The sequence below is a fragment of the Erpetoichthys calabaricus genome, chromosome 3 (assembly GCF_900747795.2).
Source record: "Erpetoichthys calabaricus chromosome 3, fErpCal1.3, whole genome shotgun sequence".
Taxonomy (NCBI): domain Eukaryota; kingdom Metazoa; phylum Chordata; class Cladistia; order Polypteriformes; family Polypteridae; genus Erpetoichthys; species Erpetoichthys calabaricus.
In genome coordinates, this window is record NC_041396.2 from 56,728,438 (window position 1) to 56,800,526 (window position 72,089).

At 38.5% G+C, this 72,089-nt stretch overlaps 1 long non-coding RNA gene across 1 annotated transcript; it reads left to right on the forward strand.

Annotated features, from left to right (window-relative positions):
• Nucleotides 1–17,907: 17,907 nt before the first annotated feature.
• On the forward strand, nucleotides 17,908–45,309 carry LOC114648047 (uncharacterized). The gene is made up of 2 exons (XR_007934310.1): nucleotides 17,908–18,144; nucleotides 43,915–45,309. It is a non-coding gene; the product is annotated as an uncharacterized LOC114648047 (long non-coding RNA).
• Nucleotides 45,310–72,089: the final 26,780 nt, after the last annotated feature.

The following is a 72,089-nucleotide window of genomic DNA, read 5'->3' on the forward strand; positions in this document are numbered from 1 at the left end:
AAATTGGCTTTTAAAGGGTGCCCTGAACGCCCATGTGGTGAAGGCATAAGTTCCAATACGGGTAAGCAAATAAGAGATGAGACCTGAGAAAGTTTAGGCCATTGTCCTCCATGACATTTTGTAGGCAGTTCATCCACAAGATAAAAGGGATGCCTGACACTTTATCAAGACAAATAGTGAGGCCAGGAAGGACAGGAAAGAGGTTATAAAAATCACCTGGTCACCAAGTGACAGCAAGGGGCAGCTTCTTAAAAACTGAGGATCTAAATTGCCTTCAGGGGAGGAGTATCAAATGCCATGTATGTCTGAAAGGTGACCAAATGATCCTGGCTGACAAAAGGTGCACAGTTTACAAGATGAAATAATATGAGACCATGCTGTTGATTTAGCAGAACAAGCATCATGGAGACTGATGGTAGGTCCAATACCCAGGAGGCCTTACACAGAACTGGACGTGCTAGCCTAAAGTGCCACTGCCTTGGTTCATTCATGAATTCATTATCAACCCTATCTATACATTTTGTGACAGTTGAAGAATGATCAAATTCAATTAAATTCTGTTTATTTTGTATAGTTCTCTTCACTGAGGACAAATTCAGAGCATACACACAAATTACAGCTATAACACAGTAAGCAAAAGTCGCTAAACCTTACACCATTAATATACATCAGTGCAAAACTATGTTATATATAGTGAAGCAGAGCAAAACCAGTTTGATTAACAGAAACAAATTATGACAATATAAAGCCCATTATAAATAAGTAATGCTGACAAAGGAGAAGAGGTTAAAAAATAATAATACCAGTCAAAAACATTTTTGGACAAAATAAATCTTGTGAGTTCCTTGGTCAAGTGCAGCAGACAATGTCACAGTTCAAATGAGACAAAGTCACAGTTCTGATGACCTAATCCAACTGACTGCCCACATCCTACTGGGCATTCTATGATGTAAGAAGTACCTGCTGGACTAATGTAGAAAGAGAATTAAATCTAGTGTCAGTCATCTCAAGGGTCTCAACATATCTGGTGTCACATGAAGTGAAGTACTAATTTGACATTGGAGTACTGGCACTGTTAATCTGTTTGAGGATTATTGTGAGAAAAAGGAAATAGACAAAGACATGCTGGCTTAATCATAGTCAGGACAGTCTAGGGGTGAGGGTCTAGGACACAAGAATAACTAGGCAATTGGGAATTAAGAGGGCAAAATGAGAATCAAAAGTCAGAGGTAAAAGGAATGCCAAAAATGAAATGAAAACTTCACTCTAGGGCCTGCTTTGCTCTTTAATTAACTATGCTAGAGATTCTTCAGGACTTTGTTTATCTGCTGAGGGATTTTTATCCATTGCAATATTTCTGCAATTACTTCCATGACATCAGAGAGGCGACGATCATGTGGCACATCCAAAATGCATTGTGGAAACAACAAAAACAAGACGAGAACAAATAAAATAAAATAATAATAAAATACATGATAAATACAGGCACCAAGTGCAACAGCAGAATACTGAGAACAGAAACAGAAGCTTTTATTTGTATATTGTCACACATGTGCGATTAGGAGACAACTAAAGGGCCTGAATAATAGTAATTCCATGCCTGATTAGGGGGCGGCAGGGTACACTAATTGCCTCTCAAGTTCCCTTACAGACCATTCTTGGGAAATACCGCCCAGTTCCAGCACCACTGATGACGTCACTTCCAGTTCCGGTGCTGCCAATGATGTCACTTCCAGTTCTGGTCCTGATTACATCACTTCCTCTGCTTGTATTTAAAAGTTGCCATTTTAAGGCAGCAATTCAGTTCTGTTTTGCACTCATACCTGTGAACATGTCTGTTCAATTTAACCAATTTTGCAGCCAGGAAACATTATATGGGTGGCTGCCCCAAACCTTTGCAATGACTCTTTGTCATTCTTGTGACAATGTAAATGACTAACAGAGTTTCAATGTGGATTGCTAATTGGCATCCCTAATCAGGATATACTAGACGGTACCTATGTCCACACTACTATGTTTTCGTTTAAAATGATCTCCATCCACACTAACATTTTCATGTTGAACACCAAAGTATCTCCATTCATATTAAAATAAACAAAGATGCATATGACATAGACATTTTTCTACACATTACACATGCGCATCGGTGGAAAAAATCCTTGAAGGGGTTATAATGTTGCTGACCAAAGGATTTATCTCAAAACTGAAGCAACTGGTTAATTATTTGCCTTTTGCACTTGCATTGAAACTGTACAAAACGCAACTTAGATGCATACAGGTTTGCAACAAAACAAGCAACATGAAAAGCAACTCTTCTATGCCCGCTATATTAGAATATGGTTTTCTTCTGTAAAGGGTGACCAATCAGGTAATGAGACACTGTAATGAGCAGGACCTAGTTTGGAAAGGAGGACAAAATAAATACAAACCAATCAGAGTGCAATTACTCTGTGTTTTCAAATATGTTTTTTAGCCTGTCCTCATTACAATGCTGAGGTTGTGTTTTCAGAAGGACACAGTTCTGGCATTTTGTAAAGTAGCTGCTGACATGGGTTGAAAACGCCAGGGTAGCGTGGAAGAAAAGCAAGAAGGAAGATTAATGTCTGAATTTTAATACAAGAACGCAGTAGTGTGGACAGGACTTTAGGTAATAAGTCATTAGCCTGGATTTTAAAACTGAGAAAGATGGAGTATCCTCAACACAAGCAGACAGATCACACCACAGATTTAGGCCCAGTCAAAATAGGCACAGCCTCCCACAGTAGCTTTATTTATCACTGGAACCTTTACAAGACTGCCATCATGAAATTGTGATGTATGCTTTGATAAATATGCTTTGGTAAATTCTAGTGCAAGTAAAACTTAGGTCATTAGGGTTAGGATTAGGGTTAGGGTAAATCTACGTTTTTGTACCGAATACTTGTATACAAAATTTGATTGTCCTAAGTGAAAGTGTGCTCAGGTTATCCTGTTTACATACACACACACACGCACACACACACACACACACACACACACACACACACACACACACACAGAAAGACAGACATAATTCCAAAAATTGTATTTTTGGACTCAGGGATATCTAAAATGTTGAGAAATCTCGAAATGGAATTTTTGGAGGATTCCAATACTTTCCTTATACTTCGTATATGAGAAAGTCAGGGAGGGCTAAAACATCGAGGTTCATCAAAATCTCGACATCGAATTACATTACTTTCCCTATACTTTGTAAAAAACAGATTTTAGATAGTGTGTAATATTTAGTAAAATTCAGACTAACTTGCAAGCAAATTCTGTTATGTTTAAGCCAGTAGTCTCTGCTGTAGCTTATGTTTATGGGTCCATTTTATGTCTTTTTTGTTTTAATTCTTTAATTATTCTTCTTTATATTAATGCTATTTATGTATATTCTTTATAAAATTAAGTATTTTTTGTCAAGTTAGTCTACTATGTTCCTCGTATTTTGTGGGTGGTTCCCCAAGAGGCGGGGCCACCTGTCCATCTAATTCTAGGGACTTCCCCCAGCCCTTTAAAGACCAAAGAGACAGGCAGTTAAATGCATACATTCTATGTGCTGGGGGTTGGTGAGTTCTATTCTGTTTTGCTTATTGCTATTATTGGATTACTGGATTTTTGACCTTCTAGCTCTGTTTTTTGACCACCCTTTTTGAGACTCTGTTTGTTACTAGAATGCCTTTTTTTGACGAAATTTCTTTTGTGCCATTCTGCTCTTTGAGCTTTCTTCGCTATAAAGAACATTTTTTTTTAATTTAAAGATGAAAAAAAAAATATTAAGATTTACTCTTTTCTTTTCTTAGCCAAGGGCTCAATCCTTTACTAGTTGGGCATTTTTGATAAAATTGGGACATTTTCAGAATTTTTTTAAAATTTTGAAATAGAAGCGCATTTTGACCCCTGTGTACTCTGAAGCTAGACACTCATAATGGATCTCAGGCTGCCTTTGTGTGCACTCTCTCTGTGCAGACCAGTGGAGATTACCTGCTTCCCTGGCCATTTTGGAGGCCTCACACCACTTTGGCCACTTTGACTGAGTGAATCACTACAGATTCAGTAAAACTATCGTTTAGGCCTAATGCTTTAAAAAGTGATAGGACCTTGTTGCTGTCTGAATTGTTTCCACCAATTAATAAGCAATTAGTATGGTTGTTCTTCTTCTTTATGGTATGTTTTATCCTAGGTGTTTTGTTTTGTAATGGATGACCAAAACCTGGTTTTCACTTACTTCTCAATGATCATCTAGCCCATATTTGTTAAACATAGCAATATGTCCTACCAGTGTCTTCTTGAAAAGAGACTAAAGTGTACATTTTATAATGGAAGCTGAAGCCAACAACTGTTCTGCTTCATAGTATTCTGACACTATGAAAGGTGAGTCACATGCATTATAATCTGATATGAACTTCCTCTCTTGATGCTGCTCTCTCTTTCTCTCTCAGTGTTGAACATCATGAGGTTTAGAAATGTAGTAGATCTTTGGTGAAGGCACATTGATTGTAGGCACTACAAGTAATGCCACCACTATGCTCTTTGATCAGTTATATTTTTGTACTTAATTACTGGTGTCAACAATGCAGACTGATGAAGGTGTGTACGGTTGCTTATGAGCCATATATTAAATCCATTTATATGAACAGAGTGATGGTTGAATGCATCAGTAAAATCATTTCTGATTAGGTGCTTCCCTTATTTGCGTTGTGAATCTTCATTCTGATACCCAGGGAGCTTACTTATTAAATTTCTTAAAGCTTTGGAAAAATTTCATATTGTTCATATTTGAACAGTATCATCTCCAGACAGAGAAGCAGCTTCAGCGACAGACTGCTGTCACTGTCCTGCTCCACTGACAGACTGAGGAGATTGTTCCTCCCCCACACTATGCAAATCTTCAATTCCACCCGGTGGGGTAAACGTTAACATTATACAAAGTTATTGTCTGTTTTACCTGAATTTTTTATCACTCTTTAATTTAATATTGTTTCCTTATCAGTATGCTGCTGTTGGAGTATGTAAATTTCCCCTTGGGGATTAATAAAGTATCTATCTATCTATCTATCTATCTATCTATCTATCTATCTATCTATCTATCTATCTATCTATCTATCTATCTATCTATCTATTTTGCATTATTATTACAAATAGGTTTTGCTATAACCACTGCCATTTTGTGTGGTCTCACAGATGACTGAAGCCATATTGTCACTGCTATGCCCATTGTTGGTAATAGTATGCGAAGAAACATGTGACATATCAAGTCATCTTTCCTCACCTTTTTAAGATGGTGGCACACGGCAGATTTGTATCCAAGCATTGGGCAAATTCTAATGGAAAGAAAGAATATTAGTGGTAGTTAGCGGAAAGAATTCTAGTTTGAAATGTGATTGCTCCTACTTTGTTTTTGTTGTTTGGCTCAGATGATTCACTTTGGGTAGACTTTATCTTTAAGAAAATCTTGCCGTTTCCTGATTATAATTTTTGCCATTGCCTTACAATTTCTCTCCTTTTCCCCATCATTACTTTTTCCTTTCAGAACTTTAAAAATTGTTCATTGGCTGCCTCCCAGTATTCATGAGCCATTGCTGCAGTACATGAAAAGGCTTTTTGTGAGATCTGGCTTTACCTTTGCCCTGTCCTGTCATTTTATGTGAGATCTGCCTCTGACAACATCCATTTATGTTGCCTATCAATGCCTGTCATACAATGGTCATATGATAGAAAGGGTAGGAATGTAAAAGAAGAGCATGCTTGTCAAGGTTTACTCTAGTATTGTGCCTACAAACTGTCTTTAAACTCTTTGGTCCTGTTCTTTTGATACTTGTAATTCTGGATCTTTTTTGGGGAGGGGGCATTTTTTCCTTTGCCTGTGTACACTGTCTGTCAGCTGTTAGCATTCAACATGAACTGAGCATAAAGAGGACATTGCTTAGACTTGAGCATAGTTTCAAGATGTACAGACAATGCAGTAAAGAAATCATATATTAAGTGCACAAAGAAATGTGAGCTACACATTTGAGAAAATAATCCACATAGAAGCAACAGTGAAACAGGCAGGTACACAGACTAAAATTAAAATAAAATAGACTTAGTACTTTATTATCCATGAAGCAAAAAACAGAATCAGTAATAGGCAGAATGTCAAAACGCAGCCAGACAAGAAAAACAAATTCTAAAAATATGAGCCAGAGAAAAGAAGTCAACAATTTCACTATTCAAAAACAATTAAAATGCAAAATATACTGTAAATGATGCCCAAAAATGTATGTGGATGCTATATTTTCTCTACTCTACATAACAGTCATTTTGCCATGCATTACATACAAGAGGAAACATAACTCAGAAGCAGACATTGGAGGAGAAGAGTTGGTATTAATTAGCCTGATAAAACATGAGGGGACTGACATGAATTTATGGAGAAAGTCCGCACACTAACAACTCTGCTGAAGCGAATTAGTGCTCATTCTGTCATAGAACTGGGGGCTGGGAAACCCCACCACTTCCACCATTAAGCTGCCAGGTTCGTGTTCCTCACAATTAGGCAAAATATGTACATTAAATTGATATGTGAGTGTTGGGTTGCCCCATGCATATTTTATCTTATGACTCTGTATACCTTCTGTTGGAAGTTTGAGGTAGTAGTATGACAGTCTCAAACACATTCTGTAATCCAGTTCATGGCCATGGGGGGCACAAAGCTTACGAACTTTACCCTGGCAGGATTAGGCAAATGGGAGATCCTGCATGGGATGCCAGTTCATCACAATAACCAGCTTAAAGAAGTGCCAGATCAAATTTTTAAATCTTCTGAACATGACATCAAAACTGCAGTAGATTTATTGCACTCATTCGTGCATCATTGTGTGAAAGGCTAATCAAAATTTTAGGCAAAATTTTCAAGCTAGGACTGAGATTGCCGTGAAGTGAGCTATTAGAACAATCTTTGTTCACACTAGCATTTTCCCATTGTTTACAAAAGTATTTTCTTCCATACTTAATTGACTAAAAACACATAAGACGTAATCATATCATTATATTGGGCATGCATACAGCACAGAATTTTTTAAAGCACGCATGCACTGTGCAATTTTGGCACAATTTTAAGGCTGATTTTCTGACTCGGTCCGAATTTCAGCTTCATTGACTATTGTTTCATGTACAACATGAAATTGGTTGTGTTGCCTGGGTGCCTCTCAAGATCATGCTGTAAACATGTATATCGTATATACTTGTGTTTAAGTTCTCCTGTTCTCGGTACTTGATTTTACCGTATAATTTTTGGTATTTTATAATGTCAGTCATACAATAAAAAATGTCTCCCTCGCCAAGACATCACTCACCGTGGTCGGAGCATACACTGTGACAACAGACAAGGCACCCAGGGAGTGCCAGGCCTTTAATGACCTCTTGGGCACAGCCAGCAGCAGTGTGTCTGTCTGCAGAGAAAGTGTCGACCTTGTCCAGAGGTTTACTTACCTTGGCAGTGACATTCATGTCTCTGGTGATTCTTCCTATGAAGTCAGTAGACAGATTGGGAGAGCATGGGGTCGCTGGAAAGGGTTGTGTGGCGCTCCTGATATCAACGCAAAAGGACGAATGCCCAAGTCTTTAGAGTTCTGGTGCTTCCTGTCCTGAAATATGGACACTATCCATTGACCTGAGACGAAGACTGGGCTCCTTTGGTACTGTGTCTGTCCTGAAAATCCTTGGGCACCGTTGGTTTGACTTTGTGTCAAATGAGCGATTGCTCATGGAGTCCCGAATAAGGCACATTACCTGCAGTGTGAGGGAGCGTCAGTTACGGCACTATGGCCATGTGGCGTGTTTCCCCGAGGGTGATGCAGCTCGTAAGATCCTCATTGTTGGGGACCTGAGTAGCTGGACCAGGCCAAGGGGTCACCCACGTAACACCTGGCTGCGGCAGATAGAGGGTTATTTCCGGAGGGTGGGACTGGCCAACGTGTCTGCCTGGGGGGGGGTTGCTAACTGGGATCCCGAGTTGTTTCGTCGTGTAGTGGGTGTGGCAATGCACTGTACCAGTGCATGCACCCCAGCTTGACTTGACTTGACTTGGTCATATAAGTCGAATGCTGAAAACTCACTGTATTGGTCAAGAGATTATGATATGCTAACACCCACCTGAGAGAGTAACCACGGAGCACACTGCCTTTTTTTTCTATGTATTGTGCCTACGTGACCACACGGTAATAGCCGTACTATTCTGAAGTGACGTTTGCACTGTTTTGTTTTTTTTGTATCTCACACCATCATCATATACCTTTATCGTGAGAGTTTCCCTTATCTGCGATGGAGCATTTGATCAGAAGAAATTATGAAGCTGGTTTTAAATTAAACATTACTGAAGTAGCGAAAGAAATTGGTAACTGGTTGCTGCAACAAAATTCGATGCATCTGAGAAACTGATGCGATATTGGAGGAGGCAAGAAAATGTAAAAAAAAAAAAAAAATTAAGTGTCGCATTTTTGAACAGGCATATAAGTCGGGGTCTGATTTTATGATCGATTTTTCAGGTTTCAAGACACGACTTATATATAAGTATATGCAGTAGTTGAAAGAATTTCTGTCATGTCAGAAATTCGGTTCAGCTATCATTCAGATCAAATGTGCTTCTGCAGGATTAGAACATATATGACTGGAAAATCTATTCTGCTGATTTCAAAAAATCACACAAAATGCAATTTAGATGCATACAGGTAAGCAACACAACAAGTGCCAAGGAAAACACCTCCTCTGTGCCCACTGCGCTGGAATATAAGTGACCAATCAGACAATTAGACATTGTAATGAGCAGGATCCAATCATGAAGAACCACGTAATAAGCATGTACCAACCAGAGCGCGATGGAGTCCGTGCATTTTCAGAAACTTTTGTTTTTGCCTGTCAACACTGAAACACTGAGCCAACATCTTTAAAAGTCTCCAACATTGGAAAGAATTTTCAAATCTTTTAATTTTCATCCGTTGAAAACGCTGGGGTAGTGTAGACCAATGGTGACAAATGTCTTCCCTTTTAAATGAAAATGTAATAGTGTGAACGGACGTGAATAAAGAAAGGTATTAAATCTGGTTTAATGAGGTTCAGAGAGGCAGCGGGATTTTTTTTTCTAATTCCATTAATAATCCATGTTCTTCCTATACTCATTAATTCCAATGTGTGAAAATACAAAACATATTAGATGTATCTTTTTATTAATCTATCTACCTATCTGTGTGTAATATTATATAGAAAGTATATATATATACGAGGGGGGACCCAAAAATAACCAGAAATAAATAAATAACCTAACAACAACAAAATTCCGGTTATTTTTGGGTCCCCCCCTCGTATATATATATATATATATATATAATATATTTACACACAGTATATATATACACATGTATAATAAATCCTCAGTGGGTTGGCACCCTGCCCGAGATTGGTTCCTGCCTTGTGCCCTGTGTTGGCTGGGATTGGCTCCAGCAGACCCCCGTGACCCTGTGTTCGGATTCAGCGGGTTGGAAAATGGATGAATGGATGGATGGATGGATGGATGTATAATAAATATACTGTATAATGTATACATACAAGCTGCAGTCACACCAATACTTTCTGTGAGCTTAATATAATGTTTATATTGATAAAATCAAAATATAAAGGATTTACAGATTGAGTCCCCACCTAGATTATAGATTAGTGGTTGCTAGTGTCTTCTTCTTATGGTTTATCAATTTTATTTCATTGACCAAATGTATTCCATGTAATTATCAAGAAAGAGTACAGTGTTGTGTGTCTATAATCTTTCTCTTTTTCAGACTGCACATTTTTTTTAACTATGCACTTTGTCACACTTACATGTAATACTTTTTAAAGTAATACTGACAAGTGAATTTTTTTTACTTCATTTGTATCTGACAGCCCTTGGCTTTACAGCATGCCTAATGATTAAAACTGAAGCGCTAGCTGGAGAAGAATGAAAAAAAAAGTTTAAAATGTCCACGTGGTTCCTTCCATGTAAATGTTTAATAAGTTAAAATATGTTTTTCTTTGCCCTATGCAGAGAGTAAACATGGCCTGGAAGAGTGTTGTGTCAAGTACCTCCCATCATGCATTGTCACTGCTCAGTGAACCAAATGACCGGAGTAGTGATTCCTCATTTTCATTTCAACTAAGATTCCCCTTTTCTTTAGCGCGAAGCTGCACTAATCCCCCATTCAGCAGTGCCCTCCTCCCTCTGGTTCCACTCAAAGTTCTCCCTTTCTCTCCATCATTGTGTTCTTTATCTGTGCCTTCTTCTCCCAATAGCCCTCCTTGAATACTCTTTCACAGACAAGAAAGGACCTGCTCCATAATGGCCGACCCTTTCCTTTTTCTCTCTTAGCTTCCGACTGAGCTTTGCTATTTAATCTTCTTGAGGCGTTCAAGATGTCACTCGCTTCTGATGACTGCGGACAAAGGGGAAATCCGCTGAGCATGAATACCGTGCATTTTCAAATACATCGGACGGCTTTGAAGAAGGCTCCTTGAAGTCCAAGCACCTTGCTAACTGCCATGGTGGCCCCCTTTTAGGGCTTTGTGGAATCATGTGTACTTCACATAGATCACTCCGTCCAGAAAGCACAACCTGTAGCAGAATGTTTTTTCAGCGTGTTTTGTTTGTGATATCAATGGTGCCACTTCATTACAATTCAACTGAGGAAATTGCTGTTTTTATCAAAATAGGAACCTAAGAATTAATTTATTGCTTTCCTCACTGCATTGACTTCAATTAAAAGTATCTTTATGTAACATGGCTGTAGCTGTCTTGCAGATAAGATGTTAACCCTTTCTTCAAATTGCTGACTGACAGTTGGGGATGCAGCGAAACACAGACCTTCTCATTTCCTGTTTTTCCTTTCATCATAAAATGAGTAGCCAATCAGCAACCAGATATATACAGGGAAGGTTGGACAGATTCACGTCATTCACCAGAATAATTTAGAGCCGCCAACAAACCTCAGACAAAAAAAGTAGTGGTAGAAGTAGTAGTAATAATAATCGTGCTGTCACGCATGAAGGGTACTGTGACATTTTTACTCATAAATAAAATGCATTGGCTAATTTACTGAATAACCTCTGTCCATTACAGGGACACTGTTTGCTGGCACCTGTTCTTAGGTGCCTCATTTAGAAGGGGGAAGTCAACTCCTGTCCAACGCATAGCACACTTGCGAACACAAACTCCATCAATTCAACAACGCTAACAACTGTGCCACACTCACCTAAGTAACATGTTGTCCGAACTCCAACAGAACAGCATAAAAGGTGTAATGAAGACATTCCAAACTCAGCCTCGAACCCGAGTCCTCAGGTCCCACAGTCATGCCATTCCACCACTAGGGTGGTTAAGCCGATCCTAGAAGCACTTGGCTCAAGGCAGAAACCAATGGCAGGCCATACACACATACACATCCATATTTGCTCCTCAGGAGCCCTCAATTAACCTAAACTGTGTCTTGGGATATTGGAGAAAACCGTGCAAAATCTTGAGAAAAGTCCATGCAGACATGTGTAGAACATGCAAAAGCCACATGGACTGTTGCTGAGCAGGGACGCAAAGGCAGCAAGTGAGATAACAATGTAAACCACTGAGCCTTTCATCACATTAGCTCAGTCAGATGAAAATTTGTGGAAACAACTATACAAGAGGAAGATTGCTTTGACAGAGGGCAGATTGTATTACATGCATTTTTTATATTTGATTCAAATCTGGTGTTATTTTTTTAACGCTGACATGTTGTGAGCACACTAGAAAAAGAACAGAAGCAACTGCAAAATTCCCTTTGAAATGGCTTTGTGGGTGGCAGTGGAGAGCATAGTTGGGTCACAGGTTAAAATGTGGGCTGGCCTCTGTGGAGCTGCTTGGTGATTGTTTCTGACTAGATTCCATTTCCCCAGACTCTGCACTGAATATAAGCAAATAATGAACTAATACCTAGAGGTGCACTTCTGAAGTATGATCATATGGCTCAATGTGAGGGGCAGTGTCTGCTGGCAAGCTGTAGTTATTAAATAGTGTAGTAATAGCAGTACTGTGGGGACCTTCAAATCTTGCCTTGCCTTGATATTATGCAAAAATTAGGTGAATAAAAATTGACGAGCTATGATGGGTTCAGTGGCCCATTGTTGCAAACAGTTTTATATTCTTTAATAATCACCTTATAGCTACAGTATACTGTATGTAATATCAGTCAAACAGTCATTTTCTAACCCACTTAATCACGGACATGGTCTGCTGGAGCCAATACCAGGTGGCACGGGGCTCAAGGACAGGGCGCCAATCCATCACAGGGTGAACACACATACACACACACACTAGTGCTAACTTAGGATCGTCAATTCACCTAACCTCCATGTCTTTGGACCGTGGGAGGAAACCAGAATACCTGGAGGAAACCCTCACAGACACAGGGAGAACATGAAAACTCCATGCAGGGAGGACCTGGGGTGCAAACCCTGGTCTCCTTAGTGTGAGGCTGCAGCACTACCACTGTGCCACCATGCCAACCCTATGAGTAATGTGAAGAGTCAAAACAGGAAATCAAATCTGGCAAAATGGATTTTCTGTTTCACTTAGGCTTTGTGTGTGTATGTAAAGGCCCAGAGCGTCTGCAATTTTCCTCTCAAAATGAACATTCAGTTATAATCTAATGCACCATGATCTGGCAAGCACCAATAAACTACAAGAATATTTTACACCCTGAGTTGAGCAGACTTCCACCTTGGTGTCCCCATATGCAACTAAGAGGCCACAGGACTGACAACTATGAGAATGACAACTAAATAGCCCATCAGAACATCGACGTAATGTTAGTTGGCTTCAGTTTCTTCTGGTATTGTGTATTTTCTTATTTAAGTTATGATTCTTCTTCATTTTTATTGTATTGTTTTATTTACTATTTTCCTCCTTATTAACCACTTTGCATTTTACTTTTTGTCCTTTGCAAATTTTAATTCTGCTTGTTATGTTAATTGTATTGTATATGTTGAGCTCTATGTTTGCCTATATATTGTGTTGAGATGCCTTAGTGAATTGCTGACACATTAACTGTTTCCCATGTTGTTCAGCTGTCTTTTTTCAATCTTGGATTTTTCAGGGGCGGCACAGTGGCGCAGTGGTAGCGCTTCTGCCTCGCAGTTAGGAGACCTGGGTTCACTTCCCGGGTTCTCCCTGCGTGGAGTTTGCACGTTCCCTCCGGGTGCTCCGGTTTCCTCCCACAGTCCAAAGACATGCAGGTTAGGTGCATTGGCAATCCTAAATTGTCCTCTGTGTGTGTGTGCCCTGTGGTGGGCTGGTGCCCTACCCAGAGTTTGTTTCCTGCCTTGTGCCCTGTGTTGGCTGGGATTGGCTCCTGTGACTCTGTAGTTAGGATATAGCGGGTTGGATAATGGATGGATTTTTGAGGTTAATACATTTTCAATTTGATTGAAAACGAGGGAATTTTATTTAGGGACAGCAAGGATTTCAAAAATAAGGAGCCTTTCAAATGAACAAACAAAACACGAAGTCTTTTTAGTAAATCCAAACATGGACAGCCAGGAAGTCCATGGTACTGACCTTTATACTCCTTGATCTGTAACATCACAACATCCATGACAGCTGATTCAAAAGTGCAACGTGAAAGGGTTTTTTGGGATGTGGACTGCTTTTATTTTACCAGAGGGATTTTTTTAACAATATTTTAGCATAAAATTGCATGCATTTTGCTTGTTTTGAGTATACAATTGGATAAATTAAGGTGGATTATGAGACACGAGTAATGTGAGATCTCTACATGAAGGTTTTGATATTGTTTGCTATAGTCCAGCGTTGGACACGCCTGCTTATATTATACTATAAACTTTGTTAGGTCTGTACTGCATGAAAACTTGATATTGAAAATGTTTTGTCGCTCATCACTATAAAGCACATGGGGTAAGTAACATTTTAAAAAATACCATTTTTGGGTGGAGTATTCATTTAAGGATTAGTTTTTCAACTAGAGAGTTTGATGGTGCTTTGTGAGACCTGGTGTGAATGTGATTTAAATGAGGAATCCATGGCAAAACCCACAGTTCACCCACAGACCAGCTGCATGCAACTTGAATCATGTCTGGAACAATATCTTCCACTTGCAGGATGATTTTAAAAAGCCAAATGAGCCAGAACCATTGCTGTTTGTCACTGGGATTCCCTCAGGTCATTGGAAGTGATAATCTGTATTAGTACATCTACCCATTCAGCATCTGTTATTTATTTATTCAGCATCTATTTTTATCCTTAATTAATAAGTTGTGGTGGGGTCTATTACAGCAGGGATGTCCTACTCCAAACCTGGAGGGCCACAATCACTGCAGGTTTTCATTCTAACCCTTTTCCTAATCAGTGACCAGTTTTCGCTGCTATTTGACTTCCTTTCCCTTCATTTTAATTGCCCTATTTTTAAAGATTCAGTCTTTTGAATTGATTGTTTTCTTCATTAAATGGCACCAAAATAGAAATGAGATGACCAGCTAAATCGGGGATTCAAACTCCAACCAATTTCACTCCAAACCATTACTTAATGAGAAGCCAATTCTTGCTGTTAATTAAACCCGTTATTTAATGCCATGGCTTGTTGGTGCTCTTATTCTGCCGCAGCTGCCAAAACTGTTGATTTTCTGTTTTATTCTAAGAAAACCGTCAAAATATTTTGGTGAACTGAGCAGATCAACCTTACTGAGACTGACACCTTTCTTTATTTACAGATATTGTGTGATGGACGCAGCTTAGTGTTGTGTTTGGGCTTGCTTTGTGTCTCATTATTGTTAGGCTGCTAATTAAGGAAAAAATAAACAAATCAGGGATCTGAGTCACGTCAATTAAAATTAAGTCAAGAGTACTTAATTGACAGTAAAAAGTGGTCACTAATTAAGAAGATGGTTAGAATGAAAACCAGCAGCCACTGTGGCCCTCCAGGACTGGAGTTGGAGACCCCTGTTCATTAACTGATATTCTTTTTCATTCTCTAAACACACCATGTTCTCTAGAGACAGTATAACTATTGATGTTTCACTGTGATTGACAGTTACAGAAAACCTTTAATCACTGTTATGATCCCGAGAGTATTCCGATTAATACTACTAAGAAAGAAATTTTTCACTTTATTATTTTAATAAGTAAATGCTTGTTTATAGGAATGGTTTCCAAACCCAGCCCTGGGCTGCAGGTTTTTCTTCAAACCAGTTTCGCAATCAATGAGTCATTTTACCTCCACCTGCTCTCAAGTTAATCTTTATTTTTCTTCTCTTATTCTGCACTTAAAAAAGTTAAATAGTGTGAGATTTATATTCAGAAAAAAATTAGCAACGGTTTCAATTTTTAACCCTCTTTTGTCGTTTTCCCTCTAAGGTTTTGACTTTCTTAACTGTATCCTAATAATGAGGAGTAAGAATTAACAAAGCAGACACCAGAGTAAACAATCCAGAATGATGAAAGGCGTGACAACAGAAATTTCACAAAAATATTATTATTATCATAACCAGGGAGTAGCACTGCTGCCTTGCAGTAGGAAGACCAGTGTTCACATCCCAGGTTCTCCCTGCTTGGAGCTTACATGTTCTGCCAATATCTGTGTGGGTTTCCTCCGGGTGTTTTGGTTTCTTCCCACAATCCAGAGGAATGTGGCTTAGGTCGATTGACCCTACTATTGTGTGTGTGAGTATCTGTGTGTTGACCTGCGATGGACTGGCACCCTGTCCTCTGATTGTCTGTATTTTTCATTTTTGGGGACTGGAAATTTCACTGTATATATTGCTCACTATTTTTGATTGGACATTATTTTTGTTGTTTTGTTGCACCTGTAAATAAACCCACTCCTGTTTGGAAACACCACCTTTTTGTGTCTGTGTCTCCATGTCTGACTTCTTACAAATCTGATCCCGGTTGGTACTGCACTACAAGACGCCTACTGTGTGGTCTGGTGCTAACCGTGTCACAGCCTTGTGCCCTATGCTTGCAGGGTCCCCAGCTCACCTGTGATCCTTCTTAGATTAGATTCGATTCGATTCGATTAGATGGATGGATTATTTCAGGGAAATCAAAATGAGAGACACACAAATGCAGAAGTAATGAACTGTAAATAAATGACCAAACAAATAAAACCTTTTTGTGACAATTGGCCTGGCTATGTCTGAACATATCTAACAAGTGAGATGGCCTTCTCAGACACTGATACCAAAGAACAGCAACCAACTCTTCTGCATCTCCAGTTACACTATGCTCCGACCACACTGTTCCACTCAAGCCATTTTGTCTTACCTACTAACTTCCCTACTTTTGCCAGGCTCAGGCAATAGCAGGTAATGACTATTTTTATCCAGTCCATTTGTTAAGTTCTATGGCATCCCCAAAGTCTATTGGTGATTCAGAATATGTATGCATATTAGAACCTTAGAACAATTTTGACAAGAAGAGTCCATCTGGCCTAACAAGCTTATCAATCCCATTCACCTAATTTCTTCAATATAACATCAAGTCAATTACTAAAGGTCACTAAAGGCCTACTATCTACTTCACTACTTAGCAACTTATTCCCTGTGTTTATGGTTCTCTGTCTGAAGGAAAAACTTTCTAACTTTGTGAAGAATCTACCCTTAATACATTTCCATCCATATTGTCTCAAATAATGTATATTACAATAATAGCTGGGATCCTCTTCCTAGTTTTAAACAACTCAGTCATGTTATCTCATCTCTGTTTGCTTGAACTTCTCAGTCATTTACATACTTTAGTCACTCTTCTCTGCTCCTTGTCTAGCACTAAGCTGTAATGGAAACCACCCCTTTTGTGGTAATGGAGACCAAAACTACAGTATATTCTGTGCATGCAGGCAAAGTAATATGCACAACTGAAAACTCTGAACTTGTAAAGTTGTAAAACTTGTTGTATTCTTCCAGGTTCCGCACTCTGTACTAATCTCTACCACTCTCTGCTGTCTTTTCCGGCTCTTCTCTGGTGGCGATCTTTTCCACCACCCCCACCTGATCAAGGTATCATGCAGCCCCCTGTGTTGATGGATTGAAGGGGGCTGTCCCAGCTGCCCACAAGAATAACATTTATGTTAGGTACAATGCCCAGTGGAGGCTGGGCGGTCTTTTTGGCCTTGGAACCCATGCAGATTTTTTTTTTCACTCCCGGCAACCTGACCTTACCCCTTTCCCTTGTTATTTATTCTTTAATAGTATTGCCTAATCTTTCATTTTGTCATCTTCTAAAGCACTTTGAGTTACATTGCTTGTATGAAAATGTGCTACATAAATTAATGTTGTTGTTGTTGTTGTCAAAGTCATGGGCCGCTTTAGTGGAATGTCTGCTGGTAGTATTCCACTGCACCTTTGTGCTCTAAGCAGCCTGGCATGAGTTACTGTTCCTGTTCTGCCTGTATCCATGTACACTCTTAATTACAACTAACAACAAAATATTCTACAGAAAGAATTCAACTGGCCACCATATGTTTTTAAGTTAGACCACAAGTAGAGTGAGTGACTTCTTTCAGGTCTCATGGTGAGTCGGAGGAGTGAGTCCGTTTTGAGTTCAGAGCAGTAGCAAAGAGATTACATATGTATATGGATCCTTATTGCCCCTGTTATGTCACCTAGAAAAGTATTCAAAGTTAGGAAATCTTTATGTGAATGTACGAACGAACGAATGAATGAATTTGATAAAGAAAATAAGACACTGAACTTAGTTTAGCATCTAAATATCTTAGACCAATTCACTATTATTATTTACTTCTGTATTCAATTATTTGCACACGTCACTTTCAACAGAAAATTCCTCTTGAAAGAGTTAATCAAAGGAGAAGCCAGACTATTAGAAATTTGTAGGTGGAAGGAAGCAGTTGGCTGGCGACTGTCATCAATCCTGACTTGCTGAAACTTGCTGTCTTTTGCAATAGCTGCTTAAGATAAATTGTTTTGTTTAAAAAATGATCTGTCGACCTTCCCCACATTTGCAATGATGAAACACTACTTTAATCCCACGACTCTCGTGAATCCCTTGTGCAAGAGTAATTCATTAAGAATATTTGTCTCTTTTACTTTTCAAGGCATGGATGGACCACTTACTCTGTAAGTATTTTACAAATGAGGATCTAAAGTCATATTAGTTGGGTTTTGGGTTCTAATCTGTAAAATTACCACACAGCAGCAATGCTGTTTAATTTTAAAGTATATTTTTGTTCCAGTAATAACTGTAAGAAAGAAGCAAGTGTTAAAGATTCCAGACTGCACCTTTATGAATAAAGTGTTAAATTAGTTCTTCCTCCTTGGTGATTGCCTCACAATTTTATAGACGTAACATGTGTGCAGTCCTGTTTCAGTAATGTCTGGTGTTTAGGGAATGGCAAATGACACTTAAGTTGTACAGTTCATCAGACAAAACACAATTTGTGTTCTAGTCATATCTGTCTAAGGTGTTTTTCTTTTTTAATTAAAGGGTGTGGGTGCAAATTCATTAAACAACAAAGTGTGCGGTACATTGGCTTCCATTTCCATGCAGTCAATTAAATAATATAAGAATTTTGCATAAGTATGCAAAATGTTACCTGTCTCTAAAAAACTTGTCCAACAACTTACCGCTTTTGCAGAAAACAGCTTGAAAGATACATAAAACTTGGAAGAGTTATGTGACCCATTTGCTTTTGTAGTCACAACTTAAAAAACTCAATAATAAAACATTTTCAAAATGTTGAAGACGCAAGGTCAGTTTGAGGCATGTTTTGTCTGTAGTTTATTTCATTTCTTCACAAACGTCAGCATAATACATTTCTCTCACTTTCACACCTCTGTGCAGACACTGCAGGACTGTAATAGAAAAACACAGAGGTGCCCGGGGCTGAGCTGAAAAATAAAACATGTGTGCATCAAAAGTCAAACACAGTGTGTGCGTAACTACTGGATAACACAATAAAAGCAGAAAGTGACGCTCTTTTATTATTTTGAAGTACATGCCAGTACGAGGCATTACATTTCATAAAAATTTTTTTTTTTTCATAATGTTACATTTTTATTGTTTAAGCCTTTTTTAATAGCAGGTTTAGTAAAAATTCATGTAATGTTTATTACATATTGTGAATTGTTGATAAATGCAATGTGGTTTTTAGAGGTTATGTCCAGTTTTAACCTTATCTAAGACATAAAAAAGCACAGCTTTGTTAAGTCTGTGATGATTTCAATTTAAAATATAAAACTATGTAGTGTTGACCTCAGTGAAAAAAACAGAACAATTGCTATTTCCCTTTACTAACGACTAGCTGGCTCAGTATCTGTTGCATCCTTTTCCATCAGAAAGTGTGAACCATTTATTTCCCATATCAATCATGAGAGCAAGCAGAATTACACATAATGACCACTAAGTTTCTTCTAATTGTTGGTGGGTTCAGCTGGGGTGATTGCATTACAGAGCTGGGTCTTTAGGGGACTCAGCAGGGGTTGGTGGCCCTACTCGGACCAACAACAAACCCATGTTCATGCGTCGATTCATATCCATCACCCTGAGCTAAACTCTGAATATTGCCCTTTGTCCCAAGCTGCATTCTTCTCTGTATTGTGCAGTGACTATTTAGGGATTTAAAGGCTCATTTGCACAATTCTTTTGTCAGCAGCCTTGGACCTGAATTGAGAAGTGATGGCTTCTAAGTCAGAATAATGCCCCTGTAGGCCAAAAAAAAAAAAAAAGAAAAAAAAAGAAAGAAAGAAAAGAAAAAGAGACAAATAAATACATACACTTTCTTTACTTGTATTTAGCAACAGCAAACAGAAGCTACTATAAAGATGCTCGGCCAAATGTTAATTATTTACAGGTTTGTATTCTTCCGTGCTCAGTGTGTCTGCTAAATTCTTATTGACAAGGAGTGATTTAATTTAGCCATTTATGATTTATTGGGCAAATATATGTTCAATATTAAAATATATATTGAAATGATTATTGATATACAGTATTCATACATTCTTGGAATACACATTTATATTCCTTTCATAATTATTTCCTTTTTTCAAAAGATGTCAATAAGCCCCTTAACTTTAGTTTTTTATCTTACCTTCACAATCCACTTACTGAAGTCACTTTTTACAATCAGGATTATGTAAAGCAATACAACTGGGCGGGATGCCAGCTATCACAACACACAGTTTATAATATTATATCTGTATTTCATTAAAGAATGAAATATTTACATATGTTTTAGTTCACTTTTTTCATCCATTCATCTATTTTAAAGCTAAATTCACTCACAGCCATTAGCAGTACTGAGTACAAGTCAGTCAATGCATAATATCTGTTTATCATATCCATTATTTAAAGAGATAAATATTTCTGCATATGACCCTGTGTATTACTAAGCAGGCTTACAAAATGGTATGGTATGTTATAAGTTACCCAGTTAGTTCAATACAAGGTTATTTAAAGTAGCAGTCCATACAAGTAATACTAGATACCATATTTATATATATACAATATATGTATGTATGTATATTTGTCCTTAAAAGAAATAATGAAACGTGTTTTGGAAGTTGGTAGCTAAATAAATGTATTTACCTGGATACGTGACTTGTAGAAAAGCCTCTTGCTTTTATGGCTGTTCTCATGCATGTTTATAACTGTTTTTTCTTATTTACCATGAAAATCAAGGTTTTAGGGTCCTGCAAAAGCTTTAGGTGATAAGAGCAACTTAAGTGAAGCCAAATAGTGAATACATTGCAATAATCAATATATGGAGACAACTTTAGAATTTCTCCTAATTTCCAAAAGAGGGAAAACGAGTGTTAAGCATGCTGTAGTCAGTTATTTAATGATCAATAATCAAAAGTGATCCTCTAGTTACCAGTTACAGTCATGTAGGACAGACTCACTCATCAGCAGAGTAACTATGTAATCTCAGCCTAATTGCTTTCTAATGATCTCCCCTAGGATCCCAACATAAAGATTGAAAAGCACGGGGGCTAATGTTGACCTTGGCAGGGCTCCAAAGCAGAGATTCCCATGGAGATGATGTCAAGCACTTATCACCACTCATTGAGTTATCCTCCTTGAAGACTGATTGGAACCACTGACCAGTGTAGCCACTCACCCAGGCGAAAGACTTGAGGCAGCACTGTATGATCTCTTTCCTTCCATTCATCCATGCATGCAATTTCTCGGCTGCCTAATTCAGTTTACAATTACAGGAAGCCACTGTCTTTTCCTGTAGCAAAAGGAGTTACAAACCTTGGACAGGTCACCAGATCATCACAGGTGCATAGAGATGCATGCAGCCTTACTAGTTTAGTGCTGACAGATGACTTAATGTAATATATTGGGACTTCGCAAGAAAAACTGTGTTCTGTAGGGAAAAAAAATGTAACCGCACAGGAACAGCTTAACTCCATGGGCTGGCCACCTCACATTAGATAAACACTGTGAAGGTGTTAGTTCTACATCAACTGTACAGTACTTTCGTGAACAGCAAAAAGAAAACACTACCTTCAACTTAGTGGCCTTCAAAATGCATGATTGACAAAAAGTAATGGTCAGTTTCTTTGTTATCAGATGAAATTGTATAAAGTCAGTAGTAATGGAAACACTGCCATAGATCCACACAAAAAGACTAAAGATTTGATTTGTTTATGTAAGTCAGTATGTTATACTATGTTAACCATGTAGACATTTGTTGTCATCCCCATCACTGGATATGAAAGAAATGCCTTTGGTTGAAACTTGGCTGTGAGAGACAGGCTGGTCAAACTTTAAGGCTTAAAGACCCCTTTAACCAAGATGCTGCTGCCGAGGAGGTGATGATGAGGGCAGAGGAGGAAATACAAGGAGTTCAAATGGAAGTTAGAGCTTTCTGCAGTCATTCACAAAATGCTACTACCCTCACAGGTCCAAATACAAATCCTGGCCCTGTTAACTACTTTGGCTATAAACAAGTCAAAATCATCCGCAATATATTTCTAAAAATGCACTCAGTAAGAATACAAGGTTTACTTGTGAAACATATTTTTGGTATAGTGTTCTAGATTATTAGAAGTCACATGACTGTTTGTCAGAACCATTTCACAAGCTCATTCAATATTTCCAAAAGTAACAGATATAGATAGGCAACCTGATCATCCACCTGATCACCTGCCCTACAGCCAAGTTGTTTTGCCTGCCTAAGGTAAAGTCATCTCTGATGGAGGATTGCAGGAATCGTTAGGTAGAGGGGTTCTTTCATCGGATTGGCTGGCCCAGCACTGACTCAGTGGTGGAATGGCCAATAGGGGGAGGCAGCTTGATAGCCTTGAAGGTCTCCAGGACTCTGAACAAATCCAAATCGTATTATGTGATATCATCTACTGTTGAATTCTGTTCTGTACTTGTAGTATTTCTATTGCACTATTATATTCTATTAAGGATTACTTGTGTTCTGTTCTGTGTATTATACTGTGTTTACCCCCTTATTTTGACACCCACTGTTTATTTCTGCCGTTATTCTCTTCTAAGATGCCTTAAGAAAGACAACAAATACCCAATTCAAACAGAGCTCTGACACATTTGCACTGCTCCTCAGTGTCTTTTTCTGTGTTGCTGGCTAATGCTAGTATTGCTACTCTATGAGCTGGCGGTTCACTGCCGAAATTCTTATCAGATAAAGGGGATTGTCAGAGAAGGACTGGAACAGAAAATTTCTCTATATGCAGATGATATGGTCATATATATCGGACCCAGAAAACACTGTCCCTGCTGTTTTAACAGCACTAACAGAATTTCAAAAGATATCTGGTCTTAGAATTAATCTGAATAAAAGTATACTCTTTCCAGTGAATTCACAAGCATATAATATTAGATTAGACACCCTACCTTTTACCATAGCAGATCAGTTTAAATACCTAGGGGTAAATATCACAAGTAAACATAAAGCTCTTTATCAACAAAATTTTGGCGTCTGTATGGAAAAAATTAAGCAAGACTTGCATAGATGGTCAACCCTTCATCTCACTCTAGCCGGAAGAATTAACATTGTTAAGATGAATATCCTTCCTAAACTTCTCTTTTTATTTCAAAACATTTCAATATATATCAATAAATCATTTTTTAAACAGTTAGATTCAATAATAACCTCATTCATTTGGAACTCAAAACACCCACGTATCCGAAGAGCGACCCTACAAAGACCTCAGGCAGAAGGTGGCATGGCTTTACCTAATTTTCAGTTTTATTACTGGGCAGCAAACATACAAGCCATAAAAACCTGGACACAAATAAATGAACATACACAGGCTTGGTCCGCAATAGAAGTAAAATCCTGTAGTACTTCTTTATATTCCCTGCTCTGCTCTCCAATAAATGAAAGTTATCGCAAATATACTAATAACCCAATTGTGCTTTACTCACTCAGAATATGGAACCAAATTAGGAAGCATTTTAAGATGGAAAATCTTTTATCAGTGGCACCTCTGCAAGAGAACCACCTCTTTCAACCTTCGCAAGTATATCCAGTTTTTAATACCTGGAAAAGTTTTGGGATTAAAATGCTCAGAGATCTTTATATAGACAACATATTTACATCTTTTAAACAATTACGTTCAAAATTTAACCTCCCAGCTACACATTTCTTTTACTATCTTCAAATTAGAAATTTTGTTAAACAGAAATTGCCCGATTTCCCCCACCTTGCACCCTCCACAATGCTGGAAAAAATACTGCTCAATTTCGAGGAAGCAAACACTATTTCCGCAATATATAAAATCTTATTAGAGTCCCTACCTTTCAAAGATCCAAGAGGACATTGGGAAGAAGATCTCTTAATCAATATATCAGAAAAGGAGTGGAAGGTAGCAAAGCAGAGAATTCACTCGAGTTCTATATGCGCAAAGCATAGAATTATTCAACTAAAAATTATATATCGAGCTCATCTGTCTCGCTTAAAACTGTCCAAAATGTTTCCAGGCCAGGATCCAACCTGCGAGCGCTGCAACCAAGCTCCTGCCTCACTGGGTCACATGTTCTGGGCCTGCACCAAACTAACATCATTTTGGACAAAAATTTTTAAGTGCCTCTCAGACAGCCTTAGTATCACAATCCCTCCTAACCCACTAACAGCTGTGTTTGGTGTCCTTCCAGATGGACTGGAATTGGAGAAGGACAAGCAAACGGTGATTGCATTCACTACACTTTTGGCACGCAGACTTATTTTGTTAAATTGGAAGAATCCTAATTCTCCTCTTATAAGTCAGTGGGAAACCGATGTTTTATATTATTTGAAATTGGAAAAAATCAAATTTTCAGTTAGAGGATCTGTACAAAATTTTTTCAAAACATGGCAGGATTTAATCAATATTATTTTAGAATAAGAGAATGAACTATTATTGCATTTAACTCCCTTCTCCATCTCATATTTATATAGATATTTACTTCTCCCCTTCGTTTGTCTAATGTTGCCTTATTAAAAAGCTTAAAGCAATTTTCCTTTAGCTAAGCTCTCCTTCTTAGGGGTGGGGTTTGATTTGTCTTCAAATTCGTTGGGTTATAAATTGATCTGTTTGTATGGAATGATTACAATGAAAATTAATAAAATAAAAATAATAATGAATTCTGTTCTGTACTTGTAGTATTTCTATTGCACTATTATATTCTATTAAGGATTACTTGTGTTCTGTTCTGTGTATTGTACTGTGTTTACCCCCTTATTTTGACACCCACTGTTATTTCTGCCGTTATTCTCTTCTAAGGTGCCTTAAGAAAGACAACAAATACCCAACCCAAACAGAGCTCTGACACATTTGCACTGCTCCTCAGTGTCTTTTTCTATGTTGCTGGCTAATGCTAGTATTGCTACTCTATGAGCTACCATGCTGGATTGGACTGGGAAGAAGTAGTGCAAAGTAAAAAAAAAAGCCAAAGAGGGTGCTCTGTGATTGGTGTATTAGAACCATTTCATGTGGCCTTATCAAAAAGATGACTATGTCAGCCCACAGACCACAGCCCACCAGGAACATGCTTAATAACTACCAGTGGCCCATTGACCACACTTTCAGAACCACTGACTACAGTGGTGCTCTATGAAAGGCTATTTTAATCCCATATTATGCCATGTGAAATAGTCACCAGAACAGGGGCGGCACGGTGGTGCACTGGGTAGCGCTGCTGCCTTGCAGTTAGGAGGCTTCCCGGATCCTCCCTGCGGAGGAGTTTGCATGTTCTCCCCGTATCTGCATGGGTTTCCTCCCACAGTTCAAAGACATGCAGGTTAGGTGCATTGGTGATTCTAAATTGTCCCTAGTGGGTGTGTGTGCCCTGCGGTGGGCTGGCTCCCTACAAAGACCTCAGGCAGAAGGTGGCAGGGGTTTGTTTCCTGCCTTGCACCCTGGGATTGGCTCCAGCAGACCCCGGTGACCCTGTAGTTAAGATATAGCGGGTTGGATAATGGATGGATGGATGAATACAGACCATAAAAAGTGAGAATGTAAGAACTTAAGAATTTTGACAAACAAGATGAGATCACTTAGTCCATCTGACTTACTTGGTTACATTATAATTAATTTGTTCCAATAACTCATTCAAATACTTTTAAAGGTTGTCAAGGTTTCTGCCTCAACTATGTAACTTGGTAGTCTTCATCTTTGCATGAAGTCCTTCCTGGCTTTAGTCTAAAATACATTTTGCAAAGCATTAGAATGAAATACATTAAAAATTAGTTTATAGATTTCACTGAAAACATTTTGTAATCTGCAGTGGGCGGGCGCCCTGCCCGGGGTTTGTTCCTGCCTTGTGCCCTGTGTTGGCTGGGATTGGCTCCAGCAGACCCCCGTGACCCTGTGTTAGGATATCGCGGGTTGGATAATGACTGACTGACATTTTGTAATAAAATAAAGAAGAATTATGACCTCATGCTTTCTTATCTTCCATGTAGCACAAAAAAGAAGGAGCAGGATACTGGGCTGAAGGAACATTCCCATAGCTAAAACCTCCTGATGCTTTTAATTGCAACTCTTGCTGTGTTACATCTAATATTTAGGTGAACACTAGGAGAATTGGCTTAGATACACTGAAAACTATGCAAGGTTGCAGCCTTCCAGATTGGCAGATTAAGAGATTGTTTATACAAATTGTTCATTAAAATAATAATGAAACTCCTGCATCTCTTTTTAATTACAGGTAATATTAAGTACAACTTTCCATGTTAAGATGGTAACACTCTAAAATGTTCATTCTGCCGTTTTATTCTTCCGTCTTCGGCTCAGCTGCTAGCAGATCTCCTAAGAGCTCATGTTAATTTCTGAATAATAAGATTCTGTGAAATCAATCTTAGGATCATTAATGGATGTACTGAGAGACCATATCTATTACAACATTTTGAACACAAGGGGGATGAGGTGATAAAAATAGTCAGAATAACATCATTATATACTGGATGGCCTATTTTTTCAGCTGATTATTGAATATTTAGTGAATTTCTTAATTGGTCTTGTAGCAAAACATAAGCATCTTCTTAACTTCAGACACATGCAGGAGGTAAATGGACTTTATCTTACATATCATAACATTCTTAAACCAGCTTTATCCAATTCAGCATCACAGAAGGCCGAAATCCATCCCAGTCGCATAGCACTGATTCACCAGTCCATCACAAACCCATGCTCACACTCAACCGCAAATTTGGATTTGCCATTTAGTCTAACATAGACGCCTTTGGAGATGTGAAAGCAAAACACTTATGCCTAGGCATTGGATTAGATCCCAGGATGCTGGCGTTTACTTTAAGAAAGTTTAAATGAGTTTACAAAATTCATTAAATAAATACACTTGAGTGACTTCACTATGCTACTTGAAAAGAAAGGAGATTTGCAATGATTTACAAAGGATCTTGTGGTCAATAAAGCTACTTCCAGTTGTTACAGAAATCTTTGTATTACTACTGTGTGGTGACTTTTAAAAGCATTAATAAATCTCATAACAGAATCACTGTGGTGGGCTGGCGCCCTCCCCGGGGTTTGTTTCCTGCCTTGCGCTCAGTGTTGGCTGGGATTGGCTCTAGCAGACCCCCGTGACCCTGTAGTTAGGATATAGCGGGTTGGATAATGGATGGATGGATGGATAACAGAATCAACACTGGCACTAGAGCGTTACTCCCCTACTTTATGTCGCAGTGCTCTCAGCATTATCAAGAGGACCTAAATGGCTTCTAAAGTCACTGACAGGAACACAGAAGTAGTGAACAGTTTCATATTCAGTGAACAGTGATGTTTACTTTAATGTAAGATTTTTTTACTGTCAGAAATACCCAACAAAAATGTTTTGTGAGCTACTAATACTCTAACAGCAATTTGCAATGCTTTACTTTTACTGTAGCTCACTGACAAGTGGACGTCAAGTGGGTAAACATGCTCCATGCCTTTTAATGTGATGAGACGCAGAAGTAAGCGAATGTACATTCACAGTTTAAAAGCCTTATCGAGCTCATTGTTTACAGTGCATGTGTATTCAATGGAATGGCGCGATCCTCTCTGTATACATGACAGTGATGTTGTTTACATTTGTATTATAAAGTTTAGTCAGCAGAGAGACAGAGTTGGGAAATGCTGTTATATTTCTTCAAGTGGACAGATAAGAACCTTCTAGTGTTTTGAAATTTAAATTTCTTTTTCACATCCCATCCAAAGGAAATCGCTTTGCGATGCTTTCAATGAGACATGGTGTTAGTTTGATCACTTGCCTGCTGGCAGTTCTTTGAATGGATTGTTTATGTAATATATCATTTGGCAATGTAGACACGTCTTCACAGTTATCCATTTGTAGACCCCTAGGATATTTAAAGCACAGAATATTTCCTTCCCCAAATATAGTATCACTTGTTCTAGCAAAAAAATAAATAAAAGCACTTGATGCTATAATCGAGAGTACAAATACAAGTGATTCATCTCCAAAAGATTTATAATTATATCTGAAGCTTATGTTCCTTGACATAAGAATTTTCATCCATCTAGTGTACTATTTATTAAATTCAGGGTCACAGGGAACAGTCAATCAAGACACACTTGTGCATGCATACACTGGTAATAATCTACTGTTACCAATTAAACTAATATGCATCTTTTAAATGTGGAAAAGAGAAATACTCAAAGGAAAACACAAGGAGAACATGCAGGCAGCCATGATCTGAAACCAGAACTCTGGAGCTTTGAGAGAGTGCTGCCAGTCATATACTGTAAGAATGTACACTGTAACTGTTATAAAGGATATTAGTAAGGATGATGTTCACTTTTCTTCAGACATAATGTGGGGATTCAAACCAAGTAAATTGTACTACAAATTTGTTCATACTGAGAACTATAAAAGCATTAATTGAAAGAAGCACCTTAAGGGTCTTGAATACTTAAATCAGTAGAATTTTGAGTACATTGTGTGTGGGCAAATGATGAGAGCTTTGTTATTCTGAATGGTTTTTTCCACTCACTTGGTGAACATTGATAAGCCTCTTTGGTCACAATTATTAATGTTAGAAAATGCAAACAAAAAATATTGGAAATCCAATTACTTACAGAATAAAATGAAGAAACACCTACTGGTAACTCTATTCCAACTTGGAATAGTCAGGTTTGTTTTACAAATGATAACCACCAATACCAACGACAAATAGAAGGCGCGGCTATTAATAAACAAGAAAAATATCTTGAACCACAGGGCAGGGTTGCCATTCAGCATTTTAAGGCCAAAATAAGTTTGGTGTTCATGATCACATATGATAAGGATCAGAATCACTCGGATTTTTTTTTTTTTTTTATACCTACATTTTTTAGCAAATTAGCTACAAGCCAAAGTTTTCCCCATTTAGTTTCTATCCAGTCTTTTCAAATTGTGTTTTTCCATGACTTAGTTACAGGCAGTACATTCAAACCTGCACCTTCTTCTGTACATTATTATTTAGAAATATAGCTTCTTAGAACTCATTCACTTCCTAAACCAGTGCCCTCTGTTATGCTGGTATTGGTAGCATATTCATGCTTACTTAATTCAGTTTCAGCAGCGCTAGAGACAAGGACGTTACCAGCTCTGGAATGGCAGACTAACTTAGGACCCACTCACACACATGGGACCAGTTAACGTGAACAACTTGGGGTTAAAACTAAAGAGCTCAGGGAAGATCCCACACAGACAGGGGAGAAGTGCAAACAGACAGTAACTGGGGGTGGATTTCAAACTCAGAATGCTGAATCTGTGGGGCAGCACTCTTTAACCATTTGTTCACGATGCCATCATATATGATCACATAAGATGTTAATTTTAAAAGAGTAGTTTATCAAGATTGTTCCATTAATTTTACATTTCAATTTATTTTTATTGAGCAACCTTTCACTTTGGAGCATAACATGCTATTCGGTAATTAAAAGTATAGTATGAGTAAATGATATGCAATATAAACACAAACATAATGTTGAAATGTAAACCAAGAAGCATCATAGATAGATAGATAGATAGATAGATAGATAGATAGATAGATAGATAGATAGATAGATAGATAGATAGATAGATAGATAGATAGATAGATAGATAGATAGATAGATAGATAGAAAGGTTTGAGATAGGTTGCCAAAATGGAAGTTTGTGGTTCATAATGGTACAGGTCTTAACAGACTTCAGTCCAACACAGAACAGTACAGACAGGCAAACATGATGGTTTTAGAGCCGGGCAGGGAAAGTGATGTCATCAGGGCAGGAACTGGACATGACAACATCAGGGTCGGTACTGGAAGTGACATCATCAAGTCCAGGCGAAATTTCCTATGGTTGGTCTACTGATGAAAATGAGGAAAGTTTAGTGCAATCTGTCACCCCCTGGTCTGGCATGGAATTATCCCTTTGTGAGCCCTTCAGCTGCCTCCCAAGCACACATGTGTGTGTGACAATAGATAGATAGATAGATAGATAGATAGATAGATAGATAGATAGATAGATAGATAGATAGATAGATAGATAGATAGATAGATAGATAGATAGATAGATAGATAGATAGATAGATAGATAGATAGATAGATAAATTGATGGCAAGAGGATGTCAAGGAGTCAAAGATGAGTTAACCTTGAGACTGTTGAAAACTTTTAAGTTGTGACACAGCCCCAAATCTTGCTCCATTGTCTTCTTCAAATTGATATTTGTAAAGCTTTTGAAACAAACTGTTTTATTTATTTTTTTAAGGTCCCAGCAGCCGCTCCACCTCATCTAGCAGTTACAGTAGATAAGGCTCGCTCTGAGGTGAGTGGAGGTGGAAAAGAAAAGAAAAGGAAAGGCATGAAACATAATGGAATTGTGACTGACTTATGAGGTGGTAAAAACCTAGAGAATGTATTTTGTTTGAATAAAAACTTAATTCATTGAACCCGTGATTGTGTGGTTTGGTTGCAGCTCTGTGTTTGGGGTGAGGGTACACCCTCTACAGGTCACAACAGGCAAAAGACAGCAAGTTCAGCTGAATGCACTTCAAAATAGATTCATAATTTGTTATCACTTGTTCATTCAAAATAAATAAGACCAAATTCTACCACACACACCAGTGGTTTTCAACCTTTTCGCTGGAGTGGAACCCTGCACGCGAATGGTTACCTTGCTCATGGAACCCTGAGCAATTATCCACCAGTATGTTCCAGCATTTGGTACGTGGGTTCCCAACGCTAAATGAATCCTACTTACGTACATATATACGTCCATAGCCTGCAGCTCGGTCGCTGTGTGAGGCGGCATTGGGTCCCCCATCCCCACGCCTCCCATGTAGTTGGCTGCCTGCCTATATAAGGCCGTCCGTCGCTCCAGTCTCTTCATTCCCTTCCTTGCTTCGCCACGGTATTCACGTCTCCCTGCTGATAACTGCAGCCTTTTTATTTAATCCACAGCTTCTCCGCTATTTTATTGTTCGTTTATTATAATTATAGTTATTGTGTAGGTATTTTAGACTTAGTTTACATTGTTCAGGTACCCATTTCCTTTATCATTCCAACCGTACCCCCATTAACAAGTCTATCGAGGTGATCACCATCGATCAAAGAACTGTCACTTACCGAGTGGTTTCCATGCCCGGAGATGACGACTGCCTTTTCCATTCTCTGTGTTACATATTGCACGGCCATATCAGGCTCACTCTTGATATCCGGAGGAACATTGTGTCTTATGTATTGAATGACTTGGACAGGTTCAAGGTGTTGTCTGATGACGGTACAAGAGATAATTAAACTACACAGGAGCACTATAAGAGTGAAATGCTTAAGCCCTTCACCTATATTTCTGCATGTGAGTTGATGGCTGCCGCTGAATTGTTCAGTTGTTGCTTTCAAGTGTACCAAAATGGCCAAATATTTTACACCTTTGGACAACCGCCAATGCCTCTTAAACATCTTAGATTCACAGGTGACGATTTGAGTAGTGGACACCTTGATGTTTATGAATGTTTAAACTCTCAAAAGCAGGATGCGAAGTTATCGATGAAACCCATGTCAATTCAAATGCCTCCAATTTCCAGTAAGGCTCTGCTTCGCAATGACAATTAAAAAGTCTCAGGGACAGACCCTACAAAAGGTTGGCATTGACTTGAGGCAAAATTGCTTTTCACATGGCCAACTATACGTTCCATGCTCAAGAGTAAGCTCAGCGCACAGCTTGGTCATATTACAACCGGAGGGCCGAACTGACAACGTGGTATACAAAGAGATCCTTAACAAATAATTATTGGTATATTTTCCCTCAGTTTAAAAAGGTTTACTTTTCTTCTTAATAAAAATTTTAAAGCAGTACTTCGCCGCTGTGAAGCACGGGTATTTCGCTAGTATAGGATAAAATTATAAGTTTTCAGTCTTGATGTAAATGCTGCAGTTAATCGTGCTTTGTTTAAAACTCATAGGTTGATCATTTAGCAGTCTGGATATCCTATCACTAAAGTTTCTGACCTTTTACATATCTATTGAATTTTGAGCAACCTGGCATCTTGAGGTTGCAGTGTATGGTAAGAATCAGATTAAATCATGTAAAACTTTATTTGTGAGACGGATGTCCAAAACACTGGCTCTAAACTTAATTGGAAGCTGATGTAAGTTTATCCTTTTGAATTCTAGTTAAGCATTTTGCTGTCATGTTTTGAATTATTGTAGAATAGTGAACAGCAAGATTACAAAGGAATGCAATAGTTACTTTTGCTTGAGTTGAATTAATGGACTAGCTTTTAAGATACTGAAAATTAAGGATATTTTAAAGCAGGAGAAAGTGCAGATATGTGACAGCAAAAATTTATATTTTCAGAGGGATTCAGCCAAACTAAAATTCAAGTTTTCTTAGTTATGGTGAGTATTACTTTACTATGCAGAGTTACCACACAGTAAATTCTTATTTTTTCTGAATTTAAAGCCATATGATATCATTCATCCTTTGTTACATCAAGCTATGTTTTTAAAGACATCTTACTCTGTTAGTCATAGTAAATAAATTGAAATGCAAAGCTTTTTTAAAATCCTCATTAAATAAGAAAAGCAATTCCTGAATAGTTGACTGCAGTCATTTGCTTTTTTAGGAGGTATCTAGGAAGGCTAATTTTATTTTGATCATTATCCAGATGAGTTCCACTTAATTACAAAGGTCACACATTGCAATAATGCATGTGCGACAGGCAGTACCTAAAATAAGATGCAAATTGGGTTCCAAGGACTTATGCTAACCACCCACAGCCATCGTTTAGTGCACCCTGCTGTTTATTAATGACGTTGACACCGCTTATGAATAGTTGGAGAAAACCCTCTTTGTCATATTTCACTAGCGTCCATTTGCATTCCAAAGTGTTTCAGTGGATGTTAAGAGTTGCAGTCTGTCTATCAGCCACAATCATCACAAAGTGCAAAAGCAAATTTTGAGGTTTTAAGCTCGTAACGGCCCCTTTTCACAGATTTACAAATGTGCAACAAGTAGACCTAGAAACACAAACAGTTAATGGCAGCACTTAAACTGATGAACATCTGTAACACAAGAGAATTAAGTGAGACTGAATTAAATAAATGAAAAGCTAAACTGAAAGAAATACTTGTCAATAAATTATTTATTAACTTATTATTATCTTTTGCAAACATTTTAGATTATTGGTTACCCAAAATAAAAACTCCAACTGGAAGTATTCATTGCAGTTCATTTGCTATGTAAATTTGAAAGCTTGTACAATTCCTAATATATGTTTTTGTAACATAATATGTGATCATTTAAATAATATACATTTGTATTTTATTCTTTTACTTTATATTGTACATCTTCATTCGGATTACAAATGTGGTGCTTCCTCTCCTTGTCGCAATGGATAGAAAAGATAACATTCATCCATCCATTTTCTAAACCCACTTTATCCTGAGCAGGATCTCGGGGAAGCTGGAGCCTATCCCAGCAAGCAAAGGGCACAAGGCAGGAACAGGGCACCAGTCCATTACAGGGTAAACACACTCACACACACACATACAACACACACACACTCGAAGGCCAGTTTAACCTTGCTGATCCACCTAACTTGTATGTCTATGAACTGGGGAAGGAAACTGCAGCAGATGCAGTGAGAACATTCAGACTTCACACAGGGAGGACCTGGGAGCAAATCCTGGTCTCCTTACTGCGACACAGCAGTGCTAGCACTGCACCACTGCTCTGCCAATAAAAGTTAATATAACGGAACCATTTATATGTAGATTTATTGAGCTGTTTTCTACACCATTTACTCTGGTTCATGGAGAGTTGGGAGTTCTGGTAAATGGAGAGTTGGGAAGAGGCCTGAGTTGCCTCGAAAACTTGCATATTGTAATCTTTTTAGTTAGCCAATAAAAGGTGTCATTTTGCTTGACTTCTCACTAAATTCATGACGGCTAACATGGTGCAACACTGAAAAAAAGCAAGAACCAACCTCAATCGGGGCAGCACTCCATCACACTCACCACAAGGCCAGTTTAGAGCTACCAAGTAACCTAATGCACAACTCTTTGGGATTGGTGGGAAACACCAGTGTAAAGTACATGCAGACTTAAGAATAACATACAGTGTACACTCCATAGAGACGGCAACCAGGCCCAGGACTCATATCCATGTTTTTGGATGTTGTGAGTCAGCAGAACAAACCACTACACTGGCACTCCAACTTTAAAAACTATTAGCCATTCTAAACTTACAACTGAACTGAATAATACATATATACTAGCTAAAATACCCAGTTGTTTGAGAAAAATACAATAAAAAAACCCCAAAAATTTAAAAATAAAAATAAATGAACAAACAATGAAGACTCACTAATGTGCTGTGACTTGTGGTCTTGTATGTATGCTAACATCCAGTTGATGCTTGGAACCGGCCAGCTCTATTTAATTTCAATGTGGTGCTCAAACATAAAGAATGCTGGCAGTCACCTCCAGTTCACCCTCTGGTGGTCATTCCGAATGTCAACTGGATGATAACATGCATACAAGACTGCAAGATCACCCCCCACCCTACCCAGAAAGGGGTGGGTTAGGGTTGGTTTGACCCTACAGTATTTTTAGTTGACCAATGAGAAACATGTGTACCAAGTTTCATGAAAATCGCTCCAGTCGTTCGGAAGTGATGCTGGAACATACAGTACATACACACACACACACATACATTGTCTTATATATATACTGTATATATATATATATATATATACTGTATATATATATATATATATATATATATATATATATACATTAAGCACCAACAACACATAATTCTTGGGGTAGGTTTCTATTACATAACTAATTTAAATTGAATTTACTCAGAATTTGCATGTCTTTAGGCCTTGCATATTCTTTTCTGATTGGGTTTCTGAATGTCTGGGTTTGCAAGTGTTCTGGATAAAAACCAAGATTCATGTCTTTAATGAATTCTTGGGCACAGCCATCAGCAGTTTGTCTGTCTGCACAGAGAGTGTTAACCTAGTTGAGAAGTTTACTTACCTCGGCACTTACATTCATGTCACTGGTGACTCTTCCAATGAAGTCAGTAGACGGATTGGGAGAGAATGGAGGGTCACGAGGTCACTGGTAAGGGGTGTGTGGTGCTCCTGATATCTATGCAAAAGGGCGAAGGTCCAAGTCTTTAGAGTCCTGGAGATTCCTGTCTTGCTATATAGTTGCGAGACATGGACACTATCCAGTGACCTGAGACGAAGACTGGACTCCTTTGGTACTGTGTTTCTTCAGAGTCCCGAATGTGGCACATTACCTGCATTGTGAGGGAGCATCAGTTACGGCTCTACGGCCATATTGTGTGATTCCCTGAGGGTGATCCTCATTGTTGAGGACCCAAGTGGCTGGACCAGGCCAAGGGGATGTCCATATAACATCTGGCTGCGGCAGAGAGAGGGTCATTTCTGGAGGGTGGGACTGGACCGCTTGTCTGCCTGGGGGGTTGCCAACCAGGATCCCGAGCTGTTTCATCGTGTGATGGGTGTGGCAACACGCTGAACCAGTGCATGCTCTCCAACCTGACCTGTCCTGATATTCTTTTCAAGTACAACGGAATTAAATTCCTTGGAATCACACTTAGGCATATAATTTATGAGGAAACAACGCAAATAAATTTTATTCCTGCAGAACAGAACTAATCATAGAAATAAAAAAAAACTGAATTAGCATAATCTTCCCTAATTTGGAGTATTCGTAAGAAATGTAATAATTTACTTCATGTGGTAGAAGTACATAATAAACAAGAATATTTGTGTCACGTGTTTGAAATATTTAAAAGCGAAATATTCTCAACTAGCCGACGCCCGCCGTTAGGAATGGAAAACGGTGAGAAAGAAATTCAGAAATCAAGCAGAAATAAATACTTCTTGAAAGATGCAGTTGTGAATAGGTGTTTTGCTTTGAAAGGTTTACTAGAAATGTCGCAGAGGAAGGTTGTAGCAGTAGACGAAACTGTAGTGTTTTGTGGAAGAGAAGAATGACTGAGGACTGATGTGTTGGTTTTATCAGATATTACATGCTGCTGTGGAGACATGATCGGAATCGGTAGGAGGGCTTCATAGTGGCCATTGTCCAGTTGTCCTGAGTACAGAAGGTAAATGAAGAGAATATTTCCAGAATTGTAAATGTAAGGCGGGATGTTGGGATCGTGTTTGAAGTAAATGACAATGGTAGCATGGAGAATCTTGGAAAGAGCTTGAATTTCAGCTTCACCACCATAAACTCCAAATGTTACCATGTATTGATAGTACTCCTGACTTGTTGTGATAACTCAACTTGCGTTGGAAAGAACAACAGAAAGAATGTCTCCAAATCTGTCCCAATGTGATGCAACGAAATCTACTGCCCTATGTCGTAGTGAGAGTGCATTGCCTTCGTCAACCATTTGTGTCAAGAAATAACCCACTGATAGGAACAGGCAGTTGCCGGATCCCGGAATAGAGATGACGTTGTACAAAAACCCGTCAACAGAGAAGAAACTGTTGTTGATTTTATAACAAAGGCTTAGGAAACAACCGTCGCAGTATAACGAAAATATGAAACTGCGAAACCAATAGCAAGGAGCCAAACCAATGCCAATGGTCGACAGAGTACCTTTCTGTAGCAGGCTATGGAAAAGACTCACAGGCGCACACATGGCTGACGTGAATGGTCAGACGGTCAGGCTAGATATAGGGCGGTGACGTGACACCAATGGGGTCATGAGAGAGGAGCGGGGAACGCGGTAGTCCGAAGGAGGAATAGGAATCGAGAAAAGCGGCGTGGGGGTGTATGGGAGGCCTCAGACAGCATGGAGAAGGGTTTGGAAGAGCAGGAATAGGAATCGAGAAATGCTGTGTCGACTGCGTGTGGGCGGGACCGCTTTTGAACAGGAAGCAGAACGAACCAGAAGAAAAATATATATAAGAGATTGTAATAGAAACAAATAAAAAATAATATCATATCCCAATTTTAAGAAGATTCCACAGTTTATTATATTTAATAAACTTGTAATAACAAGAGATGGCGATGGTAGGTCTATACATATATTAGAACTACTTAATTCAATTACATGGAAACGAGTGACATAATTTTATTAAGTTGATCCAACACGTATTTTTTGAGTGTAATAATTAAAGTCATGGATATGCTACAGCATGGCTCAGGGCTCATTTCCGTATGCAATATGTAGTGCCAAAATAAAGGTATTAAAGTACAAAAAGTTTGCTTTTCTTTTTACTGTTATTTTTAATGAAAGGACAACCAGTTTTCGGGAGTGCACTAAACAAGTGTTGCTGGCACACAGATCCAGGCATCCTGGGTTTGAATCCTATGCTCAGTTATTGCCTGTGCTTGCTTAGCTGTGCATTGAAACTTGTAAATGTATTGTTTTTTTTGTAAATCATTAAAATAGATGGAAAGTTGTGCCATCATCCTTAAATATGGAGTATAGCACTTAATATAATACTTAAAAAGTGCACTGTTTTTAAACAATAGGAAAAAATTAATATTGATTATAATGTCTAGAAAATAAATGTCATCATCACAGTTTGACTCAATAAATCATTTTTGATATACAATAGATTCAAAAACTGCAAATTACAAATGAAAAGTATTTAAGAAATACACCTGAAGGCATAACGATATTGGCCCCACAGGTCTTTTCAAAGAGAAACCATATAGGAGATGATGACAAATTGCTGTAAAAAAAAGTACAGTATTTTAACCTATATAAATGTGAAACAAGAATATGAACAGCAGCTTGCAGTAAAGATCGACAGCTGCATATCTCCAGTAACTGGCTAGTAGTAAAAAGATGGAGGGGTTAACCGCCTCCTTCGTACGAATGATTGACAGCTGCAGCACTCTCTTCTGATGCTTTCAGTTTTTGTGTTTTATGTCGAAGATAGTAGGAAGAAGGATGGAGTTTTGCCAAAGTGCAGCAGGTGGGTGGTATTTTGTCAGAAGTAGGAGGGAGGATGATGTTATGCTGGGGCAAGAAGGATATCCTAAAATGTATTTCTATAATAACACCTCTCTTGATAATGTGAGATAGCTCTAGGATAACAACCTTAACAATTAAATTTTCAGATAATGAAAGTCAGCCCTAACCAATATATATTCTTTCTCTATGTGTGTGAGCCCCAGAATAATTTAACTCTAAACTATATCTTTCATGTATTCCTTTATTAGGCCCGATTTGCAAGCAGTACTTTGAAGCAGCCCTCCATAGGTTTGTGAAAGTCACATGCTTAGACCCTAATGGCATACAGTTTTCATCTACTTATCCAACAGAACGGGGTCAACATAAACTCTATTTAGAATGGAACACCAATATATAAACACTCTGTCATGAGAACTTACTGTTGCAACTTCACATTTTGCATCCTAATCTATCTACTTTGGTAAAATGGTAAAATGATGCCCTATATACCTTAAAATAAGAGAAGAAAATTTATGCCACAAGGAATAAATGTACCATACATACTCACATATAAGTCGAGTCTTGGAATGCGAAAAATCGATCATAAAATCAGACCCCGACTTATACGCCCGTTCAAAAATGCAACACTTACATTTTTTTTTTATATCTTCTTGCTTCCTCCAATTTCACACCAGTTTCTCAGACACATTGAATTTTGTTGCAGCAGCGCAGTTACCAATTTCATTTGCTACTTCAAAGATGTGTAATTTAAAACCAGCTTCATATTTTCTTCTGGTCGAACGCTCCATCATAGTTAAGGGATGCTCTTACAATAAAGGTGTATGAGGGTGTGAGATACAAAAAACACAAATCAGTGCAAACGTTGCTTCGGAATAGTTCGTGTATTACCGTGTGGTCACGTGGGCATAATATATAGAGAGAGAGAGAGGTTAGGAGCACTCGCTGATACAGCGCATTGCCGCACCCACATAGAAAAAAAAGCCAATGTGCTCCGTGGTTACTCTCTCAGGTGGGCGTTAGCATATCATAATTTCTTGGACCAACATTATAAAATACCAGAAATTATACGATGAAATTAAGTCCCGACTTATCCACGAGTATATACTGTAATTTTTTTAAGCATATGGTAACTCTTCATTAACATAAGAAACATGAAATTTGACATATGAGAAGTAACCATTCAGTTTAGCAAGCTCATTTGTTTGACTAATATCTAAGCTATCTCAGTATCTCATCCAGATACTTCTTAAATGTTTGTAAAGTTTCTGCTTCAACTACAGGTCTCAGTAGTTTCCTGTAGATTCCTGCGACTCTTTGCGTAAAGAACTGCTTTCTGTTTTCTGTCCTAAGTGTTCTTCCCATATTTTCCACTAGTATACCTGAGTATGTGATTCACACATAAGATGAAAGAATTTGTCTCTATCTACTTTATCAATGTCTTTTACAATTTTTAACTCCGGGATTTTGTTCCCATGCAGCCGTCTCTGCTCGAGACTAAAAAGCTTTAATAAGACTGTCAGAGTATGACTTGTCCTTAAATCCTGGGATGTACCTGGTTGTTTCAAGTGCTGCTATGTCTTTTTTGAAGTGTCGTGACCATTGTTGCACACAAAACTCCAGATGCAGTCTCACTAGTGTATTATATAGTCTGAGAATAACAACCCTTGATTTATGTCTTTACAATATAACCTAATATTTCATTTGCCTTTTTAACAGCTTGTGTATATTGCTTAGATGACATTAACGGCATCCTCAAAAGGCACTGTTAAAAATTGTTCTTGAACCTGCCTGATCGTCCCAAGCTTTCTAGTATCTGTTACTGGCTGCCTCTTGCAATTGACTTTCTCATTCCATTTGTCTTCCCCTTTTGGTGAGGAAAGGGGGATTTCAATATGATTAATGGGTGTAGCACCCAATGTATAACTGCATCTACCTATTTCACTTTTAGTGTACAGTAATCCCTCGCTATATCGCGCTTTGCCTTTCGCGACTTCACTCCATCGCAGATTTTATATGTAAGCATATTTAAATATATATCGCGGATTTTTTGCTGGTTCGCGGATTTCTGTGGACAATGGGTCTTTTAATTTCTGGTACATGCTTCCTCAGTTGGTTTGCCCAGTTGATTTCATACAAGGGACGCTATTGGCAGATGGCTGAGAAGCTACCCAACTCACTTTTCTCTCTCTCTCTCTTGCGCTGACTTTCTCTGATCCTGACGTAGGGGGATTGAGCAGGGGGGCTGTTCGCACACCTAGACGATATGGATGCTCGTCTAAAAATGCTGAAAGATTATCTTCACGTTGCTACCTTCTGTGCAGCTGCTTCCTGAAGCGACATGCTGCACGGTGCTTCGCATACTTAAAAGCTCGAAGAGCACGTATTGATTTTTGATTGTTTGTTTTTCTCTGTCTCTCTCTCTATCTCTCTCTCTGCTCCTGACGGAGGGGGTGTGAGCTGCTGCCTTCAACAGCTTTGTGCCGCGGTGCTTCGCATACTTAAAAGTCAAACAGCCCTATTGATTTGTTTGCTTTTCTCTATCTCTCTGACATTCTGTGCTCCTGACGCGCACTCCTTTGAAGAGGAAGATATGTTTGCATTCTATTAATTGTGAGACGGAACTGTCATCTCTGTCTTGTCATGGAGCACAGTTTAAACTTTTGAAAAAGAGACAAATGTTTGTTTGCAGTGTTTAAATAACGTTCCTGTCTCTCTACAACCTCCTGTGTTTCTGCCCAAATCTGTGACCCAAGCATGACAATATAAAAATAACCATATAAACATATGGTTTCTACTTCGCGGATTTTCTTATTTCGCGGGTGGCTCTGGAACGCAACCCCCGCGATGGAGGAGGGAGTACTGTATTGATACTTTACTTATCATAACATTGTCCAACTCGCCTAACCCACTTCAGAATCATGCAAGGCCTTAGTTGATTCTGTCTGCATCAGGCACAAGACAGGAAACATGAGATGAAGTACAAGTCCTACACAGAACCCAATAATTCAACACATCCATTGCATCGACACTTTAAAACCAGTAAAATCTTAAACATAAAAAACAGGGCTGCAGGGCTGCAAAGAAAATCATCATTGCAGCCTGACAAAGACTGAACAGAATAAGTCTGGTCTAAAGTAAGTTCTTGAAAAATTGTGCATTTAAAACTTTGCAACAATGAAGCTGGTAACAGATGAGTCAGCAGTAACTTCACAAATATTACTGTCTCTCCAAAATTACTGAAAAAGTAAAATCTCCTGAATTAAAAGTGGATTGTGTGACTTTTTGACATTAACAAAATAATACTTTGATCTATTGACTGTGCACAGTCATTGACTGGTTATCTGCCAGCCATAGAAGCCAAGCAGCGTTCACAAAAATAAGGAGGCCTGTGGAATCAATTTTGAAACTTTGGTTTTAGCAGGAAGATAGAGATATCATAAGCAAAATGTTATCCTAAGGGTGTTTATTTTAAAGATACTGACTTAAAAGAGAGAATGAGTCAAGTTGTATTTTTGTGCTTTGAAAGCCAGTTCACATAGCAGTATAGCTTGATTTGATGTGGTTTGTTCATCTACTGCCGCAGTTAACTGTTCTCAGGCATTATTGACCGGGATTAGCCGTCTTTTAAGTGGTAATTTACATGCCAATTGTATAAAAAGTATGCAACTGTTTTCTATCTAGCCACTACCTATCAGCTGGTTGTCGTTTTACCACACAGCCACTACTTTCATTTGAAAGTCACCAATCCACGGCCACAGGAAGTCATTCACTTCCTAATTATCCCAGCATCAAACAAGCCATGAAACACAGTAGACAATAAAGCCAATCTATTCCATTATAGGAGATACACCAGCAACAGCTGCCTCTAATTGGTGTTATGCATTCAAAGTGCTAACATACGACCGAGCGAGTTCTGCACTGACGCCAGTCAGCCCCTGTCAACAATTGACTCGGCTGTAATCACATTCTTGGTTTAATGCAGATCTTAAAAAGGGCTATTTTATGGTTAAACCATGAAGAATTCTACAAAAAAAAATAAATAACATCAAAGATTCTGACCCTTATATAAAGTATAGAAAGCACTTTTAAAGCATAAAGGACAATGAAAACGCTTTAGTACTGTTTAGCAGGTTTTATTATTGACTGGACCATTTCCAGCTTTAAGATTTTAAAATGTTCTGCTGCATTTGGAAAAACTGAACTTGGTTTTTAGGTTTATGTGAATAAAGACTGAAACTCTTTGCCTTTTGATTTACATATTTTGTTTCAGGCTGACTTGCTAATGCATTTTTTATTCTGTTTAGCAATTATTTTAATAAAATAACTAATCTCATACATTTTGCTTTCTGCCATTCATAAAGATGCATTGTTTGAAAAAGCAATATAATAAGATAATAATGTGGAAAAAAAGACAAACATGAGCTGATTTACCCATTTTTCAGTTCGGTTTATTGTTAAAAATATTTTCTTTTAGACAGGCTGGAAGGGCTGTATGTGTTAAATGCCTTAGAAGCAAAATACCAAGAAATATGAAATACAATGCATTAATTGAAACACAGTATATATATATTTATATATGTATATATTACATTTTCTTATTCTTTCAAGTTCAAAGTGATCATCATGTAAAAATTATAATGATGTATTTAATACATACAAGTCATGTTTAAAATCATGTGCGATGTATTTATGATATTAGATATTTCATCTATCCATAACTAAGTGGGCATTTTGTTTCCCCTCCAACATCTCACAGATGTGCTATTAACAATGGTTGGTCTTGTATGAGTGAATAAAGGCATGTGTGCGAGTGTGCCCACGAAGGACTGGCATCCCGTCTAGGGTTGTTTACTGTTTGGTATTCAATGCAATCAGCAACACTAAATGCTGAAGAAAGTGGGTTCCGTAAAATTAATAGAAGGATTTCCATTAGATATATTATTTATGTTACTCACTACACTAATATTCCACCCAACAATGATATTTTTTTTAAATGTTACTTTTCCTATGTAGTATGTAGTGGTGCCGAAAAAGGTTTATGAATTATATGTGAATTATGCAACATAATAAGATGAGATTTTTTTCATGTTCATTTTTGACAACGTTTGTGATTGTCCAGCGTTGGTCACCAATGGGTCCTACTCATTAAGAAACTTGAAAACTGAAAATATGATATTAATTTTTTTTGCTTGGCCACCACTACAAACATAGGGTAAGTCACATACACAAAATGTCATTTGTGGATGGAGGATTCCTTTAAAACCTACTTAATTCAGTTCTGGGATGAATGAAGTCTGCACACACAAGAATGGGTGCAGAGCAAGAACTGCAGCTATACAGGACCGCAGTTCACCACATAGAACTGTCACGCACACATACACACACACTCACTCACATTTCATTAACACGGGGATACGATAGCGTTGACAATGAACAAAACAGCATGTGTTTGATATACAGGAGAAAAATGTGAATACCAAAAGGAAAGACTCATATAGATTGATTATGGGTAATAGATTTGAGTTTTTGTACAACATGATAGAGTGATGCTCCGTGTAAAGTTAGTTCTTGCCTGTTGTCCACTGCATTTATCTGAGCCTCGATGTTGCGCCACGGCGGCTGGTTCACTTAACCACAAGCGTTACTTGGTAAGTAACTACCTAAATAATCAGATTGCAATTCAGAAATAAGAATGTAATCCTGTACTCCAATCTTCATCCTATCAATGGTGATGAACAGAAGCTTTAGGTGCTGACGTCCGAGGTTCGATTCCCATAAGGGGATGCAAAAGTGTGTACACCTGACGTGCCGCAGTATAGGCGAAACATGTGCTGTGTACTCTTCGTATTATTTGGCAGATCACATCTATATACAGTATATATATTGTCATGCATTTACTTCAGTGGTGGATCATCCCCAGGTCAAGAGAAGGTGCTGGTGCTAACCTTATCCTCTTCTGTTACCTCCACAGTGCTGAGAAGACACCCAGAGATGGCAATTGATAATGCCCATTTCGGTCCCCCAGCTATATACGTCACGGCTCCCAGAAAGAGGTATCATTTGTTATGAGAGCACACTGCTGGATGGAGCACCTTCCCACAGTGAATTAAATGGGCTTTGTCAGTTGAGAAAGATTCCTGAAGCAAAGGCAACCCTGATTTTCATTCAGTTAGGTGACATCAAGTGCACCTTTCATTTAATGACCAGGTTTTTGCCTCAACATTTCAACTTGTGGACCTGCAATCCTTCCATCAACCATATCTATCTATCTATCTATCTATCTATCTATCTATCTATCTATCTATCTAATCTATCTATCTATCTATCTATCTATCTATCTATCTATCTATCTATCTATCTATCTATCTATCTATCTATCTATCTATCTATCTATCTATCTATCTATCTATCTATTTGTAGTAGCTACCCAACTTACTGGGCTTGGAAGGAAGGCACAGCAAGACAAATAAATGGTTCCAAGAAACAGTTTATACTTAAACAATTCATAATTAGTGAATACAAAGCAACTATGAAGGAAATTAAACAGGAACTATTTACAACTACAAGTAATTATAAACCCCTCATTGTTATGGCTAAGAGAGATGCCCTAAGTACTCTATTTCCCTTTTCAGAACGTTGTCTCTCACGCCACTCCACTGCAATCCCCCTCACCTTCCACCTCCTCATACTGTTGTTGAACCTTCCTGAAGCTCCCCCCCCCACATCCTTCATTTTATCTCAGCCATCCAAGACACCACCCTTTTCTTCCTAGAGTGTCTGTCCATTCCCCGACAGATAATCCTCCCCGCTGCTCTCAACTGTCAGGCTACATCCTAGCTGGGATGCTACACTATTTCATATTAAAAAATCTAATCAAATCTAATAAATAGTCTACACAACATTTATCATATAGGTAAAATGTGTTATGCTGCATTAAGTTGAGATACAATGCACATTTTGCTAACAATGTGAAGAACTTGTGAAACATTGCACTAGCTTGCCCCTAGTAAACACTGGCCACCCTTCTTATGTTTCATGTTCTTTTTCAGTGGCTAACAAGTAATTGTTTCTGGTTAGAACCTTTTGGAGAATACTGGCTATACATTTTATTGCAATGAGGTGGAAATACAATTAGGTAGGTAAAACAAAATGGGTCATTCCCGGAACTAAAAGGACATTATTGTTTTACTTCTTTTACAGGGAGTCAATATTAGGTGTGAGATTCTTTGATGCTTTGAAGCAAATAGGATGGAAGCCTCATTAAAGAGCTGGTTTGAACAACTTGGGCTTTCACTTTATTGTGTCTGAATTCACTTGACAAAGAACTGTTGTATTTGCACTAAATAAAATCTTTCAAATCATCAAATGAATTGCATTGTCTGCCCAGAAATGGTGAAAAACAAACATTTTTACAAACCATTTGTTTTAAGGTTCACACCTTAGTGTAGCAAATATACTTACTTATTTTACTATTTGCTAATTTGTCATACAAAACATTTCTAAGTCACAGGAGAAATAATTTTCTTTGAACAAACAGAAACAATTTTCAAAAAATTCCTTTTTTGTTAGTTTGTCCATCCACAATACTGAATAAAGAGCAACTTCAAAGCACATTAAAAATTAGCTGTTTTATAAATTCAGTATATTCACAAATAATAATTTTATCAAAAGCATTTGGTCTCTTATTTATTGAAGAGAATAGTGATAACAAATGAATAATTACCTGTATTAGCATAACTGCTATTCCTCCATCAATTCATTTACTAAACTAAATTTATCCAGCTTCTGAAAAGCAGATTCAGTTTCAGCTGCACTGTATAGAATGGTGGAGCAAACCACTAGCACAAGGAGCGAGTCCTTCACAGGACACCTTCATTCATCCTCTGCCAACTCAGAGTTTCCAAACAACCCACCAAGCATGAACTGCAAACCTGCAATTCAGAAATTAATTCATAAAGTGTTAAGGTAAGCCTTAAAAGTATATATTTGGAAGTGTTAATTAACTATGAGATTTTGCTGTGCATTTTTGGGATTCACAAATGTTTATGTCATAGGTTAGAATGGGAAGTATGAAAAGAAACTGTGGTACAGTCAAAGCTCTGAGGGGGAGATATTGCCCTGTGTCAAAACAATCTATCATGCCAGTATAATTATTACACTCCTGGGGGTAGATGAGGTTTCAAGCATTAGAGGTGTCTTGGGAATGCTGCACATGGGGCCACCATCATACTACAAGAGAAAGTATGCTCAGTACATAAGGGAGCAGGGAGTCTGGTGTTTTTCTTTAGTTACCTAACCCTTTACTAGGATATTGACACTAGCAGAGGAGATTAAGCCAAAGGTGGCAACACCTCTAAAGATCTAAAGGGCACGCAGTCACAGAAAGGAACATATGGGCCTGTCCTTGGCCTCGAAATATACAGGCAATGAGAAAGCTGTCATTGAGAGAAGACATTTTAAAGACTGTGAAAGGCTCAGAAGTGCAGGAACACTGGGAGCCGCTAAGTGGAGTTCTAGCCTGGTCTCACTGGACTACTGCCCCGAACTTGGTAGTCATTCTAGATGAGATTGTTGGACAATTAGGAGGAGATGGAGAGGCCAGAGAAAGAAAAAAATGAGAGAGTCAGAGGAAGAAGAAAAAGAGATGTGTACCATTAGGAGGTAACATTTTTAGTGCAGCACACCCCATATGATAGACAGGCACTCATATAAAGGTTGTACAGGGAGGCCGGGGGTTTGTGTTTTCCTTATTTATTTGTACTTTCTGTCACTTTATCCTTCCTTTTTATCTTCCTTCCTTCCTGCTTTATCCCATTCTGTTGTATATCCTTCCTCTTTTGCTTCTCTGCTACTATTTTCAGTTCCAGGATATATGTTCAACTCTTTATGAATATTGCTGTATATATTGTATAGGTAAGGCTGTTAATTAAAATGTCAGCAGTAACTGTGAAGTTTTAAAGTCCAGTTTTTGTAATGTAAGTGGATAACCAAGAATTAATAATACATATTCAATAATAGAAAAAAAAAGAAAAACAATCAAAAGCATTCATGTTTTGTTTTTTTTGTTCTTTATTTCGCCTTATACAATTTCTCGTATTAGGAATTTGTTAGTTTTCGCATACCCCTTGGGGTCAGAGCACAGGGTCAGCCATTGTACAGCGCCCCTGGAGCAATTACAGGTTAAGGGTCTTGCTCAAGGGCCCAGCAGAGTAGGATCTCTTTTGGCAGTGACGGAGATTCGAACCGGCAACCTTCTGGATACCAGCGCAGATCCTTAGCCTCAGAGCCACCTTGGCATAAAAATTCAGGCAGGGCCATGCAGACCTGTCAGAAAGGCTGGAGCCAGCCTAAAAAGCCATGCAGAAGGAGTGTGTATGTATGTGTGTGTGCATGTGTGTGTGTGTGTGCGTGTGTGTGTGCGTGTGTGTGTGTGTGTGTCAGTGAGTGAGTAAGTTAGTGTGACAGATATAGAGAAAGAGAGAGCATTAGTTGAACTGTTTTGATCACACTATGCAGTTACGAACCTTTGTTCACAGGATATGCTAGGCCTTACATCCGTCTTTCTTTGTGCTTCATGTTTTGTCTTTGTTCATCAGCCATACCACTGTCCTGTGGACAACCAGGCATGGATACAAGACAATGGAAGTTTTATTGCTTTAATACTATATAAACAGACGAATGGAATAATTGATTATTATAATCAGGTATGGCATGATAACTCATCTCTAGGGGATAATGTTTAAACTCCTACCCTGGATCTCAATGTGTGGTACATACTGTGTAGATTTATGTAGGTTACATCTGCTCCTCCCTCCCCGACACGCTGGATCCTCTCCAATTTGCTTACAGAGCAAACAGATCTACAGAGGATGCCATTGCGCTAACAATAAACACTGCCCTCACCCACCTGGAAAGAGGAAATACATATGTAAGAATGCTGTTCATAGATTACAGCTTGGCATTCAACACCATTATCCCCTCAAAACTTGTCTTGAAGCTTGACGACCTTGGGTTGGGGACGACCATCTGCAGATGGATTTTCTCTATCCTGACAAACAGGCCCCAGGTGGTGAGAGTCGGCAAACACACATCCTCATCACTCATTTTAAACACAGGAGCACCGCAGGGCTGTGTGCTTAGCCCCCTCTTGTATTCCTTGTTCACCCACGACTGTGTTGCAAAACACGGCACAAACACCATCATCAAGTTTGCAGACGACACAACCATCATAGGCCTTATCACTGACAACGATGAGACGGCCTACAGAGAGGAGGTGCTGACATTGAGTAATTGGTGCCTGGATAACAACTTGTCTCTTAACGTCAGCAAAACCAAGGAGATGATCGTGGACTATCGGAAACAGCAAGGCAGAGAACACCAGGCCATCTACATCAGCGGCGTAGAAGTTGAAAGGGTTAACAGCTTCAAGTTCCTCGGAGTAAACATCACAGAGGATCTCTCGTGGACCCTTCACATAGACACTGTGGTCAAGAAAGCTCGCCAGCGGCTCTACTTCCTGAGGAGGCTGAGGAAGTTTGGCATGAATGCCAACATCACCTCAAACTTTTACAGGAGTGTGGTCGAGAGTCTGCTGACGGGGTGCATTACCATCTGGTATGGGAGCTGCTCTGTCATCAGCCGGAAATCACTACAGAGAGTGGTGAAGGCAGCAGAAAACATCACAGGCAAGAGTCTCCCTGCCATTGAAGACATTTACCTCCATCGGTGCTTGCGTAAGACAAGCAGCATCATAAAGGACCACAGCCATCCAGCACGCCAGCTGTTCTCCTTGTTAACGTCTGGCAGATGATACAGGAGTCTGGCTGTTTGGACTACAAGACTTAAAAACAGTTTTTACCACCAGGCCATTCGACTCCTCAACAGCAACACCTGAACACTTACACACACTTACATTACACCTACATTGCATTACATCTACATTGCACTACTCACACACAAACTGTACCTGCACACACTCTGAATACTGACTGGAACATGCATCTGCACTTTATGGAATATGCATCTGTACTCATAAAACATTATCTGTGCAATAACTGTCATTTGTACTTGCTGCTCATTCAACTCATATTGCTCTATAACTTCTTTTAAAACGTACATATTTTATTTTATATGGCTATATTTTTAACTTGTAATTTTTTTAAATTATTTTTTTAGCTTTATTAGATCTAGGCTGAGTGACTTGTTTTTCTCGTCATACACATTTCATTGTATGTTGACCCTCTGTTAACCTATATATGACAAATAAACCTAAACCTAAACCTAAACCTAGTCTGAATTTCCTGTGTATGCTAGGTTGAGGGGCCACTGTAAATAGTCACAAAGAGGGTGTATGTATTAAAGTACTCTGCAACGGACTGTTAACAATAACAACCACCTTTATTTAAATAGCACACTAGGGGGCTTACCCCCTTCTCGCTTCATTCGCCAACCCCCCTTTTCTGCGCTACGCACCAGCCACTTCATGTCTCTGCCACTCGCGTTGTGAAGAGAGGGGCTTAACATACCCCAAGGAGATGCGGTCGCTCCTCCATAACCCCCTCTTAAATGATGATACAATGGGAAACAAATAGAGTTTTTTTTTACCTCCTTTTTGCTCAATCAGCTGCTGGTTTGCTGCTGCTGCTGTGCCACGTGATCTGCATCTCGCGCGGCACTTCGAATATTTAAAAGCCTGTACAGCATCTGTCTTTATCATCTACTCTGTCTTTTATTTCCAGCCCTGGGCATGGTTAAATCTCTTGGAACAAACTCTCGTCTTGCGGGATGTGAGTTCTTGATATTTTCTTAGTTTATAATTTAAAAACAGAATAAGAATACTGAAAATCTAACAACATCACATTAAAGTTCGATAAATTCTGAAAAGAATGATACCAAACAGGTTTTAAAATAAGTCCTATTTAAAGCGTGACAAAAAACGTGACATAAAAATTCACATAAAATCATTGCACAAAATCATTGCACTTTTAGGCTTAGGATTTTATATATATAGAGTAGATTTTAATACAAACACTGTAGCTCAAAATACTTTACAAGTTTACATCTTGCCTGAAGAAGGGGCCTGAGTTGCCTCGAAAGCTTGCATATTGTAATCTTTCTAGTTAGCCAATAAAAGGTGTCATTTTGCTTGGCTTTTCTCTACATTCATAATGGCTAACACGGTACAACACCCTAGTACTAAAGATGTCAAATAGAAAGTTACAAGAAAAGAAAAACAAATAAGATTAGGCAAGAATATTAAGGAACAAGTAATACAGGAAGAACAAATAAATCTATACAATCTTTAAAAAACAGATAAATATCAAGTAGAAGAGTAGCGCCATTATACAGTATATAATATCATGATGTAACCCTCTAAAGATGAGTCCAGCGATAATGTCAGAAGGCTGGGAGGACAGAAAAAAACAAAAAAAAAATTCGCTTGGGTTCCAAGACTAAACGATCTCTCAGTCCCCACCGGGCATTCTACATAACATAAATGTTCTTAGGTCATTCCTCTTTTTACAGCTTTCATATGCAAGTATTCGATAAGGTCAGTCCCATGGACAGCTTCGACATCCCCTTCATTCAAGCATAATAGTTGGCTGCACAGTGCCTTGATCAGCAGAAGAAATGGAAAAGAAAGTAGAGAAAAGCAGAGATTAGTAAGGATTTCAAATATCTGAAGAATATGATAATTCTGTGTCTATCAGGAGTACAATTAAAATGTAGCTATGAAAAAGCTAAATTAGAATAGTGGGTTTTTAGTAGTTTTTAAAAATGTTCCACAGTATTATCCATCCATCCATTATCCGTTACATCCTAACTATAGGGTCACGGGGGTCTGCTGGAGCCAATCCCAGCCAACACAGGAAACAAACCCCGGGCAGGGCGCCAGCCCACCGCAGGGCACACACACACACCAAGCACGCACTAGGGACAATTTAGAATCGCCAATGCACTTAACCTGCATGTCTTTGGACTGTGGGAGGAAACCGGAGCACCCGGAGGAAACCCACACAGACACGGGGAGAACGTGCAAACTCCACGCAGGGAGGACCCGGGAAGCGAACCCAGGTCTCCTTACTGCGAGGCAGCAGCGCTACCACTGCGCCACCATGCCGCCCATCCACAGTATTAACATGGTGAATTAGTTAGAATTATAAGCAGACAACCATTAGAAGATCTAAGGTTACGACTTGGAGTGTTGGGGGACAGGCATTCCAAAATATAGGAAGGGGCAAATAAAAGAAGGGGCCCATTGAATAAAGCACATCTAGCCAATAAACAATTAGATGAATGATTGTAATTATTATCCTGACTGATATATGAGGCTTTCTAGAGTACCCAGTGACTCCTGCTAATTGTTGGGCAGTTGGAAGAATGATACGTAAGGAGGGTGGGTGGGACTCATGAAAATTGAAAACGACTTCACTGATTTACCTTTTTTTTTCGGAGACTTTGCAATTCTGGCAGTCTAAAGCAGTCCATTTTCCAGGGGCCAGTATTTCATCTACTGTTATATCCTTATAGCCTGATTGTTTCATTTCCTTAGACTATTATTTAATTTGGTTTATTAAATTAACTAATCTTTTTGCAGTTGAGCAGCTTTTTTGTGTCTTTCATCTTGAGCAATTTAGTGCAAATTATTAAAATCTAATAGAAATTGCTACACATAAGTCGCTTTTAAGGAACACTATAGTTCTTTTCATCTTCTGCAGGTTATGTTTGAAAGTCAGTGATTCAGGAAATACCTACACAATCTCAGATAAGCTGAGCCCCCAGGCCAGGCTCAGAAAAGCCTCATTCCATGGACCTTAGTCAGCAGATATGGAGGTTCTGACAGTAACCTCTTTCTGCTAACAATAGCTAGTATTAAGATTGTCATCAAATCTAATGATTGCAAATGGAGCACTTTTACCTTCATCAAGTAGTTCTTGCAAAAAACCCAGTCAGAATGTATTAGTTAAGGCAATATACATACAATTTACTGAAAAAATATGTCCCATTGCGAAGCCAGTGAAAGGTGTTATTATGGAATTGTAACAGTAATGCCAAAATGGAAACATTAGGTAATGTGCAAAAGTCAAGAGTCAAGTTTGCAAAATGCATAAAAACGTATTCAAGTTACAAGGGGCCATGGGGCTTCTGGGACTTCAAAACAACAATCCCACAAGCCACAGATTGTATTCAATTAAAAATAAACACAACTATAAAGGAAAGAAATGGTCTCTAGCCTGCTATTTTGCAATGCCCTTTTGGTAATGATTTACAGTAAAAAAAGTAGAACTTTTATCCAGAAAAGCCTCATTCATGAAGCTGAGTAACTAAGTTTTACTGAGGAAAGTCAGAGGAAGGGTGCACTAGCAGGGAGAATGCAGGAATTTTTTTGCCCTGCAGTAAAAATAGATATTAAATCTAATTTAGTTATGCTTATGTACATTTATGAGGTATCATACTACTGGAATTAAAAGCAGCATTATACGTCGGAAAACATACTTTTTCTTGTGGAGTGTATTAATTTGTTGACTTAATTCCACAAATGCCAAGCAATGAAATCTCTTCAGAAATCATGGTGTATTATACAAATGCATATGCATTTTGGATCTTTTTTGTATTTTGAAAAAAGCAGGGAGTCTGCCGTAACACCTAAACCATGTATCAGTCCAAGCAGCATAAGACACGAGGAATAATCCAAATCAAGGCAGGACATCAGTTAATCTTGGTGCACACATTCACACTCAGTTATACAGGGGCAATTAAGAGTTGGCAGTTAAACTAAAGGAATATTAGTGGAAATTTGATCGTCAGGAGAAACTCCACAAAGACATGAGAAAAATGTGCAAAGAGCTTAGCAGGCACAAATTGAACACTGGTACATGGACTGGACACTAACAACTGTGCCATCCCAAATACATGAACCTGGATATTTTCCTGAGATGATATTGTTATCTTATATTGATGTAATAACCGATGAATAGTTGTACATTTTAAGGATCTTAGAAAAAATGGGTGCTCACCATTTACCTCCATCCATTTTTAGAATGCTGTTTTTCTAGTTTGGCAGCAGGTATAAGACAGCAAGGAAGGCACACATCGGACTAATTTAATGCACTTCGTCAACCCAAAAGCATGACTTGGGAGTTTGGGATGAATTCACTGTTCTTAAAGAAAGACACAGAGAGAGAGAGAGAGAGAGAGAGAGAGAGAGAGAGAGAGAGAGAGAACATGCAAATTACAAACAGAAGGAACCCAATCTGCTCATTTATCCCGGCTATAAGCACTATGAGGTAGCCATTGCCAAAGCTCCTTTAAGTAGTTGTCTATGGTGGTGAAATGAGTAAGAATGGTGTCGCCTCTTCTATTCAAATCAAAATCGTTATTCCTAAAGTACAGAGTCTACTCAATAAATAGATGGCTTTTCATGGTAACAGCCAATATCCAAATCTTGATGTGTTCCTAAACGGCTGTTAGTTTCTCGTCTAAGTCTAACAAATCCTAGTGTTGATATTGTGATTTCAGGAATCAGTCATGATTAAACTCTTGATTGCTTTTTTGATCTTACTTTTTTGTTTGGAATACAATTCTGAATAGATTTTTTACTTTTGAAATGACCTATATTTCAACTTTTTCTTGTTTTTTTATTTTTTTAATGGTTAATGTTAAGAATGTCTAGCATTATTATTTTTTGGGGTTCTATATAGGGAAAACTAGAGGACTCAAACTGTATGCTTTCATAAAGTGGACCAGCGCTGGTGGTAGCAGTCCTATCTGTATTATTAATTAAACTCTTAACTTTGGCTCCTACACTTTACAGTTTATCACACTTCATCCCACAACATAATTCGAGACACAGGAACATAACCATTTAAAGTCCTAATGGAATGAGAGGAACTTCAGACTCTGAGCTAAAAGTAATTTCAGCGTGGGGCTTATAACCAGTTTGGGATTTGCCCAGGTAGGTGAGAAAATGAAATGTGCCTTGGGCAGGCATTTAATAATTCTTAATATGTGATTAAAAGCAAAAGTAGGTTGAAATGTATTAGACATTTCTGTGCATGCAAAGGAAAGGCCAAAGGAAAGTATGTGTGTGAATAAAATTTAGACCAAAACAGTCTGTTGAGAGATTTAAAACATGACATTTATGTCAAATATGAGATAGAAGATGTTTCAATTTTTTTTCCTTTTGAACTTTTTCAGTAAAGTTATAAAACATGAAATAATAATAATAATAATTCAAGTTGATACCAAGACTTTTTTTTCCTCTTGTTTCCTTTCACATACCAAATGAATACATACAAACTTTTGTGATACAATACAGGTATTCCCCAAACAAAGTACATTATGTTAGAGCTGTCCTTGTCTCTTCCTACCATGTCAGCCCCCTGCACTCAATAGATGTGCAATATATAATGTATCTCTTGATTCATCCATTTTCCATATCCATTTGCCTTAAAGTTATATCTCTTTTATGATGCAAAAGACTGTAACAGTTTACTGAGGAATTATGTTGTAATAGACTACTATTGTATGATGTCTTTTAATAAGAAACAAAAAATGGAGACAATTTTATTAGATACATCTACCAGGTAGCAAAATGCCCCCTACACCAATGAAAATTCATTGTAAAATGACCACATCACTATGTCAATAGCACAATGCTGAGATGCTGGCTTAGTAGACTCCAGTGCGCTGCTTTTCTTCCACCAGGACCATGAATAAGACCTACAGTTTGGCTTCAGGCATCTTTTGTTACAAATAAATCAGCCTTTATATGTAAACTGGTCATATGAAAGCTAAGTGAAAATATCTGCATAATAGTAGATGAGCAGTAAATTATTATAAGGTTAATTATTTTACTGCTGCTTTGTGGTTTGTTACAGATCAAGTTTCCAAGTCATGTTGCACTCATTTTGTTTTTTTATAAGTATTGTACAAAATAAACCAAATTCAAATGACTAAAGTGAATGTTTGAAAATGACACACATAGCTCCACAGTAGATAAAATCCTGTTTTTCGGATGCATGAGTGTTTTATCAGGCAGGCACATGTTCCACATACACAGCAACAACCAACAGTGCATAGAATCTTTTGGAAAAAAAAGACAGTAACACAAAACATGAATTAAACTTAGCCTGGTTTTCCCTGGCTTCTGGATGTTAGTGGAAAAATGGCAATAGTTCTTAGTGAATCTTTACTCTCGATAGCTTGTTCTGCCATCACTGGATTGAGATCTGATGAGTGGCAAGACCACTTCATTAAACTGAATGGAACAATTCCTGGACCTTTTCCCTGTGTTTCTTGCAGAAAAGCCCTTTCACAGATGACTATACTGATGTACAGAGATGGATTTAGGAGGGAGTTGGACCATAGTCTTCAACCAAAATTTGGGCCCCACCTAGGCATTCTGAGGGAATCACAGAAAATCTAGTATAAAATAAAAACATAATTAGAAAGAAAAATAGCTGGCTGATGCCTTGAGAGAATGTCACATAAGACTGGCCTCACTGTTCACATCCAGGCTTTCTCTGACCATCAAAGGACTTACAGGGATGCACTAACTTCTGCCAAGAACACACATTATGGCAGAATAATAGAAAGTGGACATGATAACCCAAGGGTTTTGTTCTGTGTAGTTAATAAATTACTTCAGCCTGCATCTGGCCCAACTACCTCTTCTACTGAAGTCTGTGAGAAATTCCTCCACTTTTTCCATAACAAAATTAGTGATCTAAGTAATTCAACTAACATAAATCCATCATCCATTTATATCTTTGCCTGTCTTCTAACTCCATCCAATAGTTTTTCTAAATTTTCCCCATTCACATCTGCATTTGTTAGTGACTTGCTTTGTAAGATGAGGCCCATTACCTGAGCCCATCTCACCACACTTATTAAATCCTGCCTTCATGCCATAATCCCAACTGTTATGACAATAATAAATTCATCCTTTGTGCCAGCCACTTTTAAAATCGCTTCTGTAACCCCCATGTTAAAAAAGTCTGGTCTTGATGGTGACAATCTTAACAATTTTTGGCCTATTTCTCACTTACCTTTTTTGTAAAAAGTTCTTGAGTGTGTTGAACCTCCCAACTCACCAATTACTTAACTTCTAATAATTTGATTGAACCCTTTCAATCTGGTTTTAGGACGCAGCGCAGCTGTGAAACTGCTCTGCTTTGGGTAACTAATGATTTGCTAATGACAGGAGACTCTGGACAAACAAGCAGACTCCTGTTTGCCCACTAAGGTCCTCTCATTCTGGCAATCTTGTTGTGCCCTATACTAACCAGCAGTCTGTGGGTGACAGGGCCTTCGGCTTTTGGAATTACCTCCCTAAATTAATTAGATCACCTGCCTCCATTCATTCTTTTAAAAAAACAACTTAAAACTCATCTCTTCAGGAAGGCTTTTAACTTAACCTAACATTCTGCCCCTTTTTTCAGGTAACCTCTCTGTCCAGATGCTCAGTATAATTTATGTGTGTGTTATATCACAAATTGTGTGATTGTTTCAGGCATTTCTTTTAGTATTGAATTTAGTATTACATTCTGGTTTATTTTTTTCTTCTATTCTGTTTAATGCTGTGTATATCCTGTACTTATCTGTTTATTGTTCTATGCAGAAATTATATGTATCTTAAGCACCTTGCGTATGGGAAAGTTACTATATAAATAAAATGTATTATTTTTATTATTATTAGTATTACTATTATTATCATCAAAGCTTAGAAGTCACATAACCTTGACTAGGCACTACACAAGAACAGCAAATAGCAACAAAGACATAGAAACAACATCTGAGATTATCAGCAATATATATACTGCATATATATAAATATGTATTATATACAGTATAACAAAAAAAAAGGCAGTAAGAAGGAAAACTCTGTACAACTGATGTCTCTAAAAAAGAGAAATAAAACACAGGTAAAGTGTTATGTTGCTTCTTTTCAGGCAGGAATTTGAACTACCAATGGACTACCACCAGACAGAACTACCAATGATGGAAGTTATTCCGTTTTAGCCCGCTTCCAGCAAGAAGAGTCAGGTCCAGGTGAACGAACATTGGAAGTGACGTCAGTTGTAGAAAAAGTTGTCAATATTCTGGTCTGCCGTGGGATAGAAAAGAGAATCTGTTATTGTAGAATGCCAACTCCTGCAGCACCGGAGAATTACTGTTACTACAGCACTTGAACTGTCCCCTGTGTGCACTCACATGACTATATACAGTGGAACCTCGGTTCACGACCATAATTCGTTCCAAAACTCTGGTCGTAAACCGATTTGGTCGTGAAACGAATCAATTTCTCCCATAGGATTGTATGTAAATACAATTAATCCGTTCCAGACCATACAAACTGTATGTAAATATATATTTTTTTAAGTTTTTAAGCACAAATATAGTTCATTAAACCATAGAATGCACAGCATAATAGTAAAACTAAATGTAAAAACATTGAATAACACTGAGAAAACCTTGAACAACAGAGAAAACTAACACTGCAATAGTTTGCGCTATAGCGCTACCAACTGCTGGCTAAAAACACTTTTTTAATGAGTTTTAAGCACAGGGAAAAAAATTAACATTTGAAAAAATCCGTAATTTAATAAACCACCAAGAAAAGTAACATTGCAACAATGCATGCTACGAACAGATCACTGTAAACAGAAGTGAAAACAAAATCAAGCCCAGTGCATTCTTTAACTGCCTTCCTACCTTATGAGTCCAGCTCTCTCTCTCGCGCTGCCTGTGTGTGTGCGTCTGTCTCTCTCTCGCCGCTGCCTGTGTGTGTGCGAGTGTGTCGCGCGCGCTCGCTCTCTCTCTCTTGCTCGCTGCACAGGAAATGCACAGGGAGAGACTGAACATGTACAAACCAAAAGGGAAACTGGCTTGTTCGTATACCGAGTGTGTGGTCGTGAACCGAGGCAAAAGTTTGGCAAACTTTTTGGTCGTAAACTGATTTGTACGTGTACCGAGACTTTCGTAAACCGAGGTTCCACTGTATGTATATATATATATATATATATATATATATATATATATATATATATATATATATATATCGCACACAAATGTGCAGAGAGAGAAAGAGAGAAGTACAGTGTCAAAGCTTAAGATTATGCTTGACAGTCATCATGGGACAGTATGCTATGTCAAATATTAAAAACAAAGACAATCTGATTCAATAAATATTTGTTGTGTTAAAGGAGAGCAGGAGGGAACATATTTAAAAATATTATGATGGCTGTTAAAGTACACTAAGAAAAATGAAAATAAATTTAAAAAATCAATTAAAAATAAAAACACATCTGTGAGTTTAGTTTTTCATCAGTTTGCACAGTTTAGGCACCTTTGTCTGGCTACCAATACACTTTCCCTGTTGTTCAACAGAGACACCGCCAACTGAGTAATTGTATGTGGTACAGTTTGTATCACTTCACTGCCAAATGATCTCACCAAACCATAAGTGATTTGTCACAAACAACCTTCTGATCAGGTGTGCAGACTCTAGTGATTCTCTAGCGGTCATTTTATTTTCAAAAAAGATTTCTCACAGCTGTACAAAGTGACAAGTAAGTTGTCTCAAAATGCAAACAGGTATAAAGTAAGCTGAAATATTTTTCACTCATGATCTGCTTTCCATAAGGTATTTCACATAAATCATTTGTTGAGCAGCATGTTAGAAGTTGATTACATGTTCATTCTGTAATTTGGTTTATGCCATCACGTATGAACAATGTGAAATTCTATAAAGCATCATAAGTAACTGATAAAGTTGTATCCTGGATATGCGCCACATCAGAGTTTACCATTTGAGCAAAATCCTCACCTCCATATGCCTCACTGTCACTAGAACTAGAATCTATTTTACTGTCACTGTCCAGTTCCGAAGAAATGTCATTATTATAGCACGACAAATCACTTTCTTCTTTACGCACTGTGCATTCTGATGGCCTGTATTTAGCTCTCCTCTACGCTGCAAATTCATCCATCTTTAGCTGAAGTTCACTGGTGATCAGCAGGCTCAATGTATGTGCAGCTAGCGGTGGGCAAATTACTTCAAGGATAACACTACAGAGGACTCGACAGGCCAGTCAAGTGGCAGGAATATTTCTTTCTTTGCTTAAGTCCAGGTGTGCTGATGTAACTCACCAGTAATAATGGTCAGATATCCCATAACAGATTACTTACTTTAGGAGCCCCAATGTGTGCCACAAAACATATTTCATATCACCACTTCAAGACACACCCAGTAGCATTGATCTAGGGACTCACTGGGTTATCTCTATATCCAAGTGATTGTGACAACATGACTATACTCAAGTTGTTATTTTTCCAATCCTCCAGTGTTCATAACATACTGTAAGATTTCTCCAGCTTAGTTAATCCATTCACGGGCCCTGTGGATTCTAATAGGCCTCACCTAGCACCGCTGTTGTACTCATATGTTGCTCAGTACAAATTGTCGACAGCCTCCTTAATCACCAAATGCCCTTTGACTGAATGCTTTTGGATGGTGGCACAAACACTTCAATATTCAATACGAAATGAAAATCAGTCAATATTACTGGATTCTTTAATGGGACCATTCACAAAAATTGAATTCTTGAAATTCAGAAAGTGTTTTTCATTGTAGTTTTTTTTTTCTGCCATTCCTTATGGAATAAAACCAATTTTATTTTAAGAAACGTTTCTAAAGACATCCCCACCACAATACAAGCTGAAGTCATACCATCTTTGTGCCCATTGCTTTTTCTTCTTTTAATGTTCATGCCTTAGAGCCACAGAGCACAGTAAGAGAAACACCCTTGTAGGATACAAACCGAAAAAGAAAAGCCAAAATCTGCTTCTCACCTTACCTGCCAGCTAATCAGGAGCAGGTGAACAATTACCAGCTTCATTACACCTGTGAGTCATACAAACCCCACAGGAACAACCTGCAGTACAACTGAGCGGTACGTCTTCTTCCTTGATTCTCTGAAATAAGAGCACCTTTGTCCCTGGGCTTTACAGCTCCTCTACTATGACCATATATACACACACACACCATGAATTCTTCCTTTCTTTTCCAAAGACAGATATACCAGCAATGATGGTCGATTCTAATCTGAAGCCCGGTGCTCTACAATTATGTGGATAATTGAGGAGGACTGCATTTTGAATACGCAAATCCCAGGTTCATTGAAACAAACACCTTCCTGAACCATAGCCCAGTGAGCCACACAATAATGGCCACAGATCTGTTAGCTATTGAGTTACATGCAAATTAAAAAGACTTGTTTGAGTGAGATTCTAATCATACCCTTTGATTTTTCTCCCCAGACCCCTTTCATTGTGCTTTATTGTTTCTTAAAGGAAGTGTTGAGAAACATTGCTGTTCATTTTAAAGGAGGATGTACATTTCCATTTTCAACTTCTAGTGACAGTGAATCTGTTAGGCAGGTCCTGTAACTGCAGTGCAGGTATGCTGGTGCCTGAAGCTTAGCGTCTGACATGTGTCAGAATTCCTAGCTGAAATAAAAATAACTTGATTACTACATTTTCAACAGGTATTCTGTTAATGCATTTTTAAATTGACTTTTTGAGTTGGCACTTTCATGCAGTGGCATGCAGTGATGCCTCACATATGAAATGAGACACTGTCTTCTGCACGTCCATCTTGTATTCATCCTGCACCCCAAAGATGTACTTCTTAATACAATTGAAGATTCAAAATTGTGTGAGTGTGTCCATTCAGAGACTGGCATCCCACCTTGCACCTCAGGCATCAGATGGCCCATTTTAGAAATGTCAGGTTTTGAAAATGAATGAGCAGATGAAATTTTAAAGCAGTCTTTCAGAACAGGGAAAACAAATGAAAATGTCCAGAGTGGAAAATGCATTAGTTTAACTATTATGAGATATGGCCGGTGATTCATCCCAGCCAACAACCCCAGGCCTCCAGATGGAGCCCTCCCTGCAGAATGGAGGTGCCCTGAATGCCAGCAGGGAATCATGGACAATGCAGTTTTAACACACAGTCCTGTTGGATACCATGGGGGCCGCCAGGAGTCGCTGCAGGGAGGCCCAGGGATTATTATTTTCACTACACCCCGGAAGTACGTCCCAGGCACATGGACAGAGGAAATGACATACTCCCGGGATGAAAAAGAAGAGTTTTGATCTGACCTGGAAGTGCTAAGAAGTCACATGGAGCAGAGCTGGGTGGAAGGGTGGCAACGCGTCTGGGAGAGTGGAGGATTGTGTATTGTTTAGTATTGGTGATTTATATGAGTATTGTGGAGAGGAGGGTGCTTTGTGCATGTTTATTATTATAATAAATTCATTCTTGGACTTTTATCTGGTGTCTGGCGTCTGATCTGAGGGTTCAAAGGAGCGACAGCGCCCCTATCTGTCACACTATGCATCTATATATTAAATACATACAGTGCCTGCCATAATCTTTGGGACAAAGACACATTTTTACTTGATTTACTCCTCTGCTCCATAGTTTAAAATTACAAATCAAAAATTCAGACATGACTAAAGTGAACATTGCAAATTTAAGGCTATTTGCATGCACTTCGGTCTCACCATGTAAAAATGACAAAACATTTTCTACAGTACATGGTCCCCTCATTTCAGGGCACCATATTGTTTGGGACAATTGGCGCCACAGCTGTTTGTGATTTCTCTGGTGTGTTTCATTGCTTCATAAGATACCCCAGCTTGCTTCTACCATTTGGAGTCTGTAGTTGCCATTGTTCAACACGAGGACAAGAACTGTGCCAATGAAAGTCAAAGAAGCCATTATGAGCCTGAAAAACAAGAATGAAAGAAGACTGCACTGGTGAGCTCAGTAATTACAAAGAGACTGGTAGGTCAGGGAAGACCAACACTGTTGATGACAAAAGAATCCTCACTACAGTAAAGAAAAAGACAGAAACAAACTTCAGGAGGCTGACTGAGATCTGCAAAAGACTTCATGAACAGAAATCCAGAGGCTACACTGCAAGAAATGGCCAGATTACTAAACAGTACTTAAAACAGCCTACAGAATTCTTGAAAAAGGTCTTGTACACAGACGAGGCAGAGATGAACCTGTATCAGAGTGATGCCAAGAGCAAAGTGTGGAGATGAAAAGGAACCGACAAAAATCCAAAGCATACCACCTCATCGGTTACACATGGTGGTGGGGATGTTATGGCGTGGGTGTGTATGGCTGCTATATTTACTGGCACACTTATCTTCATTGATGATGTAACTGCTGATAGCATCGACACAATTAATTCTAAGGTGTCCAGAAACATCTGTTCAAGTAAATGTCTCCAAACTCATTGGATGGTGTTTCATCCTAGAGCAAGATAATGATCCCCAACATACTTTTAACACTAGAATTATCAGAATCTACGAAAAAACTTGTAGATCTGGCCCACCTCAAAACCGTTCTCACCTCTCCGCCAGCGTCTTCTGTCTTCTAAATGTGCCGATTAAGACGAGCAGCAAGCAGCCAGCTATTCCATCCCCCACCGTCGCAGAACGTTCAGTAAGTTTTCCCAGCTCATGCCTTGTTTGATTATCTGGGAGTGACTGAACTGCTGGAGTTTTAGAGTGGAAATAATAGATTGGGATTTGGAACACACGCATTTCGTGTGTGTTCCGTTTCTACAGTAATCTGTGTAAACACATTGTTAAAACAGAAACTTTTTTATATTTTAGTAATAAATGTTATAAAATGTAGGCATAAACTATAGAATGTTTATAGTTACATTTTTGAATAAAAGCGCACTTGTTCTGTTATATTTGTACCTTTTGTGAAAGCGTTTCTTTGATATTTGGACTTCAGGCTTCATACATTATATTGTTTATACCTACATTTTGTCATTTACTACTAGAACATGAAAAAGTTTCTGTTTTAAAAATGTGTTTACACAGATTACTGTAGAAATGGAACAAACATGAAATGTGTGTGTTCCAAATAATGATCTATTATTTCCACTCTAAAACTCCACTTCAATCCCAGATAATCAATCAAGGCATGAGCTGGGAGAAGTTCGTGCACGTTCTAAGTCGGTGGGGGGATGGAATAGCCGGCTGCTTGCAGATTGTCTTTATCTGCACATTTAGAAGACAAAAGACACTGGCGGAGAGCTGCGAACGGATTTAAGAAGCGATTTAAGGTGGGACGGATCTACAAGTTTTTTTGTAGGCTCTGGTAATTCTAGTGTTAAGGCAACACACGAGCTTTTCAAAGCTAAAAAATGGAAAATTATTGAAAAGCCAAGCCAGCCACCTGATTTAAATCCAATTGAGTATGTCTTCCATATAGCGAAGAGAAAATTTAAGGGTCCCCAAAATAAGCAGGAACTGAAGATGGCTGCATAAGAGGCCATCACCATCAACGGAGAAGATACTCAGCACCTGGTGATGTCTATGATTTGCAGGTTTTAGCAGTCATTGCATGCAGAGGGAAATGCAACAAAGTACTAAAGATGACTGTTTTAATATACCTGCCATTGCTGTATCCCAAACATTATGGTGCCCTGAAATGGGGGGAACCATGTAATAAAAGTGTTGTCATTTCTACATGGTATGAACAAAATGTATCTAAATATGCTAAATTAAAGTCTGCAATGTGCACTTTAATCACATTTGAATTGTATGATTTGTACATTTAAACTGTGGAGCAGAGAGATAAATCAAGGAAAAATGTGCCTTTGTCAAAGATATTATGGAGGACACCGTATATTTTAAATATGCATAACACAATATTATAAGGAACACTTACCAATGAAAATCATTTATGTTCAGTCTTATACAAGTACTGTAAAATACAGGGCAGTGACACAAACAAGAATGGAATACCTGACAGAAGCCATTCCCTGAAGGAGGGAAAGTTGAAAGTTCAGAGACATTGCTGGAATTTTAAGAACACAAGGATGACACATCCTACAAGTACATTCTATACTTTAGTGACCTTTTCACAGCTTTTAAAATGAAAAAATAAATAAACAATAATAAAAATGGGAACATGACGTAAAAATGCTTACATTTTTCAAGCAGAGGGTTATTTAAAGAACGGCATGTAGATTTTTAGTTTAGGCTATCACAAAAGCTTCATTGTGTTTGTTTTTGTTATTCTTAAGGGGTGTATTCCATCTTCATATTGCGGGAAAAGCATAATTTATTTGAAGGGGGCCAATATATAACGCTATATAACGTGGCCTTTTGGAGCTGGAACACAAGACAATACAGATCTTCAACAAAACAACATTTATTGTGCGGAAGGTATACAAGGAATGATATAATGAAATGATTAAGAACACAGATAAAAATAACAAACACAATGCACCACTGGGCCTTATTTTTTTCAGCTATCCTCCCCCAGCACTAACGATAGGTTCCCCTAATTTCATCTTGACTCCTTCCTACCATTCACCATGCCTCGTTTAACCATAACATCATTCAGGTGAGCAGGACCTGGGGGGGGGGATCCGACCAAAAAACCTAAACACAAAATACCAGATTCAAGCTTCACAAGCACCTTGATGGCTGCTCACCAGCATTCAACAGTCTAATTAAAATTAAATCAATAACTTTAAACTGCTTACTAAATAAATAACAAGTTTCCATGTGGTGACTGATATCCTAACCAATAGCCGTTTATGGCGTCAATAAAGAAAATTAAATCAAAAGGCATCAGCTTAGTGCAGGGATTCAAAACCTGCAGTCTGCCTGACTTGAAAATGTCGCCTGCAAATCTCCTGAATCTTACAAATGCATAATTGTAAACAATTTGCTTTTGCAATTTTTCCACTAGTTTAAATTTAGCGGATGTTTAATGTGCAATGTAGATAAAGGCTCATAACCCACGTGTCTGTAAAATCAGTTTATTTTACATTGTCTCATTGTGCACTGCACAAAAATTTCTAGTGTCATATGTACATACTGTACAATTTTAAATTACACTTAATCACAAGTGTTCATGTAGAATATGTGGCAGTTACTCAACTGTCCTGTTCCCCGATGCTCTTTGATTTTTTGCTCAGATTTGCTTTTTTCTGATTTAAAGTATTGTGAAAATGCCTCCAAAGAAACTTAAAGAACAAATACTCCACTGCTTTATTCTTTTTTCGTCAAACTTTATCCAAGCCTATGAATTGTCCTTCACAATCAAAAGCCTTTGTTCAGTCCAGTTAGTAAGTACCATCATCATTCATTGATTCAGTGTTTATTAATTATGAAATAAAAAGGTGGTGAATGAAGTCACAGCTCATGGACAGTAACCTGAAATATGCCTTTGCTCTGCAATCACTCATCTGCCTCCAGCTGTAAGAGTTCATCTTCTCTTGACAGCATTAGGAAGCTAAATAATATAAGCATTTGTTATTCATGAAAACTCAATTTAATTTAGAAAACAGTTCAAGTAAATTGTGGGAGGTCTTTATAGTTATTTACTAAACAAACAAAGTTGGGGGCCAAATGTAAAAAGGTGCTCTAGTTTCTCTTAGTCCAGTGCTTTTCTTCACTGGTATTTTTATATAAATTTGATTTAAAAAATATTAAACATGTATTGATGTCATTATCAGGGAAATATTGTATGTGTAAGCCTATCATTTAATGTCCTTTTCAAGAAAGCAAGTTGATTTCTTATTGTGTAGCCAGCTTAGCTTATTGACAACTGGAGCTGCAGCACTCTGTAAAAAAATGTTATGAGCCCCTAGATTAGTCAAACCACTGAGAGAAAAAGAAATATGGAAAAAAGTGTAGAAATGAAGCCACACTGCAAACTGTGCCTGAAATCACAAGACTTTTCTTATTAAAGATGACGCCTCACACACATTAAGATTTAGCATTAGCAGCTAAGAAGATTATATTAGCTTGGTCAGACGTTATGGCAGTCTAGAGTGGGGATGACACAGCTACACAGAAGCAAGAGGCTAACCATGCCAATGAAGTAGATGATGATGATGAAGTCCAGACCCTGCCAGCTTATCTGCAGCAGAAACCTTACAGCATTTCTGTAGGCCCAGCATTATTGGGACCACAGACAGACAAAAAGGGATTTGGCTATTTGGCAAGGGTCTTCATTTTAGAAAGAAATCATATTGGACTTTTTCTATTTTTCTATTTCTTGTTCTGCTCTTTTCTCAGACTTATAGATGATTCCGTTTTAGATAGATAGATAGTTTTAATACATATAGCTATAATGTATTGTGTGTATTTACGCTTGGCCTTATTCTGTTTGCTCTATTTTGGACTTTAAGAACTTAAGTAATTAGAGTTCTTATTCTATTTCATGTTCCTATTTCTTGTTGTACATTTTGTTCACATTTTACTACCCTGCATTAGTACTTCTAATTACATAGGACTGGGCCAAGACCTTATTTTATTTGTTTGTTTCTAGTTTTTGACAATTTGAAAGAAAGTAAACTTATGCGGTGGTTTGCTCATTTTCTAAATTTTGTTGATGCTGGAAAGAACAGCAAAATTATGATTCACAACTCATTCATAATTCTGATTGATTATACAATTGTGAATAACAATTCACTGCTATTATGAACTTTCACTTAGAATTTAAGAAAATGGGTAAACGTCTCTGATTTCTGCCATTTGGATGCTTGTTTGCCTTTAAAACTGGTCTAATCATTTTTTCTGATGTATGGTACATTGCAATTGATTTGAGTCTTAACATGCCCCTGCCTTTCGCAGGCCTCTATTAATTCTTTCCTCCACTCTGCCAGGTGAGTGCTTGTCCTAATTCCAGACTCTCTTGGACTTGAGAACTGGAGGCTTTTTTTAAAGGCCTGGCCCAGGAATACTTATTGTTCAAACTGATGTTTCTGTGAAGCACTTCTGTGTAAACTGAAGGCCCAGTAAAGTACGCAGGATCTCCCCAAACTGCCCTAACTATTGCTTCTAGCAGGGATATCTGTTGTCTGTTGAACAATAACGTTAAGGTAGCACAGTCAGAAACCAGGCAACCTCAGTTTGCTCTTATCCTCTATTTATTGGGAGAACCAGTGGTTGCTCTCATCATGTCCTCTAGGCCTTATTTAGGCAGATGCTAGTGATGAGTGAAACAGTCAAGTTTCAGTTCACATAGAGTTTGAGAAATTGACAGTAAAATTCCTTCTGCGGACATTTTTGCAATTGTGAAACACAAAACTCACTAAAAAAAAGGTTTGTACTTTTAAAGGGTTTTCGGGGTTTAAAAGATGAACATTTCTCTATAAAGCTTCTTTCATAGTTTCGTGTCTTACCTGTTCTTTTCCTGCAGCTGTGTAATGCATATAATCTGTGGATGTCAATAAAATCAAATCAATAAATCAATGCCTCAGGTTCGCATGACTGCAGAGAAGCACAGAGTTTTGATAAAAATTAAAGGTGCCACCATCAAGAGAGATGTGGAGAGAGCAAACCAGATGAACAACTTCTTTAACAGGTTTGACCACCCTAACCCACTCTCACCTCGGAGTACTGCATCCTCCACCCATCCTTCTGCTGATACCAGCATAGGAGAGAGTTTCCCCCCACCAACAATTACAGCAGCCCAGGTAAGCAGAGAGCTGAGGAGACTTCGTGCCAGCAAAGCAGTGGGTCCAGATGGAGTATCACCACGACTGTTGAAGGCCTCTGCGTTGGAGCTGGGGAGTCCTCTATAGCGCATCCTCAACCTGAGCCTGGAACAGGAGAGAGTCCCGAGGCTTTGGAAAACATCTTGCATCACCCCAGTCCCAAAGGTATCACGTCCTAGTGAGCTGAATGACTTCAGGCCTGTCACTCTGATGTCACATGTTATGAAGACCATGGAGCAGCTGCTGCTTCACCACCTGAGGCCACAGGTCCGCCACGCCCTCAACCCTCTGCAGTTCGCATACCAGGAGAAGGTAGGAGCGGAGGATGCCATCATCTATATGCTACACCAATCCCTCTCCCACTTGGACAGAGGCAGTGGTGCTGTAAGAATTATGTTTCTGGACTTCTCTAGCGCCTTCAACACCATCCAACCTCTGCTCCTTAGGGACAAGCTGACAGAGATGGGAGTAGATTCATGCCTGGTGGCATGGATCGTGGACTATCTTACAGACAGACCTCAGTATGTGAGTCTCGGAAACTGCAGGTCTGACATTGTGGTCAGCAACACAGGAGCGCTGCAGGGGACTGTACTTTCTCCAGTCCTGTTCAGCCTATATACTGTACATCAGACTTCCAATACAACCTGGAGTCCTGCCATGTGCAAAAGTTCGCTGACAACACTGCTATTGTGGGCTGCATCAGGAGTGGGCGGGAGGAGGAGTATAGGAACCTAATCAAGGACTTTGTTGAATGGTGCGACTCAAACCACCTACAACTGAACACCAGCAAAACCAAGGAGTTGGTGGTGGATTTTAGGAGGACCAGGCCCCTCATGGACCCCGTGATCATCAGAGGTGACTGTGTGCAGAGGGTGCAGACCTATAAATACCTGGGAGTGCAGCTGGATGATAAATTGGACTGGACTGCCAATACTGATGCTCTGTGCAAGAGAGGACTATACTTCCTTAGAAGGCTGGCGTCCTTCGACATCTGCAAGAAGATGCTGCAGATGTTCTATCAGACGGTTGTGGTGAGCGCCCTCTTCTACGCGGTGGTGTGCTGGGGAAGCAGCATAAAGAAGAGGGACGCCTCACGCCTGGACAAACTGGTGAGGAAGGCAGGCTCTATTGTAGGCATGGAGCTGGACAGTTTGACATCTGTGGTGGAGCGACGGGCGCTGAGCAGGCTTCTGTCAATCATGGAGAATCTACTGCATCCACTGAACAGTATCATCTCCAGACAGAGGAGCAGCTTCAGCGACAGACTGCTGTCACTGTCCTGCTCCATTGACAGACTGAGGAGATCGTTCCTCCCCCACACTATGCGACTCTTCAATTCCACTCGGGGGGCTAAACGTTAACATTATACAAAGTTATTGTCTGTTATACCTGCATTTTTATCACTCTTTAATTTAATATTGTTTTTTATCAATATACTGCTGCTGGAGTAAGTGAATTTCCACTTGGGATTAATAAAGTAGGGGCGGCACAGTGGGTAGCGCTGCTGCCTCGCAGTTGGGAGACCTGGGGACCTGGGTTCGCTTCCCGGGTCCTCGCCGGTTTGCATGTTCTCTCCATGTCTGCGTGGGTTTCCTCTGGGCGCTCCAGTTTCCTCCCACAGTCCAAAGACATGCAGGTTAGGTGGATTAGCGATTCTAAAATGGCCCTAGTGTGTGCTTGGTGTGTGGGTGTATTTGTGTGTGTGTCCTGCGGTGGGTTGGCACCCTGCCCAGGATTGGTTCCTGCATTGTGCCCTGTGTTGGCTGAGATTGGCTCCAGCAGACCCCCGTGACCCTGTGTTCGGATTCAGTGGGATGGAAAATAGATGGATGGATTAATAAAGTGTCTATCTATCTATCTATCTATCTATCTATCTATCTATCTATCTATCTATCTATCTATCTATCTATCTATCTATCTATCTATCTATCTATCTATCTATCTATCTAATTATTTTAGAAGTGCCATACACAAATGTTTTAACACTACACTGTAAAAAGAAAGCTAAACAGCACCACTACACAGAGTTCACAAGAGCTTGCTTACTTAACAGGTGTGAGCGTCTGCCAACTTCATCTATCACCTAATTGAACATTAAACACAAATGCACTAAAAAAAGGAAAAGGCAGCAACCTATAAACAAACAAAGATAACTGCTGCACTAATGGAACTAAGAATGTTAAAGGCTCAAGCACAGATGAAAAAAATACTTTGATAATTACTTAAATAATTCAAAGAGACAGAGTCTGGCTTCTCTAATAAGTTCTGAAGACCCAATGATTGAGCAAAAATTCAATTGGCAAGGAAAAGATGCATGAAAAATTGGCCGCGAGATAGAGGAAAATAAAGTAAAAGCAAATCATTCAATGGGCCAGAGTCAAAACCAACAGTCATAATCAAAAATAATTTGACAAAACCCAAAACATTTTGTAAAAAGCAAAAATATACTAAAAAATATTTTAAGCTACAAAGAGTTTTAGAATGGAATTTTAACCACAAACTTGGATGTTACCTGAAGTGTGTCACCGTTTTATATACTAGTAGAGATATTACATTAGTCAGCACAACCACTGTCAGTTACAGGGAGCAATGGGTGATAGTGTCCAGAACAAAATGATATAATGAGCTAGAGTCAGTATTCAAAAACAATGTACTTATATTAAATCTCAGTTTGAAAAATACAAAATGCAACCCAATAAAATGTAAATATTAAAATATTAATAAAATATAACATAAAGTATATGAGTACAATTTTTATGCAGGAAGGTATGTAGAATTTAAGCACAGGAATAAATCATAACACTTCCTGGTCTGCTTATAAAGTGTCATCAAAATGTCTGTAAAGGCAATGTAAAGTCATACATCCACCATGTAACTCTGCTCATTGGACCATGTGGCCAAATTCAGTGATGTCACAAAGAGACAGCCACCTTGGATTCCTGGAAATAACAGGAGATTGCCATTTTACATAATATGCGTTCTGTGAATATCTTTCTAACGGCTTTGTTGCAAGGTTCTAGTAGCAAGTAAAGACTAACTAATCATGTGCTGTTCTGTTTAGTTCTACACTTGATGGTCAATTTTTTAACCTTTTTCTATAACACTTGTCTCAAAACATGTTGACCTCTTTAATAAACTATTTTGGATATTAGTGTCAGTGATCAGTGAGTAAATATAAATTTTTAAACATGGTTACTTAAATTAAATGTTAAGGGATGGAACAAAGCAAATGAAAACAAATAAAAGTGTAGCAAACAGACAAAGAATCTGATCATTTGCTTAAAGGTAAGTTTTATCTACTCAGAAAGCTGTTTCCACCGCAGAGACATTTTTCAGGAACCAGGGACTTTTTAGAAACTCAGGAGCTTTTGTAGAATTGCCACCACATAAACTTGGGCCACATTAGAAGTAGTAGTAGTTCATGGAAGATAGTTACTATTTTTAGCTCCTATTCCAAGACATGCACTTTTCTTTCTACCAGAAGCAATTGTGAGTGAGGCTTGGGTGATGAATTGTGATGATTGGTTGACCACAAGCACTGGCTCTGTCTTACAAATCTGTTAGCATTTTGGACTTTGGAGCTGTTGGTAGAGATGGTGCACCGCATTTCACATCTCATCATAGCCACATCCCTGCCAAGCATTTTGCAACAAACTTTGCATTGGTCTTCGCACCGCAGCACTCGACATAGCCTTTGCATTGAATGCATTGAAGCAACACATTGAAGCAATAAGTGAAGCGAAGCATAAAGTCTTGAGCGAATCAAAGCATTGGCTTTTTTGGGCGTGAACTCCTCAACATGACTCACTTCACACCGCATCGCTTATCTTTACACATCACATATTTTATAGAGATGTTACAGTCGCTCTTGTGCAGTGGGCACACACCACACAAACATGGCTATGGACTACAAAAGGCTCAGAGCCTACATCATATAGATATTTATTGGTTCCTGCGGTAGGGAAGCGCCTTTAAACTACATCTATGCCAAAGTGCCTCACAGTTTGTCAATCAAATAAGGATTTTGGATTTCTCTCTGTGCTGATGAATGTATTTTCTAAGCCTTACAATCACAAAGCAAAAATTTGTTTGGAAAATTAATCCAATGAAACTTTCATATTAGATCTGCTTTATTGTTGAGAACCAACATTTCAAATGAAGGTTTAGCAATGAACTTCAGTAAATTGAAGACAGTTATTATGCTATTCAGGAAGGCATGCCTTGACAAAGGCTTAGCTATGTAAAATATTATAAAACATTTACTGTACCTGAGGTCCTGTCTAGTGTTAATTCAATGTAAAATAGAAACAACTAATGTATAATATATACCATATCTGGCTCTCTGAGGTGTTCATTTGGGATCATGGTACATAGATTGAGACATATCCAGGTATTAATTATACTTCAGAACTTATTAAAATACATTTTGATCTCTATAAATCTCTATCTTTCTCTTTAGCCAAGTTTTATTGTCGAAAAGGTTTAGATACAAATGACTGAAAAAAGGTTCCTTAATGTCGCTCATTATGGCATGAAGAGTGATAGTTAACTTATTATTTATATATTTGAACATGTTAGCAGGCAGTAA